Source organism: Phaseolus vulgaris, chromosome 9, assembly GCF_000499845.2.
Source record: "Phaseolus vulgaris cultivar G19833 chromosome 9, P. vulgaris v2.0, whole genome shotgun sequence".
Taxonomy (NCBI): domain Eukaryota; kingdom Viridiplantae; phylum Streptophyta; class Magnoliopsida; order Fabales; family Fabaceae; genus Phaseolus; species Phaseolus vulgaris.
In genome coordinates, this window is record NC_023751.2 from 25711166 (window position 1) to 25771383 (window position 60218).

Genomic DNA, 60218 nt, shown 5'->3' on the forward strand with positions numbered 1-60218 from the left:
GTTTAAGAAAGCCAAGTGTAAATAGAAATGTACTCATCACATATTTATTATTTTAAAATATACAGAATTTATGTTAGCTTCAGTATGAATATTTCAAAATAAAAATTCTTTTAAGAACACATCCTTCCCATTCAATTAAATTCAACTACATATTTTAAAAAAAATGTGTAAGTAGTTTTATAAACCTATATGAATAGGACTGTGGAGCAACAAAAGTAAACAAATGAAAATGGAAAATTCATACAAAATCTTGGTTCATATGCATTTGACTTGGGTTAACATGAGAAATAGAGAGAATGAGAGAATAATGTGATCCTTCAAAGATTGAGGCAGAAAAAGGATAGAACTAATATGAGGCCATATTTTATCCGTCCACACACTCTCACCAACACCACCGGATAACACACAACGCAAACACATAACAGTTTACACTCACACAAACATCTTCTCTCTCTTCACTCTCTGCAATTCCCATTTCCAAAACCATGGCTCTTTCTTCAGCAACAGCTTCCTCCAAACTCATACTCTTCCCACATGCATCTTCTTCTTCTCCTTCTTCTTCTTCTTCTCCTTCATCCTCGTCTCTAAATTCCACACCCTTCCGTTCCACCACCACCACTACCCATAAACTAACCCCTCTCTCCTCCTCCTTCCTCCACCCCACCACCATCCTCCGCCGCACCCCCTCTACCACAACCCACCGCCGCCAATTCACCGTCCGCGCCGCGCGCGGCAAGTTCGAGCGCAAGAAGCCCCACGTGAACATTGGCACCATCGGGCACGTGGACCACGGCAAGACTACCCTCACCGCCGCCCTCACCATGGCTCTCGCCGCCCTTGGCAACAGCGCCCCGAAGAAATACGACGAGATCGACGCGGCCCCGGAGGAGCGCGCCCGCGGCATCACCATCAACACCGCCACCGTCGAATACGAAACCGAAAACCGCCACTACGCCCACGTGGACTGTCCCGGCCACGCCGACTACGTCAAGAACATGATCACCGGCGCTGCCCAGATGGACGGCGCCATCCTGGTGGTCTCCGGCGCCGACGGCCCCATGCCCCAAACGAAAGAACACATCTTGTTAGCAAAACAAGTGGGCGTGCCGAACGTGGTGGTCTTCCTGAACAAACAGGACCAAGTCGACGATGAAGAACTCCTCCAATTGGTCGACCTCGAAGTCCGCGAGCTTCTCTCCTCCTACGAGTTCCCCGGCGACGACATCCCCATCATCTCGGGTTCCGCGCTCTTAGCCCTGGAAGCTCTCATGGAGAACCCTGGAATCAAACGCGGCGACAACGAATGGGTCGATAAAATCTACAAACTCATGGACGAAGTGGACAGCTACATTCCCATTCCGCAGCGCCAAACCGATCTCCCTTTCCTTCTCGCCGTGGAAGACGTTTTCACAATAACAGGGCGTGGCACAGTCGCGACGGGGCGAGTGGAGCGTGGGACGATCAAAGTTGGTGAAACCGTTGACCTTGTAGGCTTGAGGGAAACGAGGAACACGACCGTCACCGGCGTGGAGATGTTCCAGAAGATTCTGGACGAGGCGTTGGCGGGGGACAACGTGGGGCTGTTGCTGAGAGGGATTCAGAAGATGGATATTCAGAGAGGAATGGTTCTGGCGAAGCCTGGGAGCATTACGCCGCACACCAAGTTCGAGGCCATTGTTTATGTTTTGAAGAAGGAGGAAGGTGGGAGGCACTCGCCTTTCTTTCCAGGGTACAGGCCTCAGTTTTACATGAGAACCACCGACGTGACGGGAAAGGTGACCTCCATCATGAACGACAAGGACGAGGAGTCCAAGATGGTGATGCCTGGTGACCGTGTTAAGATTATCGTCGAGCTCATTGTGCCTGTCGCCTGCGAACAGGGAATGAGGTTCGCCATTAGAGAAGGAGGGAAGACCGTTGGTGCTGGTGTTATCCAATCCATTATCGAGTGAATTCTCAAACTCCTCCCCTCCATTTTTCATCTCTTCTTCCTCTTCTTTCTATACTCCTTTCCTTTCCCTTCTTCTTATACTTTCTACCTTTAGGATGGATATTCTTCTTCCATCATCATATTTTTCTATCCCAAATCAATTCTCTTCGCTGTTATTACTGTTTTACTTCACTATCTTGAAGTGTGCAACAGATAAGGTTCTTAAGCTGTTATTACATTTGCTTTCTTGCATCTCACTGTCAAATCCTCTCTTCCACTGAATTCGTGTTAAATTTCATCAAATAATGAATTTAATCCAAACAAAAATAATGGTTTCATGCCAGTACTCAAATTGAAACACCCTTAATACCTGATGTCTCTTAATATATTATTGTGTGCTATGCTCATGAAGGATAAACAAGCTGAATAAGTTCTCAGATAAGAGTTTGATTTGCGTTATTTTCAAGTTTCCCTCATCCTTTCATACGAGATTAGTCATTGCTAAAGACTACAATTGCGGATTTTCCATAAACTCATTCTAACACGATAGAAATAATAACCAGTATCATAATGAAGTTATGGTCACGCCAAGCTAAATTGTTCATCCTGGAGATAGCTGAGCAGGAATTAATCAGTACTCTCTAAATGAACATTAGTTGCTCATCAGTTCCACCCTGTTGGAATGTTATAATAACCAAAACTAGAGTGGCCAGTTCACCATCAGATTAACCTGCTGAATCAATCAAGCCTCATATCCCAATTCGAGTAATAAAAGCATTCCGTGAAAAAGACGTGAATCATGGCTCATTCTTGCCATGATAATAAAGTAATGCAAAACATTAACTTCTATATGTAGATTTAAAATATACCATAAATAAGTTCAGATGTTCAATAATGCATGCCTGCAAACGAGGCAACCATCCAATTTTGTGACTATCCAACAGTTAGATTACCCATTCTAAATTCTTGCACCATAGCAAAACGCAGTTATTTTCTTACAAGGATCAATGCTACCTAAACGCAAGACTGTCTATAAGTTGTAGGATGCATATTTCCTAGAATAAAGTTGAAAATACCAACTCTTGAACAAAAGATACCTTCTGCCTTCTCTCTTCACTATCCTCTTCATCACCCGAGTCTGTCCCAGAGCTGCAAACAAAACCACCAGCAACGTTCAGCACTCAGTTTAAGCAGAGAATTTTTCATAAATCTTATTTCTGTCCCTGTTTTTAAGATAGTATACAGCCGTTGCTGCTATATTTATGCAGCATCAAATACAGGATCTACACAAAACCTTTATCCTCCTCGTTATCAGCGCAACAAATAATTTTAATTAAGAAAATTTTGTAATGTATTAAAGGAAACAAGATGGTTACTGTTTCAGATATTGCTACTCGTAAAAAAATATTTAACTAGCAAATTTAACAGGATGAGTAAGATAGATTCGCTTGTCAGTAGAGCATGCTTGTGAAACAAATGTCAGGACATATTAATAAGGGTGTCTTATTGACAGTCAGGTAATTTTTGCTAAAAGGGTATTCTACAATTCGACAAATTCAAGGTCCAGAAGGAAAGTTTTCATAATTATACTGAGTAAACCTCACTATGTAGTACTAAAATTGCCAACTTAATAATTACCAACAAAGTAGGTTATGCAAAGTTAGAGTTGGAGCATGAGCTTCAGAGAAACAATCAGAACTGTATATCAAGAAATGAAAGCTATTTTAGTGGGAGTCAGTACATGTACATATTGGCATACGTAATGCAAATATCAATCAAATTTTATTTTTAATACCTGTATAAAACACTCTAACAAATTCAAATAATTTCCCAGACTAGAATACTTGAAAAATAACTAAAACTTGAAATACAAAGATTTTTCAGAAAAGTTAAATCAATCATCTTCTGGTACTATTACTACTTATGACTAGATGAAGTTGTTTCAGAGGAAGACAGGGTATCAGTGTCAGCAGTATTCAGCTTCTAGTGAAACCAGAAAATAGATCAGAACCTTTAACTTTAAGAGGGAGATGGAACTAGCAGGAAAATGCACAAGTAATTTTGATGGCCTCATGATGAATATACTCTACAGAATCATTTATAGGAATTTGAGTATATGAATCTCAAAGAAATCCCCTCCCCCTCTCCGGTTATTTCTAAGTCTGACAATCTAAAATTTATCGTATACACACACCTCCCTAAGCTTTCAAATTAACCTTCAAATGGAAAGAATAAAGTAAAAAATCCAAAGCAGAATATAGTTTGTCGTGTTTCATATATGTAATGTCACATTCCGAATAGAATGTACACTGTTCTTAAACTAATTAATAAATACACTCAGACTGGAAATAGAATGTACAATACAATGTCTTCTAAATCCACAGGGCACAGACAATTTAGAAATGTATCACTTTGTACACACTATATATATAATGTACCACATAGGCTAAACAATTACCCATATCATAAGAAGTATTATTATCACTATTTTTATGTATAAAACAACGAATGGGTTACAATAATAATAAATTTAGACTACTCTTGTGAGTTTAGCAGATACCAGTGAAGATGTTAAATTAGTTATATTTGTACATTTATAACATTTCCAAGCACAGGAGATTAGCAGTGACTATAAAGGGGAAAAAAGTTGATCTTTAACAATTCTTTTGATGCATTGCACTTAGAATTATCACTTTCTCAGGCTCTTATTCACTTTATATAAACATACAAAATACATACGGAAAGAAGGATCATACCCCTTTCCATTGGAAATGTCTGAGGCACTGCTGGAGAAACCTTCACCAGGTTGTATACCACTGGAGTTTGGAAAAAGAGACACATTGCGAACAAATGGTGACAAAAGTGGATCAGGCACCGGTTCATGTCTTCCTCTGGCAGGAAGTTTCTTGTCAAACACTACGGAATCACCCGACGAGATGCTAGATTTGTCAGACTTCCAAGATCTCTATAGAAAGTTTAGATCATTTATTAACATACTCAATTGACTTGGGAAAAAATCAAGTTCTCTTAAAACAAAGAGTGAGATAGGTTACATTTAGAACCCAAAGATCCCAAGACTGAGTTGGGTAATATTTACCTTACTTGAATTCTGTGCAACCTTGATTGCACCCTCCCCTAAATTTTCGTCACACAGAGGACAGGTCTGATATAGGAAAATTAAGGCAGAGTCAGTCAGTTTTCAAATTTATATTATAGATACACAGAATTTCTGTTCAGTGTCATATAAAATTGAAAGCTATGAACTATAGTTTGCAAACTATAATAAAGTCAATGGACAGTCTAACAATTAGTCAAGGAAAGTAGGAAAAGGAAACAGAGTCTAATAAAAGAGTACATGTTATGATGTTAGCAATAACTTCTGCCAAACATTAAATTTCAAAATTTAGAACCTTCATACCATATCTTTTAGGTCATAGTAACCCTCCTCTTCCAAACGAGCACGGACTGAAGAAAAATCAAACTCAAAGTCACAGAAAGGACACTGAAAAAGAGATTTTGCATCATCATCCTCATCTGTATAATTGAGCATTGAATATTTATCTGTATAGTTCAAATGGAATCCTCGTCAGTAAGGCAATTCTGGCACAAGATATCCATTTTGAAAGCCATAAAAGGTACATCTCAAAAGAAAATAGCAACAGGAAAGATAAATGTATTGTATGTTATGCACAGCTACAAATGTACAAGCTCACAAAATCTTAACAAGAAGGAGGGAAAGATTCATCTTTTGTTGTTTAAAATCATCTAAGTTTCCCTAAATTAAGTTAATTTTTCTTTGTAAAAATTGAGAAAAAATGAGGGTTTGGAGGGTAATCCTCTCATTCTAAACATCTCAGTGACAAGGAGAATGCTAAATTATTCACCATTCCCACCTGCGCCATCGCTACTGCCCCCTTCTCGTCCATCTATCTAAACATTCTATCAATTTGCAGGCCACATCCAAAACTCAGGAAAAAGGTGAAGGAAGCCATAGGATAACAAATATCCAGAAAAACACCAAATGTGAAAGCATTCATGAACAGAAAAACTGATAAATCACACATTTAATCGGCCTTTTAAGTCCACCATCATCTTAACGATTACATGTGTTAGGCCCCTAAGAAGGGAGAAAATAGTTCACATAAGCACAATTCAAATTAGAACTTTTCAATTTCACCTCCATCATCAGACTCAGAAACATTCTCCTCCCCCCCAATTAAATATCGTGAAGGCCCCCAAGATCCATTCATTCTCCGCCCCAGTATATACGACTGAATTCCTTCATTGACGCTGTTCATTTCAAAATTCAACTTTTCTAGATTCCTCCTCAAAGCAGCAACTTGAGGCTGTTCTTCCTCTGAGGAATCACACTCCTTCGTCATTACTCCAATTCACTTCACCTTCTCACCCTTGTTTTTTCTTATTGCTGCTTTTAAGACTCTGGAGAAGTTAATTATATACGCAATTATCTCGCACTCCCGTAGATAAGAGCAGCATATATGGAAAAGCTTGGCAGAACCTGCCAGAGTAGTTTGATTTATTATCTTAATTAAGCCCAAGTTCCCATAAACAGAGAACCTCGAAATCATTACTGCGTGATTAAATTGAGAAAAAAAATTGTCACCGTTAAAGCCAAAACAAATCGAAACCTGGCTGTCCCATACATCAGCCGTGAATTGCACAGACACCAATCGAAACGGTTACTTGCAAATGATGTCCACTTGCAACACATTCAATGGCAGAAACAAACATTCAGAACAATAAATATTTTTCAAAAATAACTGTTTCTGATAAATGCCAACCCTTTTAAGAGCAACACTGCATGCTTCCAAGAGAAGGCCCTCCGAAAGGAAACGAAAACAGAAAAACCGGAACTTTGACATTAACCTTCGCTCACTGGCGGACGTAGGCTTTAATTCAGTTCACCCAAAGTTCAATGCAATTCCATAGCAACCCAAATGCCCTCTTTCTCTTTTTTTCCCCCTCACTTGCACCCCACCAGGGAAAAAACATACCTTTAGGAGTTCATTTTCACAGCAAGAGGAAAGATGAACAGAGAAACGATGTAAAGTGAGGAGAGAGAGAGAAATGCAGTAGTGAAGAGCAGAAAGTGAAAATGGGTGTTGAAAGAAGTACCTGAGAGAAGGCGAGAAGCATGGAGAGAGGGGAAGTGATTGGAGGAATGAATAGTGGAAGCCCTGAAGTCGAAGTCCATGATGGTGGGAAGGAAGAAAGAGATGGGTGTGGTGAGTGAGTGATCAAAAGAGAATTCTCAACTTAAAAGGGAAAGGACATGCTTTCCCGTCAATATCATCATCACTCATCACTTCATCTGCTCCGATTAGTGTGTTCGTGTTTCGCTACTCATTTCTTTGCCTTCTGACACTCTCAACTCTCACTTCTGACACACTAAAACATACACTATTCCTCACTCACACGTGCCACTTTCACCCCCCTATTCTCCACAAAATGTGTTACCAAATTAAACCACGTTTGCATTACAATAATAGAGATTGTACTACCGTAATTAACTCCCTCGTATCTATCACTATTTTTAACTATATTTTGCTTAAATTTATTCCCATTTCTTCTTGTAAATCAAGCTTTCATCCCCAATTTAGATCACAAGGCTTAAAGCATATAATGCCCCTTAATTTCGTGAACTTAGTTTCAAGTCGGATTATCTTTTAAAAATATATATTTGAATATTTTTATCTCAAAACTATTTTTATAGCAAAATTTAATGTATTTTTTTTACACTTCATGCTAAAGTTACATTTTTTTTAATAAAATGGGTTTTTAAAAATAAACTTCATTTAAATATATCATTAAGGAATTTATGGTTAATGTTATAGGTAATGTTACTTTGAAAAATATACTCAAAAACATTAATTTACAACTTTTTAAAATTTCTCTATTTCCTCACATATATCTATATTTTAGTAAAAAAATATTTTTTAAATAATTATAATTTTAAAGCAATTCACTATTGAGTTGTCAATATATACTCTATTTTTATTTTGATATATATATATATATATATATATATATATTATTTTTTCTTCAAATTTTGGCATGTGTTATCACCGTGAAATAATGGCATCTTAACGTTTCAAAACTCATCAATTTATCTGTAACATGTTAAATAAAAAATAGAAAGAAAATAAGGTACATAGAAGTTCACAAGAAAATCAGATCCAAAATCAAATGAACCACAAAAAGAATCTAAAACTACGACATTGATTCTTACAAAAAAAAACTGAGAGAGATATGTAAAACTCACCATGCAAAGTCTTCCCTACTCTCCAACCCTTACAAACATGTCCCTCCCTGTAGATGTATATATGATTACCAAATTTGCATGGATGAACATAAAGGAATCACATTCCAATCATCATAACGTTCCTTATTTGAATTTAATAATATTAGGTATTAGTGCATGAGAGAGAATAACTAAAATTGATATTATTATAAAAAAACTCAAATATTACATAATATAGAAATATATATATATATATATATATATAAGAACCACATGCAGTTACACAAAGCATATTGCCCGTAAGCTCATGGTTGAAACAATCTTGAGTTTATTTCGAACCCGAAGAAAGGTGGCTCCTGACACATGTTTAGTGAGCAGATCAACATCTTGATAACGTGCTAGTATGTGAAGAAGCTGAACTTGTTGGGTTTGAACATTATCTCTAACAAAATGGAGATCTAACTCAAAGTGTTTACATTTAGAGTGCATGACAAGATTAGCACTAAGGAGAACAACACTCAAATTATTAAAGAACATTTGAGGAATAGATGTGGGAATGTGAAGCTCGTGAAGAAGAGACTGGATCCAGAGAACTTTAGCCATGAATAGTTCTGGACAAGTGACAAGGAGATACTGGAGAGCACTAACAACGGATTTGTACAGAGTGAGATCATGAAAGGCATCAGAGGAATTTTGTTGGAGACGAAGTGTTGAAACCATTGGTGTAGGTTGCGGATTGGAAGAGGCCATGGCTATTCTATTGAGAAGCTCTCGAATGTATTGAGTTTGAGACAAATGCATGTCGCCCGTGGATGTACGAGTCACTTGAATTCCTAGAAAGTGATGCAGATCGTCGAGATCCTTCAAGGAAAAACAAGCATTAAGATTGGAAATGAGCTTATTGATTTCAGAGGGAGAAGACCCAATAATAAGGATATCATCTACATAGACCAGAACAAAAATGATATGTGAAGAGGTAAATCGAGCGAAAAGAAAGGTATCACTCTTAGTAGAAGTGAAACCAAAGGTATGTAATGTGTGACTTAGCTTAAGAAACCAAGAACGTGGTGCTTGTTTCAAGCCATAGATGGCTCTGTGAAGCTGACAAACAAGGTGAGGATTAGCAAAGTTGAATTCAGGTGGTTGTTACATGTAAACGCATTCACTTAGATCATCGTTGAGGAACGCATTGTTGACATTAATTTTTCGTACAGGACATCTTGAAGTAACGACATGCGCAAGGACGAGGCGTATGGTAGTATGGTGAACCACAAGGCTAAACGTCTCAGCATAGTCAAGACCGTGAGTTTGATGGAAACCTTTAGCCACTAGACGAGCTTTACACCGATGAAAAGATCCATCTGCATTGAGTTTGGTTTTAAAAACCCACTTGCACCTAACTAGCGATGCACTTGGAGGAAGAGTAGTTAAAGTCCAAGTGTTGTTAGAGAGCAAAGCATTATATTCATCATGCATGGCAGTGTACCAGATAGGAGAAGCAATAACTTCTTTAACAAAGATAGGTATAGTGGGAACATAAGTAAGAGAGGTAACATACACCTTTGGTTTGTGAGTGCCAACTTTTGCTCGAGTAACCATCGGATGAGAATTGACAGTGGTTGAAATGGGCAAGGATGCAGAAGCAGGAGTAGAGGAGGAATAGGATGGTAAAGCTGCAGGGGAATGAGATGACGGACTAGGTGGATGGTGAAACACTACTGTAACAGAAGGCACATCAGCAGCAGGGGACAAAGTATCACCTGAGGAAATAGAAAAAGGATGTGTTCTTGCATTATAAGGAAAGTAGGTTTCATTAAAAAGTAACATTTCTTGAAATAATAGTTTTGCCATCTGGAGTGAGGCAAATGTAGCCCGCATGATGAAGGCTATAACCAAGGAACAAACAACATTGAGAATGAAAAGAAAATTTATGTGCATTATATGGACAAAGGTTAGGACAACAAGCGCACCCAAAGACTTCAAAACGAGTGTAATTAGGTGTGGTGTGAAAAAGTCTGTTATGGGGCGTGTCCCCGTGTAAAACAGCAGAGGGAAGCACATTAATGATATGAACAGAGGAGATAAATGCTTCAGCCCAGAATTTTAAGGAAAGATTAGCATGAGCAAGTAAAGATAAACCCATATCGACAATATGAAGATGCTTGCGCTCCACTTAACCATTTTGTTGATGCGTGTAAGGGCACGTTAGACGGTGATGAATGTCATGCTGATGAAGAAAAGGTGTTGAAGCAAGAACTTCACGCGCGTTATCAGTTTGCAGATTACAAATTTTATGGCCAGTTTGATTTTCAACCAAAAATTTAATTTTTTTGAAAGCATTTGAAACTTCAAATTTGGTATGCAGAGCATAAATCCACGTGAACCTAGTATAAGCATCAAGAAAAGACACGAAATATCTAGTTCCATTGGAAGCAAGAACTGGAGCAGGACCCCAAGCATCAATGTATATAAGCTGTAAGGGAGCAGTATAAGTAGTTGAAGTAGTGGGGTAAGGAAATTGTGGACATTTAGCACACGCACAAGCAACACAAAAACTAAGTTCAGGTTTTACAAAGATATTACAAGATGAAAGGATATGTTTTAAAGATTTAAAATGACAATGACCAAAACGTTGATGCCAAAGATTGATAGTAGCATTGTCTCCAATAAAAGAGAGGGAATTGGCAAAGTAATTTGAACAAGACTTTAAGTTAGGAAAAATATACAGGTCATCTTTAAGAATTCCTTGAAGAAGAACCTGCTTCGTATCCTGTTGCACAACATAACACGTGTTAGGATACAAAAACAAAGAAAACATTGTTATCACGAGAAAATTTGGAGACATTGAGAAGATTTTTGGTGATGTCAGGCACAAGCAAAAAATCATTTAAACGAAAAGACGTATTGTTTATAGCATAAGAAATAAAAGCAGAACCAATATGAGAAATACACAAATCTTTTCCATTATTGATTTTTTCATAGCTCTGTTTATCTAAATAAATAGAAGGAGAGTTGGTGATGTGATGAGTGGCACCACTATCTGGATACCATAGAGGATCTTCCACATTGGAAGGAGCACCTAGGATGGAGGCTTCACTGGGAACATAGTTTAGGGTAGACAAGGAAGAAAAATTTGCATGCATATTATTAGACGAGGAAGGAGTATACCTTTGCCAACAAAACTCCGCAGAGAGACCAAGCTTTTTGCATATTTGACACCTAGAAGAGTTCCGAGAATTCCAAGATTCAGTATGTGTTGGTTTGTAGTTGGAATGACGAGACCCTTGATTCGAAGAAGCATGCATGAAGTTGTGACCACCACGAGAGGAACCAGGTTTGCGTTGGAATTTGGAAGTGGTGGAACGCGTAGGGGTCCAGGTAGCAACATTAGTAGAAGGAGAAATAGTGAGATGATCAACCTGGTGATGTTTGACAAAGCGTTCTTCTTGGGCTAATAGCAGGGCTTCAATTTCGTTGATGGTGTATGATTCTTTACGAGACATTATTGATGCAACAAATGAATCAAACTTAGTTGAAAGACCATCCAAAATTGTTTCAACGTGATCTTCAACAAAAACAGGGGCTCCTAAGAGATAGGTAGTGACAGAACATTCATTCTTGGGATTCTTGAGACGCAACCTGAACTTCTTGATCTGGGCATATGTGTTGGCAGCGAAATAGGTGTGAAAAACGTCCCAAATTTGAGCAGAAGACTGAAGACCCATCATCTTAGTAAGGAACGGTGTGGTCATAGATGCTAACATCCAAGCCACGAGCAAGCTATCTTGTTGTTTGTAGATGGTAAAGGCATGATTATTGCATGTAGAAAAACCATCAGCAATAGGAATAACAGAGGGAGAAACTTGAGTCCCATCAAGAAATTTGGATAGAAGTAAGTCATCTATTGTGGCAAGGACATGTTGCTTCCACAACAGAAAATTTTCTTTAGACAATTTGAGAGATATCGGTGTGGTAAAGAAATGAAGGGAAGAGGATGTAGAAGAAGAAGAGGAAGATGAAGAAGTCATGGAGACTTTGGAGGTAGAAAAAGGCATGAGTGAGGGAAAAGAAAAATGGCTTTGAATACCATATTAGGTATTAGTGGGGCACATGAGAGAGAAGAACTAAACCTGATCACTACAAAAAAAAATCAGTATTATCTACGGATTTTTACCCACGGATTTGAATCCGTAGGTAAACTCAGCATTACCCATTAACTATTACTCATGGATCTTATTACCTACCAACTTTTACCTACGGATCTCTATTACCTACCAACTATTACCCACAAATTCCTATTACCTACGAACTATCATCCACGAATCTCTATTACCTACCAACTATTATCATAATAATTACATACATAATATTAAAAATATTATTATAATATAAATAATTATAAAATCATAATTAATATTCATAAATAATAATAATAATAAATAATAATAATCATAACTAATAAATATACATATTATTAATATTATAAAATTAAAAATATTAATATATTAATATAATAATATAAATAATATAATTAGTATTATATTAATAATATGAATAATATTATTATTAATAGTAATAATAGTATTAGTAATGATATTAATAGTGTTAGTAATATTAACATTAATAATATAAATATTATTAATAAAAATATTAATATTATTTATAATATTAATAATATTTAATAAAATATTAATGATATTAAATATATGAATAATATTATTAATTTTTATTTTATTAATTATATTAATATTGTTAATCATAACTTACTTGATAATAAAACTTGACTAATAAGGATAATAATAATCTTTGATACCAAAACTGATATAATAATTAAATTTTTTTTTTAGACATTTTCAAGTGACTTATCCCACCTGCTGCAGTTTAATTTTAATAATATATATATAATAATAATAATAATAATAATAATAATAATTTTCGTTACTCAGGTACACACTTTGCATCACTGCAACAAACCGCGTTCATCAGTTGGCATTCGATCATGCAAAGCCTCCATGACAGAAAAATGGGTACTTTAATCGTATTCAACCTTCAAAATAACAGTTAAATAAATATATTTAAAAAATACTAGATTTAAACATAAACGGACGAAATATACTAATAATCTGCGTAATATTAATTATATAATTTTAAATGTTAATTATATGTTATATTTTATAAATATAATCAATATTATTGTGTGTTTTAAATGCATGTATTAAAGACAGATGTGTGTGCAATATTAATCGTATATATTAATCATATGTTAATTTAATAAGCATAATAAATAATATCATTTAATAATATAATTTTACTACATTAATTGGGTGTAATATTATATACGTTCCGTTTTCTTTGTTGTTCAAGATTGTTTTGAATAAATCAATAAATTTATTAAATTTTCTTAATGCTAATAAAATGGTTGTATAATTATTTATTTTACTTTTTTCTTTCTCTGTCTAACACAATAAATTTATGTACAAATTATTTAAAATATAGAAACAAATATAATAGAAAAAAATGTGTTCTTAAATTGAGAGACGAATAAATAAATGTTTTTTTTTCCTGAATTGAGACATATAAAGAGGGTATATGTTTAAATATGGTTTTAATCTTTTAAATTTAGGATATGTTTGTATGTATTCCTCAAATTTAGTTTATTTCCTGTAATTTGACAACTCATTTTAATTTTGTATTCTTATCATCAAATAACCAACAATATATTTTTTAATTATATGTTTTGACAATAAAAAAGCATAAGACGTTTGGACAGAGAGATCAAAACAAGATTTATATATATATATATATATATATAAAATTAAAATAATTAAAACAAATAAACATAATATGAGATATGTGTATTTATAATTAGGAATGGCAAATAAATTTTTTTTTTGATATTGTTTGAACCAATCCTAATTTGATTGGAAATGATAAATAAATTTGTCTAAATTCACAGGAAATTCTTGCGTTGATAAGGTATGAATATGAAAAAATAGGGTATTGGGATACATATGCACATATCTGCCTCGTCTTCTTCCTCATATATGTTTCTGTATCCATCTTCCTTTATATATCTGTTTCTATACTTGTCTTATTTATTTTCCATATACTCATCCATGTTTTAAATTAATCAAATATTCATAGTTTATTAGATAATCTAAAAATTTTATCTTCACTATTTGGTTTATTGACCATGATGGAGTTTTTTTTTTTTTTTTTTTACTAAAATGGTGTCCGTTTTAAAAAAATTATAAATTTAGGCAAGTTGTGCTTAATTGGTACGACTTCATATGCAAAAGTCGTACCAATTAGGCACGACTTCTGCCATGTCATACTAAAGTCGTGCCAACTTGGCACGACTTCTGCCAGGTCATACTGAAGTCGTACCAACTTGGCACGACTTCTACCCCGTCATACTGAAGTCGTGCCAACTTGGCACGACTTCTGCCACGTCATAATTTTTTTTTTTAATTTTATTGTTTATATATTGGGTAGTAAGTTATGTAATTTTAAAAATTAATTTTATATATAATTTTTTAAGAGTGTTAGTTTTAAAGAACAAAAAATTGGATAATTGTGTATGGATTATGTTTGAATTGAATGAATAAATTGTTTTTGAACAGTATGACATGCCACAGGAGCCCATGGAACCGGAACCACAACCGCAACCACAACCGCCTTCGCATCCGACTTATCACCCTTCGAGGTTTCCTTATGGTCATGATTTTGATGTTGGTCGATCCAGTTATTTGGGTCTTCCTCAACCATCCACATCCACACACATGGATCATCTTCGCCACCTCTCACTTCATTCTCCACACCATCAGATTCCTTACACGTATAACTTTTTACCTTCTCCTTCAGGTACTTTTTCCACTCCACCAAATATATTTGGAACTTCGGCATTCACCCCTCTTTCTGCATATAATCCAACATCATCCATGCACTATCGACCCACAATGCCATCACCAACATCTCATAATGAAGCCAATAACAACGATGATGAACATGTCGTTGATGATCCTCTTCCACGAAGACCTCGACAACAAATACGAAGACTACATTGTGTCACGTCTTCCCATAAATAATTTACTTCTAGTTCATCTTTATAGTTTTATTTTATATCTTGAAATGAATCTTACTAATTTGTTTAGTTCTAATTAATCTTTTATCATCATTACGTGTTCTGTAAAATCATTACTTCTCAAGCTATTTATTTTTGCAAATTCACAACAATAATTCTCTATTTATTTTCCAAATACAATAAATTTTCATTTATGTATTTATTTCCAAATTCAATAACAATTTTCTTCATTTTTTAATTAATCAAATAATCAAGTTATTGTATTACATTACTGTCAAACATGATCCATACACGATTATCCAATTTTTTGTTCCTTAAAACTAACACTCTTAGAAAATTATGTATAAAATTAATTTTTAACATTACAGAACTTACTACCCAATATACAAACAATAAAATTAAAAAAAAAAATTATGACGTGGCAGAAGTCGTGCCAAGTTGGCACGACTTCTGTATGACAGGGCAGAAGTCGTGCCAAGTTGGTACGACTTCAGTATGACGGGGCAGAAGTCGTGTCAAGTTGGCACGACTTCAGTATGACAAGGCAAAAGTCGTGCCAAGTTGGCACGACTTTAGTATGACATGGCAGAAGTCGTGTCTAGTTGGTACGACTTCTGCATATGAAGTCGTCCCAATTAGGCACGACTTGCCTAAATTTATAATTTTTTTTAAACGGACACCATTTTGGTAAAAACAAAAAAAAAATAACCCCATCATGGTCAATAAACCTCACTATTTTATTCAATCATTAGTTTAGTTTCGTTTGGAAAACTCTTATTTCTTTTGCCACACAATTTTTATTTCACTCTCAATTGTTTGATTTGTTTAATATTCACAAAGTTCATTCAAATACTCAAAATATTTTCTCTCATATCAGACAATCTTGATTATACTTTTTTTCTTTTGTGTGTCTCAAATGGTGTATTGCATTTCAAAAAATACAACCTTAATTTCATTAAATTAAATAGTTTTAAGACACACATTTGGTTATTTATCCTCCTATTTAATATTTTTATTTATTGTTTATTTTTTCACATGAGAATATTTATCTCTTAATTTTATGTATTCAATAATATCATCTTTTCTTTGTTGTGTTTTTTTTTATAATTTTTTTTTAGCCAATATTTAAAGTAAGGGGCAGATATGGAAACTATACAAGTATATCTATTATTCAATGCGAATGAAAATGAGACAAAAATTTCATATCCATTAGGTATGTGGATAGGGACAACAATGGATTCTTTTATCGAATGAAAATAGTAAAACTTGCACCCTCTCACCCTATCCTATTGTCGTCCCTAAATGTAACTTTACATGCTCCCTTTACTACATACTTTTATATAATCATTTATTCTTATGACAAAATGTTGTTATAATAAGATCCCAAACACGATTACAATAAGATAGAAAATATTAACATAATATAAAGGTGAGTTGACTATTCAATTAAAACATTTAATAATTAATATCAATATAAATATTTTTCATGATTTAAACTTATCAAAAGTCATTCAAATAATCAATAATAGATATAAAATAATTTATTATTTTCAAAAAAAACTAATATTAAGTTTGGATCCAAAGACTAACATTTGTTATAATATTTGATTGGTTTGATAATCTATCTTCTTTAATATAGATCTCATCAGAGCAACCTTCTATGATAAGATAATTTCTCACTCATTGTATCAATGACTTATATATATCAACCTCTACTTGATGTAAAAAATCTCTATCAACTCCTCTCACATGATATCTTTATATATGACTTATCTAACTTAATAGTTACACAACACATTAACATCTTAGTTATTTTCTCATTTTCTACCTTAATGTGTAATATTAATCACAATAATGTCACTTTGATTATTATTTACAAAATTTATAACATGTTTAATTTTAGTACATCCATAAAATATGATTGATAAGTCATAAAATAAGATACTTATCAATCATATTTTATGATTACTCATCCACATTCGCAAATAAAGTCATGTCATACATGAGTAATGAAACAAGTTTAGGGTTTATTCTATTATTCTATTAATTCATTACTGATAAAAAAAAAATGGAACAAGTTTTTCAACCTAAATTTTAATTTTTTTTAAATAAATAAGGGAATGTTGATTGAATTGTGAGTATGTTGCTTGAGCAACAACTCAAATAAATTAATTAACAATATACTTGTCATATGATATACTACTTATTCAACTAGTGTTTAAGCATCTAAGCTTTTAGTAAAAAGAGAATCAACACTAACTCTTCATCAATCAAGCGCTATACATTTGCTTGAGCAACATGGTTTGGTGCATTAAGTCATCAAATTTCAAATTCTACTAATAAATTTGGTCTCTTTTCATCTATTGAGCGTTTAATCATTGATTGAGTGATAAGAGCTCCATAGGAAAATTTATTATTTCCGTATTTCTATTGCTCAAATCTCAAGTTATAACTTGAACAAAAATTTTTATCACTTTAGTAATCAAATGGACACTTGAATATAATACTATGTACCTAAAGTAATATTATATTTTGAGTGACCAACTCAATGATCAATCAGTTTCCAAAATCCATTACTCAAATTCTATTCGTTCTAACATGTTTTAAACACCTATTTAGACCAATTATGCAAACAAAATCACATTTTCATGTATAACTAAAAATATGTTTCATCAACGCTGAAATCATATAAAAAATATATTATCTTTATATGTGTTTTAGAAATGATATAAAGGAAATGAGAGCTTAGTCCATACCAAAATATATTAACTAAAATAGTCTAAGATGTAATCACATCCTAAAGATCTTATAAGAAAAAAGATTGTACATTACTTTTGAAACTCATAAATAAAGATATTAAATTTTAGAAATAAATAGTTAAATAATTAACATTTTAATTGATACTTTTATACATAACTTCAAATTTCAATATTTATTTTTAAAAATCATTTCTTCTAAACTACTGCTTCTTACATATTATTTATTATAATTATTAAATAATACATGCATTCATGATGTGAGTTGCTTTTTAGATGTTTTCATTTATGGTGACACTTTTACTTAAGGTTGAAATTTTAACAATTAACGGTGAGGACCTAAGGAAGATTCCCACTGAACACGAAGAAAGTGTGAAGGTTCACCTCACAGAGGCAAATATGAAAAAAATATATGGTGAGAATTGTTGGGTCTATTAGTGTCTAAGTTCAAGAGGGAAGGGGTGAATTGAGCTTATAAAATTTTCGCAAGAACACACAATTTCCAGTATATCAGAGACAAAAAGAACAGATTGATTCTTCAGAGCAGTCTAGCACAATTTGACTTTGATCAAATTAGAATTGTAATCAACAGAGGGTTATAACAGAATCAGATTAGTTGGATTTTATGAGTATGAAGAATACAGCTATGCCAAGAAATCAATCAACTTCATTCAACACAAGGTTTTAATGAGAATAAATCTTTCTCAGGTTTTAATGAATAGACAATTTATTTTCAGATCAATTAAAACAGCATATACAACTGCCTTGATTGTGATTAGAGAGCTTTAACAAATCAGGAAGAACAGTTTTTATTAAACCCAGAATTAACAGATTCAATTTCAAAAGAGCAGATTTAGTTCTTGACAGAAATAAGCAAAACCAGAAACGAGTGCAGGGATGAGAAGAAAGGCACACAAGTTTTTATACTGGTTCACTCATACAGAGCTACATCCAGTTTCACCTTACCCCAAGGTGGAATCCACTAAAACAAACAGTACCAATCACTTACAATCACAGCAGTTCTTGAACACTACAAGAACAATACAACCAATGCTGAAAAACCCTATTTCAGCACACCTTGCACTCCAAGAAACCCTATCAAAGAGTGACTAACACTTACACCTTTACAAACCAGAATAAAGGAAAGGTTACACCTGAAAAGAAGATGCAAGAACTCAAAACCAGTAGTTCAATTTGCTGCAGAACTGCACCAGCACCTTCACCAAGATCAAAGGTTTCCTAGAACAACCACACTTGAAAATCTCTTTGGAAAACCTTTCAAAAAATCTTTCAATCCTTCTTCTCACATGGAAAACGTTTGATCTCTGTCAAAAACGTAATTGCTCAGCTCCACTTCATGTGAGAGAGACTTTTCTTTATATAGAAAACAGTTTCTAACTTCTTTTCAAAAAACAGTTGAAAAGCAGTTATGAAAACAACATATTCATTTTTGAACTTAACAGATTTATTTTGTGAAAACCGCCAACTCAGCTAACTGAAATAACTGTCTGAGTTGTACCTTTGGTGCCCTAACTAACTTGTGAAAAACCTTTCAACTGACCAAAGAGCAAACCGATTCTTTCACAGTGAAACAAATTAAATGATAGCAAATAGGCCAGCTCAGCTTTAACTGAAATAACTAACTAAGCTTTACCCGTGGTGCTTTAACAGAATTTTAGAAAAGCCTTTTAACAGAGAATAAATAAACCGATTCTTTCTCCATAAAACAGATTTATTTTTTGTACTGATTTAAAACTTTTAAGAGCACTTTTAAAAGCTTTTCAAAAACCCTTTAACCACATCATGTGCTTGATCTAGGCTTGGTTAGGCATCTAGGATAGATCATGTAGCAAAAGACAACCTTACACAAATACAAGCCTACATACAAGATCATCTAAACCTATTACAAACATTACAACAAACTAGCTATTTTTCTACATCAAACACACACTAACTCTAGGTAGAGAAGAGGCTTCATCCATCTTTAACAAGAATGAGATGCAATTGCGGAATTGAAAATGGGCACAAGGTTAACATCAATGGTGGTCATGGCCTCCCAAATGATGCACCATACTCATGATTATGAGCGAAACCAAAGAGCAACAAAGAAGAGAAACTACGAGACAAACACATAAAATGGAATGGAGAAATGAAAAGGAAAATGGAATGAGAAAACTTATGATGGTGGGTGAGAAATGTTACGCCACTTGGAGGGTGATGTGCTCCAAGATGAGTGTGTTGGCCGCCACTTGAGAGCTTCCCAATCACTCAAGATAAGACCTCAAAACTAAGAGAACATAAGCCTCACTAAGAGCTCACACAATTTGTGCAGAGTTTCTTTACTTCATTCAGATTCAACTTGAAAAATATAATGGGTAGGCCTTCTATTTATAGGTGAAGGAGCCTTGGAAAATAAGTAAGAGGGATAGGATGGGAAAAAGGAAAAAAGGGGCAGCCTTAAACCCGCACCCTAGGCTTGTCCTTCTAGATACTAGGTCAAAACTCCTTCCTAAAGGGCTGAGAACAAGCTAAAATGATAACTACACCCCCTATTATGCTAAAAACACCTTATTCTAGCCTATCTTTGTTATTTGGACCCTAAAGCCCAAAATTATTTTCAACATATTCTATCTCTTAAGAAGACCAAAGGAAGAACAATTGGTGTTCTGGTTTATGCCCATCTCCTCTAGTGGGGTCCATGAGATTCTTGGTGGGGTCTTGAATTGTGGGGTCTTGAATTGTTTGCTTAGATGACAGCTCGCCATGTGCTTTGTCTTTTGCTTCCTTGATCATCTTTATAACTATTTGGTTTGTATCAATTCAATACTTTAATATTATAATAAAATAATATAATTCATATTTGCTATCTTTATTTTTATATATATATATATATATTAGAATTTCGTAAAGTATTCCTATTTAATTATCCCTAATGCAACTTTTATTTATTTAATAAAATACCATATGTAATCAAATAATAATAATAATTTATAAAATTAGAATAATATCAATTTCATGGAGCATTATTTGAATATTAATAGTTTGTAGTAAGATGTAAGTAGACTTAAGTCAAGGTGAAGTTTATTGAGAATGTCATTGTTATTTTGCTAAACCATCTAATACAATGTGTTTATTATTAAGTTGTTATTAGATGCTTATTTTGTTAGTAAATTAGGACATTATGCTTATTATTCTATTACATTACGGTGTTTAGTTATGATACTACTAGCTTATATAGTATGATCTTAATCATTTTTTAACGAGTTCAAAGTAAATTGTAATTTTATCTTTCTTGTTTGAACGTGTGATATTTATAAACTTTCTATGAATCACTACATTTGGTTCTGGTATGTATTAATAAATAACTTGTTAATAAATATATTCATCACATCACAACCATGTATTTTAATTTTCTCTTTTATGTGTTTTTCTTCTTTAAGTATGAGATTATTTAGTGTGTCTAACATGTTTTTTTTTATAAGAGAACTTCTTTATCTAATACTAATAATATTCTACCAATTACATTATTCTAATAACAATAGTGTTCTTATCTGGAATGAGTTGGATTCGTCTGACGTGGATGAATGAGTTGTTTTGGCAAGTTGATCTCTTCGTGAAATGGTTGTCAAGTTTTGATAATAAAAACCAAGTGGTGATCTACTTGTAAAAGATTCTCCACACCGAAGTCAGTAAGAACTTATATAGATCTAATGATATTTAAGTGAGTATATGAGATTGAGATTAATTTCCTACTTCCTGGAAAATAAAATTATATTTATAAACTTTTGGACCTAGTGAAATATGCAATAAATTCGTTATCAAATATTGGGGTGATTAGTCTGTTATCAAATATTGGGTTAATTTCTATTGTAACAAAAATTAGTTTTCATTTCGCAGGTGGTTTGACCCAACTATCTCAAATGGGTATTGTATTCTCAATATTTTGGTATTGGGTAGTACATAAGCCCCCAAGCTCGAGAACCCGATTTTAGGGTAATCAGACTTTTATTTTGAACTTCTAAGCTCTAGTCCTATTTTTGGTCGAGCTTTGAAAAAATGGATTGTATTTTCACAACTAACCTCAGGTCGGACTATGCGACCATTTATATAGCTCTATGGTCCAAGCTTATCTAGCCTTATGTTGAACTTTGCGACCATTCATATAACTTGATGGTTTGAGTTTAGTGTAATTATGATAGTAATTTTGGAACATGTTAACTGAATAACTTTGATTCGATTGATTTCTTTAATCAAATTACTTTGATATGATGAATTGAAATAACTGGATGACTTTGATCTGACTAGTTGATATAATTGGATGACTTTGACTTGATTAGTTGAGATAACTAGACGACTTTAATCTAACTAGTTGAGATAATCAGATGACTTTTATCTAATTAGATGTTTTAATTAGATAACTTTGGCCCAATTAGGTGTTTTAATCAAATAACTTTGATCCAATTAGGTATTTAATCAAATAACTTTGATATGATTAGATTTTTTAATTAGATAGCTTTGATCTGATTGTTACTCATATAACTTTGATTCGAGTAAGTGTTTTAATCAGATAACTTTGATTTGATTAAGTGTTGATTAGATGACTTTGATTAGATTACGATCCGAGTTAAGGAAAAAAAGTACATCATTCTTGTTACAAGAATTTAACAAATACAATTAAAAGACAAGATACAAGTTTAATTGTAATAAATCTTGAGGTGAGTGGCATTTCATGTTCGGGGTAAAAGCTTTTCACTCAACTCTTTTAACTTGTAGGGTCCATTTTGAAGAGAGTCAATAACTAGGTATGGATCGTCCCCTTTAGGTGCTAATTTTCCTTCTTGTTTATCATTTCGAGGTTTCTAAATACACACTTAAAAAAAACTAATAGAAATTATGGAATCAAATTGAACGAATACATGTTTAGCATAAGTGTTTAACTTTATGTGACATAAACTTTAAATATTTTTATTATTTTCTTCCTCTATTTTAAAACTTTTAATTTCTTATAACAGGATTGTTCTCGCCGGTTGACTCAGTCGTCATTGACTTCAAAGGCAGATGGTGGCTCCTCCTATTTCTTGGTGGTTTCTGCTCTCTCTTTGGGTGAACGAGAGTGGCTCCGTTGAAACAGAGGGGACCTTACCTGTTGATTGCACTCCGACGATCAAGTCAGTACTGGGCTAAGAAACAATAAGTGTGTAAAGCAGTTCCAGTCTTAGAAATGACGTACCTTTCTAAGGTTCTTACCATCCTTTATATAGGTTGTATCTAGGTCAACTCCCTATCCCACGAGGATCTTTCCTTAAGTGGAATTAGGATTACTGGCGAGGCATCCTGTGACGCGTTGCACAATCTTAGCGCAGCCGCTGCACAAGACTTTCCTCTTCTGGAGTGAAAAATCTTAACATTATGGTCGCCAGGGTACCAACTCATGCACCAACATTGCGGGGTGCCCTAATTATTCACGTGTCATGCATGCAGTCTTTCCTTGGAAACCCTAACCCTCACGGGCCTTAGCGCCTCCAAGGAATACTTACTTGTGCTAGACCTGAACATACTATACACACCACATGCATGAACTCTCTCGTGACTTAGGTCCTTCTTACTTTTGGATGATAACTCATTATTATTTCTGGAGCCCACTTACGTGACCCATTAATGCGACTAAACCACTGATGTCTGATGTCAATGACTGATGCCGATGCCTGAGATCTGGCCAGTACAAGTATAATCAACTTATAGAATGAGAACACATTGTTGTGATGATATTGGTGATATTCAATGTTCCAACATCAAGTCCGTTGAGATGACATCGTTATGGTCAATCACCGTATACAAGGTATTGTCCATTTTGGAGTCGAAGCTCTGTCACAGTTTTGTCCTTAAAAGACGTCTTAGTGGGTTAAGAGAGGAAGGTGTGTATTTAAATTTTCCTTGGCCTCGACTCTAAGCAATGTGAGACTATTGGGCGTACCGGAACAAACCCCTAGTCGAGGTCTAAGGGGAACTGATTTCCCTTAATTGAGGACTAAGGGAATAAAAGTTCATCTTTGGAACTCATTTTCCATCTCCTTGGGGAACAATTCACCTAGGAGGTTCAATGTAAACATAAATAAATAAATAAATTTAATTAACTCCATTTATCTAGTGCGTTGGAGATCCCACATCGACTAGAGATAAAAATATTTCATAGTATATAAGTGAGTCCAAACCCTACCTTATGAGTTAGTTTTGTAATGTTGAGTTAGACTTAATTCACTTCTTAATATGATATCAAGAGTCATTTAGAACCTATCATAACGAAGTTTGTTTGCCTTATTAGGCCACCCGCTATTGAGCCGCTATCGGAACACTCATAAATATATAGTCTCACATGAGTTAAAGGGTCTCAACGTGAGGAGTGTGTGTTCTCATATTGACTAGAGATAAGACATTTCATAATATGTAGGTGTAGAATCTTTCCTCATAAGTACATTTTTTAAAATCCACTTCTAAATACAATAAAATTCCCACAGGTTTAATCTTACATCATCAACACATTCCCTTAGTTATAATCCAAAACAAAGAAAATTAGGTTCAATCAACAGTTAAATACTTACTCCAACAAAAAAAATATTCTTTTTAGATTATCTTGATCTATGTTACTGCCTCCTCAAGAACACGGGCTACATTGACAAAAAAAAAACTCAAATTTTAAACTTCTAAAAAGAATATAAATTTTTTTTATGATTATGGAATAAAAAATAACACTATTATAATCTATTTATAAACTTTTTCGCTTTGAGATTAGGTCTGACATTATCTGCTTAATTGATTCTAGTTTCAAAATGAATTATTGTGATTCCTTTAAGTTGGTTTTGAATAAGTCTAAAATTTAAACTCTTGCAGGAAAGATAAATTTGATATCAAAACTCATTTAAACACAACACAAATAACAAACACTTTCAACTCTTCCCTTTTAAGCCTTTCCTCAAAACATATTATCAGATTGCAATTTTCATACATTCTTGTACATACTCATCCTTTCACATTCTTTCCTCTGTTTTACTATGATAAACATTTCATGGTACTTTCACTATAAGCTGCAAAATAAAAATTTAACACATATATTTGTACTTTTACGTGAAAACATGAAAACCAATCTATATATTTCATCTTTTTGGATAAAAAAATGTATCAAAACATTAAAAGCAAAGGTTAATGTTAATTTGAGAGAAAATGTACCAAATTTTCAAACAAGATATGTCATTAAAAAACCATGGTCCATTTTGCAACCCTTCATTAAAATCAAAACATATTACCATAATCACTTATTATTGAAATGACATCACGAAATAACATTAACTTAACATAAAACCAGAAACAAACAAAAACATAGAATCCTAAGCCAACTAATCATCATCATGTTGAATCTTCTTCTCTATCTCATCCAAGCCAAGACTAAAACTATCAAAACTCATCCAATGTTCTTCTTGATTTGCCTGCTGCAATTCCATAAGATCTTCAATCCTATATAGGTGTAAAATATACTATAAATTAGTTCAAATCTTCAATCCAATATCCAATGCTTAGATGAACTATTCTAAATTCTTGTGCCAATAAATACTTAGATGCAAATTTCCTCTATTAAAGGTTATAATACAAACTCTTGCACAAAAGATGCCATCAGCCTCTTTTCTTCAATATCTTGCTCATCACCTGAATCCCGGGGTGCATCTGTCTCAATGCTGCACACAAAATCACCAGCAATATTTCAGATTTGGGTTTAAGAAGAGAATTTAGCATAGCATATTCCTCATTTCTGTGCCCATTTTGAAGACAGTATACAACCCTTGCTACTAAGTTTATGCAGCATCAAATCCATAGCAACAAATATTTCTAATTCACAATATTTTGGAATGTATTAAGGAAAATGATAGCTATACATCATAGTAAGTTCAAGCAAGGCTAGAGTGGGAGTTAGGACAAGGAGCATATTTGCATACAGTATGCAACTCTTAAATATTCAGATAATTTCCATTCAGACTAGAAAACTATAACTAGAACATGAGATACAGAAGACCATTATCTTTTCAGAAAAAGGAAATCAACCACCTTCTGGTAAAATTAGTTATATTTCTACATTTATTGCATTTCCTAGAACATGATATTAGCAATAACCAGAAAGGAAAAACAGTTTATTTTAACTACATTCTTTAAACGCTCTGCACTTTGAACTCTCAGTTTCTCATGCTTGGTCTTTCTCACTTTATACAGACATTTCAACACAGATACATATCGAAAGAAGGATCATACCCTTTTGAATGGGAAATGTCTGTTGCTTTGCTAGAGAAACCTTCTCCAGAATGGATACAACTGGAGTTTAGAGCAGATTCATTGACGATAAACGGTGTCAAAAGTGGTTCAGGCACTAGTTCAGCTTTGCTTCCCGTGGCAGTAAACTTCATCTCAGTCACTGGCTCTTCATCTGTGTAATTGAGCTCTGAATAATTTCCTGTATGGTTTTAGAAGTATCTGCATGAGTAAGATATTGTGGCACAATAACTCATTTTAAGGGTATAGTATGTTTGGTATGCAGCAATCTAAAATTAAAAAGATTCTGAATTTCACCTTTGTAAGACTCAGGACCATTCGCTTCTGTTTGGTCGTGAAATTCCTCTCCAACACCATATCTAGGAAACCCCGAAGTTCCATTATTTCTCTTCACTCCTTGAATGATGTTTCTCAATTCCAATTGGAGTTTCTCCAGGTTCCTCCTTAAGGCAAGAGATTTAGGCTTTTCCTTTGGCAACTTACTCTCCATGGTTTCTCCAATTGGTTGAAGCTTCTGCACCAAAGAAACTTGTTTTCCTATATCTGTGAAGGCTTAGGAAGTGTTACTTATATACAAAAGGGTATCACACACAGTGTGTGAAGGATAAGTGCAGCATATATGGAAAGCTGAGTAGAAAGAACTCCATGCAGGGTAGCTGTCAAACATGCCGTAAAGAGAACCTGGAAATCATTACATTACTCACTAAATTAGAAAAGGCATTTTGATCAAACATCAAATGCTGAATTTGATAAACTGCAAACGAAACGGTTACATGCAAATGATGTTCAGTTGGAACAGTCAATGGTCAAAGCCAAAATAAACATTGAAAACAATAAAATTTTCAAACTTGACCATTTGAAAAAACACCAAGAAAATTAAAAACAGAAAGGAGACTTTGACATTAAACATTCCTCATTGAGCCAACCCAAGTCAATCTCAGCAAAAGGGGATATTTGCTTTTATTCAATTTTTTCTAAATTCAAAGGGAGACACACACAGAACAGGACATGCTTTCCTGTCAATTTCAATTTTGTTTACTCATTTCTTTGTCTTCTGACTCACAAAAGGATTGACCATTGATCACTCACTCGTGCCACTTTAAATCTTACCAAATTAAACCACGTTTTCAATAAGGTTTTTCGGGTCATGAATTGCGAAAATATAGATCCTAATACAATAATCAATTTTGTATGATTGTCTTCTTTTTGGTGGGTTTGTTGGTCTTGATTGATACATGTGATGATACATAGTTCTTGAGCTCAAAAGATCATGTATAAACATAAAACCTTTTAAGGAAAAGAGATATTTCATGTTTAGTAAAATTTGAAGTGGTGAGAAGCTGAATGATTGATACATCACCACCTTCTATTTTACCAATATGATTTCTGATTATCTTTATTATAAGTGTTTCGAAAGAAAAGTTACTAAAAATCATTTCTACCAATAGTGTTTATAATTATCTTTATTATAAGTCTTTCAAAAGTCGCTGAGTACGAAGTTACACTGTGTTATTCAAATGTGATTGAAAACTATTGCTTTTTTACTATAATTTGTCAAGAGTGATATTAATAATATAATATAATATAATAGATATATTATTATGTATATGTTTTTGTATAAAGTTTCTTTTTTACATCAACCCATCTTTGTGTAATTTAGTCCTTAATTGAATTATAAACTAATTTAAAATGTAATTTTAGTAAGTAACTAAATTTTTGATAACTTAGATTAGAAAGCAATTTAAATTATGATTCACACTAATTAACTTATTTGTCATTATATAGAAATAACTTTACTGATCAATTATATAGAAATCTATTGAGTTACAATATTACATTGAGATCACTCATTAACAATCTTATATAGAAATTAATCCAATGGTCATATAGATACTAATTAAATGAACATATTATATTGAAACTAATATAGTGACTCAATATAGAGAAAAAATTTGTCACTAAATTGATCTCTAGATAATGAATATTTATCATTAAAATATTATTATTATTTATTTACATATTTAATCTTCATATTTTAAATTAATAAATAATATAGAAAAATTAATATATTAAGACCAGTTAAAAAAATTATGTACTAAAAGTTTACAATCATTCAAAATGGAGTATTTCTATTGCATAAAAACAATATATAAGATAATATATCTACAAATTTTTTTATTTTTTATTTTATAGTTAAGGACAACTTTAAAATAATTGATTTTTTATGACACTTTAATCTAATAAGTCTTGTGCAAAAGAATATCGTACACACACATATATATATATATATAACTGATTAAAAATTTAACAATATAATAGTCATTAGATATAATTGAGTTTAATACTCTTAATTAAATTCAATAAAAAAAAATTACTGAATGCTACTTATAAATGTTTTTATGATTGGCATCAGTTTTCATGGTTTTAATATTAAGTCATAACATTCTATTTATTATTCAAATTTTTAAATTGACAATTAATAATAAATGATATATTATTATCTTAGTATATATATATATACTATTTTCAAATTCAGTTTTATTCACATTTTAAATACTATAATAATAATAATATACTAGCACTATCAGTTTTTCTTACAAATAGTTACTTTAAAAAAATATTTAATATTTAATATTTTATTCAATTTTTAATGTTTTACAGATATACAAGTATTTAAATATTATCATAATAAGTTGAATATTATATGACTACTTATGTCAACTTTTTTTTCTATGAAATTCAGAATATAAAATTAAAATATATTAGTTATATATAATGCATAATTTAATTTGTTATATAGTTATTAAATAAATTTTATGAATAATCATAATTACAAAAAAGACTTTCTTAATATTTATTTAATTTTTATATAATTCTTAACGTCAAATAAATTAGTAAACTATTATATATGTAATTTAATTTTATTCAAATCCTAGAAACTGTTACAAAAATTGAAACAATAATAATTACTATTTTGTTAAATAGTTAGATTTCAAATAAGAATATATTTAAGATTTATTAATTAACTTTATTCAAGTCTTGACTATTTTAAAGATATATAAATAGTATAATAATAACATTGAATATTATATTACTACTTATTCACAATTTTTAAAGATAAAAAGTATAATAATAACATTGAATAGTAATTTATTTCAAATATATTTTAAGATAAGTTATATTTAGTGGTGATGATTGTCTATATCTTATTAAAGTTTAAAATAATTTAAAATGTTTTATTTCAATTAATAATGAAGAATATAAATATTATATATAAGTATAGGTTCGTTTTATTACTTAAATATATTTTGTAAATAAAGGTAATTCAAAATAAGGAATTTATTGATGTTTTTCCTGATTTTAAATAATTAATTGTGTAAGTAATATGTAAATTTAATTGAGTTTGAAATTTTATAAAGAATTAAATCAATTACATTAGTTATATTTATTCCAGATTTTTAATAATCATAAATTAATAGAAATAATATTAAATAAAGTTTTTAAAATTCATAGATAAGTTCAATTATAGTATTATATTTGAATTCTTTTAAATTTATTATTATTGTTTCTATTAAGGCTTAAATATGGTTTTAGTTATTATAAAATATGGGAGTTTTAACTTTAGGTCTTATTTATTTATTTATTTTTGGTTTCTGTAAAACTAATAATTATCACTTTTGATTCTTAATAGTATATGATATTACTTATTTATTTATATGTTAAATAAAAAATTAAGTAATAATTTCAATGAATTATTTAAAATAAACATTAGACACTAAAAATAATTGTTTATATTTTGTAGGATTACACATCAAAGAAAAATATTTTATTGGATTTAAAACAAAAATTTACATATTTTATAATGATTAGAAAAGTAACTTTAAATTTTATAAGATAAAAAAATAAAGAAAAATATTTATTAAAATATTATATATAAATGAAATTCTCTAATTCTATATTTTTACTTCATCCTTAATTATATTTTAAAATAAATAAATAAATAAAAACAAAATTATCCAAACATTAAAAACAGTTATCATATAATCACCAACTATTTTTTAAGCACTATTATTAATATATTTTTTTTCTTAAAATATATAGAGACTAGTGATAATATATAAAGAAAATTCCTCTATTTAATAAGCATATTCTATAATTCCAATTTACCTTTATTAAAATTTTAAATAAAAAAATATTGAAAATAAATTATTTAAAACTAAGCTCCTCTTCTCTCACTTTCATATTTTTTATCTTTCTCCATCTTAATATTCTTTCTCCATCTTTTTCAAAATTTCTATGTATTATTTCTAAATTAGTTTCTCTAAACTCCATCTCTTTCATAATTTGATCACAGTGTGCAGTAGTTAGGGTGTTAGGAATCATTTTCAACCGATTAGATTTTCAAACAAAGTTTTGGTTGCTCAAAAGATGTTTATCATCTTTCTTTGCTTATGAATTTATCATTAATCTTGGAGGGGTTAATTGAGAAAAAAGACTCTCTGAACTTGGTTAAGCTCATACCAAAATTTGGTTATCTTTGGATATTTTACTCTAGGTCTATTTTGGGTAACTCTCTTGCTTGAGCTCAAACTTTCTTTGAAATGAGAAATTACGGATAAGAGAAACTATTTATATTTTTGGTAGAACCTTAAGATAGATGAGCTAGATGTTAAGGTAAAATTGTCACATTATTTTGAGTTTTATCTAGGGTTGTGTGTTGTTCAAACATATTTTAGATATTTGAGCTTGAGAAGAATCTAAATTGAGATGAGATTTGTATAGTTTGAATGAATGAAATTGTTCTGTGTTTATTAGTTTTATGTTAGAATAATACATCTGGAAAAAATTGGTTCAGGTCATGGTTATTTTAAAGCCAAGTATTCAATGTTAAGCATAAGAATATTTATGAGTTTGATGTGAATGAATACACACTTTGAATTTGAATGATAAAAGGTTGGATGATGTTTGAGAAAATAATGGATTGTATTTTGAATGTGTTTAAGAGTTGTACATGTTAATATGGTTTTGAGTAAAAATTTGAAAATATATTTGATTATGTTGCATGTGGTTGATTTTATGATAGTTTCACTCAAGCAAAAATAGAATAAAGAATCAAGCCTTACTCTTGGGCCTATTATCACTCAAGAGAAGGACTTTTTCCCCTCAAGAGAAAATAGAGTTGTAAGTCAATCTTTGCTTTGTACCAAAATTTTCACTCAAAAAAAGAAATATTTGCTCAAGCGAGACAATTTTTACTCAATCTAAAAAGTATTTTTTTTCTCTCTCTCCACTTGTCTCTATAATGGATTGTATGTGAATTTTTATTATAAATGAAAAATGAATATTATTTTGCATATTTAATTGAATTGTGATTTTTTTTCAAATGATGTATGTTGCATGAAAATGGTTGTTGAAAGTGATTAAAATTAAATGAATTTGTGTTTACAAATTTGGGATGATATATGAATTTTTGTTTGATTTGTGTATTAAGTAATGACAATTATGTTGTAATAGAAATCCCCTTTATTCACTAATGGTCTAAGTCACAGAATAAGATATCAAGTCGTGAGAAGCTCAGGAGGGAGTCCTTACACACCATAACATGTATAGATGTGAGACTTGAGTTGTATTGAACTTACTCTATTCCATTATCATTGGGTCCAGTTGTTAATCTAAGTCTTGAATTGGATCAAATGTTAGTCTCTAGTAGGACATACTTAATACGAGTCTTCTTAAAAATGTCAGTTGATATTCCATTTGTTAAATATCTTTGATGTATAAATATATGTGTATTTATATGGTTGTTGTATGTTAGTTTTTGAATGAAATTGAATTGTTGTGGTTTGTTAATTAAAAGATCTCATTTTGTACACAATTTATTACATTGAAAATTTATTTTAATAGCTTATCCTTGTGTATGTTGTTATGTTGTGATCTACAATAACTGTATTATGAACATGAACAGATATAGGTACAAGTGCAAGAGTGATAAGTGTCTAATTTCAGTAATATTTCATATTAAAATATAGGAACTTAAAAATATTAATTTCTAAAAAACATATAAAATAATCCTTAATTTATGAATTTATACATGTTTACATATTTTATTATCTTAATTTGAATAAGAGCATTTTGTTCCCAAATTTGATGTTAATTTCAGGTTTCTAAGGAAGAATGGAGATGATTGACTAAAGAAGAATAATATAAGCTAAAAGGAGAAAGTTGGAAGACCTGGAACGCACAAAAAGTGCAAAAAAAAGTCCAACTCAGCAGCGAAGCACCTTGCTCAAGCGAGTCTGTTCTTGCTTGAGCGAGAATGCTTTGGGGATAGCATAAAAAAATCAACGTCTTTCTCGCTTGAGCGAGCTACATCTCGCTTGAGCAAGAAAGCGTTAAAAGCATTGAGCCATTTTATGTTTTAATTAACAAGCCCATCAACGCGACACCTAACCCTAGCAAATTAGATTAAATAAGGACCTTGAGGTTCAACCCTAGTGTGCTAGATTGAGAGGAAAACTTCATACATATGGAAGTACATATCGCTCTAAAATTGTAAAACTTATGAAACTTATGGAGAACAATTTAATGAATTACATTATTAATTTAATCTACAACAAAAACATAAATAATTTCATTAGTCAACTGGGAAAAATTCATAGGTTAACACTAATGTCATCTTCACATTCATCTCTACATTCTCATCATTATCTTTCAAATTATTTCTTTTTTTTTTCTATATTGATAAACACTTGAAGTAAAAACTTAGCATATATATTGTACTTTTATGTAAATCGAAAACTTGAATATATCTTTTTGGCATGATCATAAAAAATCTCTAAAATCGTTAATAACAAATGACAAAGTTAAAAACACTAGTGCAGAAACATAAAACAAATGCGGCTATTTCGAATTTATAAATGCGGCTTTATAACCGCATTTGATCAACACGCACTTGTAAATCAAGAAATATAAATGCGGTTATATAGCCGCATTTATAAATACCATTTACAAGTGCGGTTATTTGCTTTAACCGCACTTGAATATGCCAAATCATTAAAAAAATTAAAAATTTTAAAACATCGTCAATCTTGTGTGAAGCCAACGTTGATGAAGAGTCACGGGAGCGAACAACGGTGGCGGCAGCAGAAGCGACGGCGGACAGGGAAGCAGCAACAGAGCAAACCAAAAAATCCACAAGAAACCACGAAGACAATAAAAGAGTACTAAGCAATGCGAGAAACCAAACAATGTAAGAAAATTGAATGTCAGCCAACGAAACAGTGCTTCGAGACCACCAATGCAAGGAAAAAAAACATATATAAGAAAAACGAAAAACATTTATGCATATATTTGTGAAGATGAAGAGGAAGAAAGAGAGTTCAAGAAACTTACATTGCACAAATGGAATGGAGATGCAGCAGAAGGAGACGAACTCAGAGTGAGAACGCGAAACGAAGGCAAAGGCGAGAAATAAAGTTTGAAATTGTGTGTGGCGCGCTTCAAAATTTAAGGTAAAAAAGGATTTACAAATGCGGTTAAAGGTAAAACCGCATTCGTAAATCAAAATAATTTCAAAAATACCACCGCGTTTTTTACGAAAGCGGATAGCGCAAAAGCCGCACTAAATAAAACGTATCTTTTTTCTTTGCACTAAATAAAGCGTATTTTTTTTTTTTTTTCACTGGTGAAAATTAAGTTGATTTCGGAAATTTCATTCAATATAATGACATTCAAAGAGCATATTTCATAAAAAAATATATATATTTCAACAATTCATGAAAATCAAAACATAAGTTAACATAGCCACTTATTATTCAAATTACATCACGAAATAACATTAATCTAAACAGAAACCAGAAACAAACAAACAAAAACATAGAATCCTAAGCCATCTAATCATCATCATGTTGAATCTTCTTCTCCATCTCATCCAAACCAAGACGCAAACTATCAAAATTCATCTGATTTTCTTCTTCATGCGCCCGCTGCAACTCCTCTTCAATCCTGTATTTATGAAAAATATACCATTAAGTAGTTCAAATCTTCAATGCACGATCTACACTGTAACTTTATGATGTGTAAAAAGTCCACAAAATTCAATGCAACAAGTATTTCCATTTAAACTAGAAAACTACATCTAAAACTTGAGATGGAGAAGTTCATTGTATTTTCAGAAAAGGGAAACCAACCTCCTTCTGGCAAAATTAGTTAAATTCTAACATTTGTAACATTTCCCAGAACAGGAGATTAGCAATGACTATTAAGGAACAAACAGTTAAATTTTGACTACATTCTTTTATTGCTATGCACTTTTAACTATCAGCGTATCATGTTTGTTCTTTTTCACTTCATACATTCATGTCTCATTACAAAATTGAAATGGAAAGAGGGATCATACCCTTTTACATTGGAAACATCTGAGGGGTTGCTGGAGGAACCTTCACCACGGTGGATACCACTGGAGTTTGGAGCAGACACATTGGGGATAAACTGTGTTAAAAGTGGATCAGGCACTACTTCAGCTTTGCTTCCACTGGCAGGAAATTTCATGTCAACCACTGTTTCCTCAACTGTGAAATTGAACACTGAATAATTTATGGTTTGAAAGGGATCTGCATGATGAGTAAGCTATTTCTGGCACAAGAACTCCATTTAAAAAGACATAAAAGGAAAAATTAAACTATAACAGAGCAATAGAAAAAATTCATGAGCTATGCTACAAATGCACAGAGCTAACAAAAATACATAATTTCTGTGACACATCCAAAATTTCAAGTGTCAAAGGCACTCGTGCACAATGGAAACTGTAGAATCAGCCTTTTCATTACTTTTGGTATGCCACTATTATGAAACAATAAAGAGAAGAAAAAATTTGCAAATTCACCTTTATCAAATTCAGGACCATCTGCTTCGGCTTGGTCATGATTTTCCTCCCCAATACCATATCTAAGAAATCCCCAAGTTCCATTGTTTCCCTGCCCCAGTTCATGAGACTGAACTCCTTGTTTGATGCTGCTCAATTCCAACTGCAGCTTCTCCAGGTTTCTTCTTGAGGCAAGACCTTGAGACTGTTGCTTTGGCATATTCCTCTCCATTGTCCAAAAAAACTTTGTTTGCTGTTGCTTTCAAGGGTTAGGAAATGGTATTTATATACAAAATGGTCGCAAACTGAGTAAAGCATAAAAGAAGCATAAATGGAAAGTTTAGTAGAATCTGGGGTACTTTTTCAAACTTTCCATATACAGAACCTGAGAATCATTACATTGCTGATTAAATTTGGAAAATAATTTTGAACATTGTTGAAGACTGACTAAATCTTTACTGTACCATACATCAAACACGAGAAATGCATAAAATCCAAACGAAACAGTTACATGCATTTTGTTTAGATAGAATATGGTCAATGGTCAATTCCAAAATAAACATTCAAAACAACAAAAAATCTAAAACTTGACCATTGACTAACATTAAACATTGCTCACTGAGCCAACCCAAGTCAATCATGGCAAAAGGGGATTTTGTCTTTTACTCATTTTTTTCTACTTTCAAATGGAAACAAACTCAGAAGAGGACATGCTTTCTCTTCAATTTCAGCTTTTTCTTGCTCCTTTCTTTCCCTTCTTAAACTCTCAACTTTCATTTCTGACAGAAAAAGATTGGCTGTTCATCACTCACATGCCACTTTGCCCCTTATTGCCAACACGTGTTGCCAAATCAAACCACGTTTACAAAAAACTTTTCTCTGTAATAAATTACGATAATTACAATAATCAATTACTATTATGTATTTTCAATTATATTTTAGTTAAATTTATTTAACCCCATTTCCTCTACTTGTATGTCAACAACCATTCAACTCCAAGTACATTTATTTAGAGCGGATGGTATTCTAAAGTATATGTACACTTTATTTTAACACATCTTATTTTCATGAAATTTGTTTTAATTGGGATAAAGTTTTAAATAAAATAATTTGTTTCAAATACTTTGGTCTTAATTATATTTTAGTCTCTAAACTTTAGTTAAATTCAGTTATAGATCTCCAATTCTTTTATATTTCGTGAACATTTTTATTTTTCAATTTTAAGAAGCTAAAGTGGTTTTTGTTAAAATTTGGGAACCAAAATTGAATCAATCCAAATTTTAGAGATTAAAAATTTAATTAAGCATTTTTATTGACAAAGTAATTTGGTACTAAAATCAGTTTACTCTTGATGCAAAAAATAATTTTTTTTTATTTTAATCAAATACTTTTCTAAAGTGGACTGAATTTCAAATAATAATTATAATTATTGTCATGATTCTTGAAAAATATAGTTTTTTTCTTTATTAATTAAAATTATAAGCTAGAGCCTTTAAAAAAATTACGGAGTGAAACTGAATGGAGTAAATTATGTTGTAATAAAAGAGAAAGAAACAGTGCAATGCTTGTATTTTAGGAGAAAATGCATAATTTATTTTCTATTTACCATAAGAGAGGAATTTAAATTCTATACTTCTGTCTGTCTATAATTTTCATTTTATGTTTACTGTTTTTTAGCGTTTTTTTATTTATTGTTAATTATAATAATGAATCAATCAATGGATATCAGATGTTTTGAACATTTACCTGTGTAGCAAATATTTATTATGCTAATTTTATTCCTCTATCTATTATTTTTTTTAAGTTATTTTTCAGACTTTAATTTGTTTTATTTTATTTTTACTTATGAGGAATTTCAAATCTAATTAATAATCTTATTTTATGCTATATGTCTAACTAAAATATTTTAAATCAATAAAAATTTTAACCAAAAACCATAAGATTGGTAAAAGAAAAAAATATATATATTGAAGGCATATAATAATGATGTTTGTTACTTCAAAGATTCTCAATTCATCACTTAAGCAATTGACATCTCTTAAATTGTAGAGCAAATTACAAACTCAAATTACCAATTAAGAAGGGTGAAATTGGTTTAAAAAAAAGGACTTCAAATCTCTTCTTAAAAACTTTGATACATAGGGTAAAAATAAATAATAAATAATGAGAATAGTTTCAGTGTATAAAAGGAAATTGGGATAATATTCTCAAGATTATAAAAACACATATTTTTATACTAGTTGAGTTCCAAATATGTCTAGCCTAGTACCTTAGTTAGATTATTCCACTAAATTCTTGAATTATTTAGTTAAAAAAAACATTTTTGCAATTAATACAAGAAAATTCACAATCCTTCTTAATGTCATCAACAAGATAAAGTTAACTACTATTTATCTTGAAGAAAATGAGTTAGCGAACACCCATCAAAGGACATCTCTATACTAGAACCACTAGAACATCTCATCTCTCAATTCCACACTCACTTAGTAGTCACACTCACAATTATTGTAAATTAATCTTTAATTTCTATTATCCTCATCACTTCCAAGCCTTTAATTCAATACCTAACCTAATGCCTATCTAGGGTTAAGGGGTCTCTCTGATCATTGGGTCATAAATAATAAGTGAATAGGTTTCCAACCCAAGTTCCATGATGAACTTCCCCTTTTCTCATTGAAGAAAAAAATAATAAGTGCTTAAATTAGTAGTTTTAGATGGTATCTTGAATAGGTTTCTCAATATATATATATATATATATATATGAACAAAATAAGGTTGTGTATTGGTTTGAGTAACTTTTCAGGATGAATAAAATTTCTTTGACAGTATAATAGTAAAAAATAATTCTTTTATAACTTTTTTTTAGAATAAAATGTTATATTATAATAAAATAATAAGTTTTTTATATCAAGTGGTGTTAAGTTATCATTTAAGAAGTAGAAGCATATTGGCGCATTTTGCTTGTGTTTGTAGCAAGATATTTTTATTAGTGAAAATTCAAACAGTATATAACAACCAAAAATCCAATATTTTAAACATTCATGAAAAACCAAACATAAGTACCTTATCCACATAACGTTCAAATGTCATCAAAATTACCATAAAGCCTTAAACTAACAACCAAAAACAAAGAAACCTAGGCCAACTAATCATCATCTTGAATCCTCTCTATCTCATCCAAGCAAAGACAGAAACCATCAAACTTCATCTGATTATCTTCTTCTTTCACTCACTTCAGCCCCATAGGCCATTGAATCCTATGTAGATGTAAAATATACCATAAATAAGCTCAAATGTTCAATAATACATGCCTGCAGAACGAGGTAATCAGCCATCTAATTCTTAGTTTAGATTAGCTATTCTAAAATACAATGCAGTTCCTTGTTTAGGAGCATGAAGGCTATGAAAAGATGTATGTAGCTAGTAGCAATGCATGTCTGTTTATGAATTCTAAGAAGCAAATTTCATAAATTAAAGTTGATAATACCACCTCTTGATTGAAAGATGCCCTCACATACTTTTGTCTTCAATCACATACTTTTGTTTTCAATGTCCTTCTCTTCACCCGTATCTGTTCCAAAGCTGCAAACAAAACAACCAGCAACATCTAAGCATTGGGTTTAATTAAGAATGTAGCATTGCATAAACCTTATTTCTATGCCTATTGTGAAGACAGTGTAGAGCTATTGCTACTAAGTTTATGCAACATCAGATGGAGGATTTTATTATTTATAAAAAGTTCTCACAGTTTATTGCAATAAATAATTTTAATTCGTAAACTTGGGAATGTATTAATGGAAAAATGATAGCATTTACTTCAAATATTGCTGTTCGTTACAAATATTAACTAACCAGATTAAACATGAGTAAGATAGATTCGGTTATCAGGAGAACATATTAATGAGTGTCACATCATATTGATACTAAAATAATTCAGAGTAAAAGGGTATCATACAACTCAACGAATTCAAGGTTCAGAACAACAGTTTTTAAATTCCAAAAGACAGGAAGAAGCTCTAAAGTTCTGCATATATAAAACTGGCCACATAGTGCTCTAAATTGCAAACTTAATATAATTACCATCAGTCTCAAGCAATAGAGTTAGAGTAAGAGCTTCAGAGAAACAACCTGAATTGTATCTCAACAAATGAAAGTTATTTAAGCGGGAATCAGTAAGCATATTGGCATTATGACATACATTATTCAACTCTCTTAAAAACTTGATCAATTCCCATTTTTCATACCTGTGCAGTACACTAGAAGAGATCAATTCACTTTCATTTGGACTTGAAAACTATCTATGACTAAAACTTGAGGTACAGAATATCATTATCTTTTCAGAAAAGTGAAATCAACCTCCTTCTGACACAGTTACTGATTCGGATTGGCTAAACTTATTTCAGAGGAAGATATGGTAACCGAGACACTTATTTGATGTAGATTGAAACCAGAAAAAAGAACAAGACTACAATTACTTTTTATGTGTGATGGAAATGGCAGAAAAAGGTTGCGTAACTTAGCTCTAAAAATGTCCCTGCAGTGTCATGGTTCACTCACCTCCCTAATATTTCAAAGTAACCTTAACATGGAAAGAATAAGTAAAAATCTCAAAGCAGAATAACTTCATATACGATATATGTAATGTCACATAATGGATAGAATGAATATTATTGTTAACCAACTATGGAAAAACTCCAGGTGAATATCTTGTACAGTACACAAATAATTGTACTATAAATACAACACTTGGAAACTATAGAAGTTATCACCGTCAACTATAGAATAGCTCCCCATATTATGAGAAGCCTTATTATAATTATTATTATTTTAATGTATTGAACAATGAATGAGTTACAATAATACTAAATTCAGATAGATTACTGCACTTGAGTTTATCAGATACTAGTGAAAATGTGAAAAACATTTATAACATTTCCTTGAACAGGAGATTTTATCAATGACTATAAAGGAAAATAAAGTTAATTTTTACTACATTCTCTTACACTTTGCACTTATACCTATTAGTTTCTCATGTTTGCTGTTTTTCACCTCATACAAACATATCGCAAATACAAAACAGACATGGAAAGAAGGATACCCTTTTGTCTTGGAAATGTCTAAGGCATTGCTGGAGAAACCTTCACCGTGATGGATATCACTGGAGTTTGGACCAGACAAATTGCGGACAAATGGTGACATAAACGGATCAGGCACTGGTTCAGCTTTACTTTCCCGGGAAGGATGTTTCATGTCAATCGTTGGTTCCTCAACTGTTAAATTGAACACTGAATAATGTCCTGCATGGTTTAAAAGGAATCTGCATCAAATACTCCTTTATAAATGGTACATCTCAAAATAAGAGTAGGAAAATTAATAAGCTGTTACAAATGCACAAACTGACAAAATACTAGCAAGAAGGGGAAGATTGAGGCAAGAGAATAGGATGTTAAGAAATATGTTTTCTTTACCTTATGTATACGTTTAAAATCATTCATGTTTCTCTAATTTACGGCAACTTTTTATTTGTAAATGCTAGCATTTGGAGTGTTACATGGTAATATCCCTCATTCTAAATTATTCTAATAACAAGGAGAAGACTAAACTATTCAGCACTCTATATACCCTTCTGCAGAACATACAAGAAACTTCCATGGCAAAGCCAAATCTCAGGACAGCCCTAGGCTAAAGGTAAAACCATAAGATCAAATGCAAAATACTAAATGTCAAGTCAAGCCATTCATTCACGCACAAGAATATTGATAGATAAGAATCTTTTAGTCAGGCTTTATCTCTAAGGCAATAGCATTTCTTCATTGCTTTTTTTTTTTTATGCCACTGTGTATTAAAATAAAAAGATAAAACTTTCAGAAAAAAAAGCCTAGAATTAAAAAAAAAATCACCTTTATCAAACACAGCACCATCTGCTTCTGTTTGATCATGAACTTCCTCTCCAACACCATATCTAGGAACCCCCCAATTTCCATTAATTCCCTGTCCAGGTATGTAAGACTGAATTCCAAGATTAATGGTGCTCAACTCCAACTGCAGCCTCTCCAGATTCCTCCTTAAGGCAAGACCTTGAGGCTGTTCCTTTGCCATATTCCTCTCCATTTTCTACTCCACCAAAGAAAATCTTTTTGGCTATGGCTTTGAGGGCCTAGGAAGAGCTACTTATATACAAAATGGTCTCACTCTGAGTAAAGGAATCTGTGGTCAAAGCAGCATATATGGAAGGCTTAGTAGAAGCCAGGGTAGTTTTCCAAACTTTCCAAAATAGAACCTTGAAATGATTAAACTATTAATTAGATTTAAGAGAAAAAAAAAATGTGATCACCATTGAAGGCAGAGGACATCTTGGTTGTCCCTTGAATCAACCATGAATTGCATAGACTTCAAAGGAAACGGTTACATGCAAATGATGTTCTGTTGGAACATAGTCAATGGTCAATGGCAAAATAATCTTTGAAAACAATAAAATTTTTCAGACTTGACCGTTTCTGATGAGTGGAGAGTAACACTGCATGCTTCAAAAGTAGAGACACGTGACAACCAAGTGTCGATATGGGCTGGCCCAAAACGTATTTGGGCTTCTATTTAGTAAAAGTTCAATCCGCACGGTGACAAAAAATCGGGTTTTTAATCAAATAATACCCTTTATTCAGCTAAAATATGAGAACTTGATTTTTACGTAGTCGTGGACTTGGTTTTGTTTGGAATTCAGTTGAAAATTTTATAGTAAAATTTAATATATATTTTGAAGAACAGTAATAAATATAGTTGTTTCTTTGTTTAATAGATGTTTGGGAAACTTGAATCCAATGTCTGGTTAGTGTATTTTTTGCTCGGCCCAAATACTGTCCGTAAAAAGGAGTGGGTTGACTGGCCAACAAATGATTGGGAGTGTTTCTTCCTGCACCCCATCATATTTTTCCTTACACTCCATCAGTTAGGTAAAATGATCAAAATAATTTATCTAATTTCTTATTATTCTGAAAAGTTCTTTCCAGAACATACTTTGGAAATTCAATTCTAGAAAACTTATTTCAGAAATTCTGTTTAAAAAACGTTTTCCAAAAATATATTTTACAATTTTTAGAAAATATATTCTTAAAATATTCTATAAAAATAATTCAAAAATATTTTTAAAAGGAGTAAAAAGATCTTTTCAAAATTGATGGGGATACTGGAAGAAACACACAAAGAGGTAGGTTAGAGATTGGGAGAACAGGTGGGTTGGTTAGTCATTTTCAGGGAAAAATATTGTTATACTCAACAAATTATTGAAAAAAAATCACGGAACGTAATATTTCCCAAAAAAATATTCAAAAAAAAATTAAATTATCAAATAATATAACAGAAAGAACTCAATTCAATTACATTACAATCATGAACCCAATCCGCTATCAATAGTTTAAATGACTATTCCAATCCAATTCAACGTATTTCTATAAAAAAAGATATTAGTCAAACAGAAGATCACATTATCATATATTTAATTAAATTGTTAATTAATTAATTAATTAATTGATTATAGTACTTAAAATAAGTTTCTATAATCCTAATAGCTGAGTTTGCATTTCTCAATGAGATTCATGTTCATTTAACTTAAAAATATAATTAATAAAAAAAAAATTGTTTGTATTGAAAATTTGTCGATTAATCAACCACATTGTTATAATACGCGGAACTAAGCAGAATGTGAAGCACATGGGGTGCTCAAGAACCTCCAGAAACAAGGAAGGCATTGTGATGAAAGAAAGAAAGAAAACAAAGGTACCTCAAACACCTATGCTACATCCTAAAAATCCAAAACATAAACTCAGAATGATTCAACAAAACAACAATTGGATTCAATTCAGCAGAGAATCTCTGGAGTCAACAATTAAAAACCACAATCGGTATACTTTTTTCAGGCAAACCGTGAATCTCTCATTCTAGGAATTTGCAAGGATCGTACCACGACACAATATACTTTTATCTTGCGTAATTAACGATTTCAACAAAGATCTCATTTTAAATTTTGAAAATTTTTGAGGTACTTCAATATATTCCTTTCTTAAACTCAATTTCTTAAAACTAACTAAGGTTATCAGACTCAAGAGTCTATTTAGATTTGGGAGAGGTCTATAAACTCGACTTGTAAACTCAATACTTGTAAAAGTCTACTTCACGTAAAAATTCAATAAAAAGATATTCATTATACCAATTTCACAATGTTAAAATAAAGAATTTTATACACCAAGTTCATTAAGACTTTAACTTCTTCTGGTACTGAAATATAAAGTTCAAAATCATATATTTCCAACAAAATGTTTGAATATGAAAATGCTTTCATTAAATGTCTTTTAACATTAAATATCTTTTAACAGTAATTAAATTTTTTTTTTATCCAAAACAACTCTTTTGGTGTTTCCATCTTTCCCGCAACATTTTTATTTCTAGGTGGAAGTGATGAAGATGTACCGACATTGCTAGAATTTGAACCATTTCCATCAATAAACTTTGTCTGCTGAACACAATCAATAAAAAATTATTTTAACTTTATTTTCTAGCCACACTAAAAAAAAAAAGCTCCAAATCACCTTATTCCCGAAAGTCCCTCTTCAACTCCCAAATTGCTTTTTAATTTATGCATGAAACCTCCATCCTGAAATCACACATGCCACTGCCACTTCTTATTCACCATTCACCCCAAACAAAATCATGAACCCAACCCAACTCCAAACAAAATCGTGAAACCTAGTCGCAACGATGGTGCTAGGCGAGACGATCCAACAAAAAACGACGGTAAAACAACAATTACATGACGGTGAGAGATGGTGAGGTTACGATGACAACAAAAATGAAAACCTACAAGCACAGTTACAAAACAAAATAAATTTGAAATCGTTAACTCGGATTGAGACTCACGTGTTTCACTGATTCTACCGAGTCTGGTTCGAGTTTGTTAAAAAATGAGTTTGTTCACAAGTTAGTTCGTGACTTGGGAGTGGAGTCAAACGAGTTGCGAGTTAATTCAAGAGTTTGATAAGCATGAAACTAACAATAATTATTTTAATTTATCCGATTAGAGTTATTAATTAATTAATTAAAAACTTAAAAAACATTTATATAATTAAATATTTTTAAATATATATATATATAAACAAATTTTAAAAAATAACATTTAAATAAAGTTGGCAGATTAGCATGTGAACATGTCGACCCATCCTATGGTAGGTGGGTTGAGTTGGCCCATTTTGCCACCCTTACCAAGTTTGGAATAAACATTCATCTTCCAACTTGAAGAAGGTTATTGAAACTTTGTTATTGGGCCTTATTTCTTTCGACCCATTCCTTCTTTCTATTTGGGCAGATCCTTCCTGCACCATATCAATTAAGATTGCAATCAATTATATTATTTGAAAAGATTTATTTGTCCTTAATGATATAAAACCTTACACCCAACAGCACTGTATTTGCACTCAACCCATTAGCACTGAACAATGTATGAACCATAAAATCCTACACCCAACAACATTGTATTTGCACTCAACCCATTAGCATTGAACATTGTATGAATCACTAAGTTTGTTGCATGGTAGCAACAACGGAGAGGAAGATGGTTGTGTAGAGAGAAGGATTCGTCACTGGAAAAGAAGTGAGCACCATTGTCACTGATGCAAAAAAAAAAAAATTACTACATCATTGCTATTGTTGCAACTCACTACACCACCATCACTTCCATTCAAAACCCACACCATATTAACACAACACTCCTCTGTAGCATTTCAAAAAAGATAAAGGCTTCAAAACACACACCACAGTAATATAACAGTGCACTCCTTTGTAGCATTTCAAAAAAGTTAAGGACAATGTTGGGTTTTAAAATTTATGTTGGGTACATGTTTTAAATGATATGGTGCAGGGAGAAACTACCTTCTATTTGTTATTGGGCCCTATTTCTTTCGACCCATTCCTTCTTTCTATTCTTTTTAGTTGACAAATTCTTCGTGTCCAACTCCAAATCTTCTCATGTACTTCCATATTAATTGTGAAAAGTCATTTTTAAAAATTGTAAATAACCGAAAATGAAGCATAAGCTCACATTTTAAAATAATCTCAACTGCACCTACATACATCCCTTTCAACTGCAATGTTTGAGATAACAGTTCCATCATTTGAGCGTGTGTGAAAGGGTTGGCGAGAAAATTCGTTATATTCGACATTCTTCGGTGCGAAGATAACAACAATTGAGCTTTGTAGTCAATGTTTGCATCTTAATGGTTTTTTTTTCTGAGTTTTGAGACTTCCAAATAAATTAAAAAAAAAAGTAAGGAAAACACAACAATTACCAGTAAAAACACCATCTTAACCACCAACGTTTAACACCAACCACCAACGTTTGCCACTAGCTACCACAAACAACATCACTTAAATGAAGAAAAAGACACCATATTGAGAAGGGTACTATTGGAATTAAAAAATAAATAAAATTAAAGGAGTAATATATGAAGGTGCAAGGAGAATTTTCCTCTTTAGTTTTCTTTATAATAAGCTCTATGTTGCATGTAAGACTGTGTAATAATAATAATAATTAGATTATACTATCCATTGTTTGCCAGGCTTATAGTTTTTTAAGTAGTAGTTAACCATGCTTATAGGGTTTTAAGCTGACTGGAGCTGGCTTTGCTGTAAGCATTATTCTCCCCTGCAGCTTCAAGCTTTTTTTATGGGATCTGGGGTAGGAGATGCATGTAGTGGTCATGCTTTTTGTGGTGATTGGAAGATGAAGGAAGACTGAGAATCCGTGGCATGTGCTTTGTTTTTTAAGCAGATTGGTGCAACTGTTATGCTAGTTCTGGTGCAGGACAAAGTTTGTAGGTTGCTGTAGGTTTGTTTGTATTAGCTATTTTTAAATGAGAAAGCCTAAGCTTGTTACCTGGTAGACTACAAATTGTGTTTATACTAACTGTTAGGCTCTGGTTTTTATTTATGTAAAAGGGTTGAAAAGTCCCATTTAATTTTATTAATCTTTGCTATAAAAACAAAATTCATCATTTATCATTTTTTTTATTGGCAAACTCATTATCATTATCAAGTTCATCATCTACTTGTATTTCTAATTTTGTTTCCTTTATTCTTGACCCTAGTCTTCGTAGGATACTTTATAGTAGTTTTAGATAGTAGGAAGCTTTGGTTTTTTAAAAGAATGATTGCAACTTCCATTTCATCCTATAACCTTTTTCTTTGTTAGTAGATTCCTGAGGTAGTTAGAACTGTTGTGATCATTATACACTTGAATGAAAGTGAAGGAGAGTACTGACTTTCTCCCTTATCGTAGATGCTTTCATTAGCAATCAACAATATGAATTGTAAAATTAACAATTCTTGAATCAGTAAGAAGATATAACGCCTAGCACAATTAAATGTGACATTTCATATCAAAACATGTCCCATCAGCACCTACAATGGTACATTTTGGTACCTCAATTTCCAGTCTTCAGCCGCTTCGCATGAGCAACTGTTTATTCTCTTGCTCATATGAAAGAAGAATGATAATTTGATAATATAAAAAAATATTAAAATAATAATATTGAGAGTTATAATGTAATGATATAAGAAATATGAATTTTTAATAATATATTTTATCTATGTAAAAAACTTCTGCTTTCAATTATTATCACAACATATGCTCTCGATACCAAGAAGAATACACCAGCAACACTTACACTTTTTCACTCTTAAAATGCTTTAGTTAGGTCCCTTGAACCCTAAATAATTCATACACCGAAAGTTGTTCGGTTGAATTGCATAAATTATAATTAACAAGCAGCAAATCTGAGTTTCACGTACAAATTAATTTGTAAGTAAAATATATTATTTTTCATTTAACAGTTAAGCTCCATAATACACTAAATAAAGCAAAAAAAATGGTTAGCCAAATATAGAGATAGATTTCCCGTTTATTTTGAACACCGTGCTGAAATTGACACTTTATAGTTTCTAGTTATGATTAAGGTAATAGAAAAGCATAAAGAAAGGAAAACCAAAGACAGAAATGATTACAATGTCAAAAATTAGCTTTATCATGTTTTGAGTATAGGATATTATCCATCATCTGGTAGTGGAGCCTGCCCAGGATTCAGTAGGCACATTCGACACACATAACCATATAGTCAACCAAAACCTTTCATGATTAAAGAAAAGCAAAAGGAAAGTGAATGTTCCTTTGAACTCATTATATATGTGATTGCCACCGATCAATACTGAAAAAGCCATGTTCAAATTAACTGTATTGTATGTTTATTTAGAACCCCAGAGTCAACACAGATCATCATGCATGTCTAATATTGGGATCAATACCTAGCTACAAGATTAGAAAATAAGCAAAATTAAAGCATCTAGGAATCTGGCACAGTCCCTGACTTCTATGTCAAACTGCTTTCACACTGCTGCAACTTACTGTTTTTCTTTGCTTTCTTTCCTCAAGCTTAGCATATTAATTTAAAGACTTTCTTTTCTCACAACATGGAGAGAAAATTGTAAACATATCTCTGCCTTTCTTTACCTCAGAAACAACGAAAGAGGTTGATCACTGCCTCACTTCCCATGCATATTCCCAACTAAAATAATCACACCAAAAGGTGGAAGGTAGTTTATAGCTCTTTTAGTTCAAATCATATTCTCCTGGATACAGTAATCTGAAGTCTAAAACTACATATCCCAAAAGAAAATTGAACTTTTCATTTTAATTTGTATATTCACAAAGTGAGATCTACATATATAGCTGGTAGAGGAGCTACATACTTTTTTTTTATCATCAATATGGATATAGTATGTAGCAACTGTCCTTATTGCTACAAGATAATCATAACCATGTCATTTTGTTCGGTCGTCTATATATGAGCAAACTTTATTTATCAAGTATTTTATTCCTATATTGGTGCATAATGCCTGTAGTTGTAACTTACTGAAAACTCATCAAAATATTTATACATTGTGAAATAATTGAACAAGGTACAAGATCAACAGCAAGAAAAAAGAAGAAATACAGCAAACATGGAGATTTTATTAAACAAAAATCAGTAGCAAGCTATGCTTTTACATTCTCATACCTTACTCAAGGTATGGGTACTTCAACTCAACACACTCATTATTCAGAAGTAGTAATCTATTTTTTCATCTGCAAGTTAAGCTATAGCCTAACAGTAAAGGTACAGCAAAAAAAAAAATCTGGATGAACTTCACAACATGCATGGCATCTAGCACTAGCTGCATATGTTGTATGCATGGTTTCACACTATTGAAAACACCATGAAAGAAAAAAAGGAAGTGAAAAAGGGTAGACCAATATACTAAGAAGCAAAAACCATTCGGACCAGGAGTGCATAATTCCCCATGATGGAGTTTAGGCCTTCTATTTCATGGCTGCTGTTAGCTAATAGAGACCTAGATTAAGGAAACCTCTGCTGTATACTCTTCCCAGATTAAGGAAACCTCTGCTGTAGACTCTTCCCATGATGAGCCGCATGCAGTGCCATTTTATATCTGGCATAAGAGAAATGTATGAATCGTCACAGAGGTGAAGGTGAAGATGTTGAGAGAGTATATAGAAGACATTGTTGAACTTTAACCAAACAAAATGGTTATGAAAAAGGAGGAGGAGAAAGAGGACAAGAGAAAGAGGCATGTGGTAGAAACAAATAGAATAGAGAGACATGTTTGATTTGTGTGAAAGTATGAATATATAAGAAGACAGCAGAGATGATGTTTGTGTATATGTAGATGCAGAAAAGCGGCTGTGTGAGGCAGTGTACTGAAGCATTGTGATGCACGCATAGCGTAGAGAGAGCCTATGTTATATTCCCGCATGCAAACGTTTTCTCTTTAATGTACAGTGGGGGCACGTTTCCACAAGGGAGAAAAAGGAAAGCAGAAAGGGGTGTTAGACAGTGAAGGGTGTTGAAGATTGAAGCATTCTTTTTGTTGGCAAAGTTAACAAGTTGTATCAAAGCCTGCACCCCTCCCCGAATGGGTCTTTGTCTATGGTGGTTCAAGTTTTGGCTTTTCTTTCCTTTTTCTTTTGGTCGGAAGTGTCCAAAAAAGTATTATAATTTTTGAAACGCTTTGCTTATAAGTGCTTCCTGCAGCATGTGGGGCTTGTCTGAAAACTTTTTAAAGAGATTTTTGGGCATAGTGATCTTCACCTACCTGCTGTGTATATGGAATTGGTGAATACTTTGTGGGGGAGAATGATGTGTCTGCACATGTCAGTGATAACCCTCTTGTGCAATTGTAAAAAAAACACACCAACGACTGAAAAAAGGAAATACCTGCACATGGATGAACTCCATAATTAATAACCAGATCATTTTTTAAGCATTGTCTTCCAGTTAAATAATTGTAGTTAAGGATCTGCGCCAACCATATGCTTTGTTTTAAACTCTTTACAACTTACGGTGGCCAAATTCCAATGATATTTATACACGTATCTGCACGTAAATTAATTTAGCTTGATGCATCAAACCAAAGAATGTTCTTTATGAATTAAGAATGAAACGGAAATGGTGTGAAAGAGAAGTGAAAGCATATAAAATACTATATCAATAACATGGATCTTCATGTGCCATAATGATTACTTCGCAGTGTGTGGGATCCGATTATTAGTATTTATCTACTAAGGTTCCATATGATGACATATTTAGTATTCAAGAATCAAAGAAAGCGTGTGCTACTTCCTTGGGGCATGAACTTATACAATTCTTCACCAGATGCTTGGTGTTGGAAACTATTAGCAAGTGACAAATTGATATGCAAAACTATCTTTAAGAAACTACTTATTGAGGTCTGATTGTGTTTTTGTACTGAAAGAAGGTTTCAGAAAATATATATATATATATATATATATATATATGCACTCAAGAATTGGATATGAACATCAAGGTTTCGAGGTTAATTGTGACTACATTGTCTGCATTCACCTATATCTTTTGCAAAGGTTAAAATTCCCTTTCTTTGACATATATATACTTAGAAAAGAGAATGTTTTCATTGTATTTACTACTTAGCAGACATTAATTTCAGTAAAACTAGGGTTAGTACTGCCCTAGCTTGCCACAACTCTGTGTCCTTTTCTTGGGAAATGGCTGTGATATAAAAACTTAGCTTGAAAGGCAATTTTCATTCCAGAGGCTCAATATGTATACAAATTGAGACACAAGAAGCCAAGTCATCCACGTGTTATTTTTTAGGAGAAATGTTAAGAAAATTGGATATTAATAATTCATTAATAAATTTATCCATAGTATTAAAATATTATTATCAACTCAGTTAATTTTTTATGTGTTTAAACAGTTTGTCTTGTTTCAACACTGAAGTTCTAATTTTTATTTGTGTTTAAACAAGTTTGTATGGGAGAAATCTATTTATAAAAGAGAAAATAGTTTACACTTCAAAACATTTGTACACTGTCATCAAATTATAATCTTTTTTTTCTTTATAAAAAATACTAAAATGGGTACCTTTCGAATAAATTAAAGAATATTGTGTTAAAACACAATATTGGGTTTTAATATTTAAAAAAATTGAAATAGTATTTTAAAATACGGCTTTTTTATTAAAAGTTGTGCAATATATATTACTATATATTATTATCCATTCTTAGTCAGTTATCTAAAATCTACGTACTTATTTTTATAACTTTTAAACAAAATTACCACTGAAATGTAAGAAAAAAACAATCCAATAATAATTTTGTACAGAAATTATTGACTTTTATAAAAGTTATTTTAAAAATCATAATTTATCATTGTTTTGTAGGGTAAACTTTTTGTACGCATAAACTCTGAATTTAAATAAGACCCGCTTCATTCTAATTTGAAGCCGTTTTCGTTTGTTTTACTATTCGATTAATTATAAGTGAAAATTAATTCTACTCAGATGGTAATGAATGAAAATAAATGAAAAATTATATCTAAGAACATCCATAACTATTTATAATACTTTTATTAATAATATTAAAAACTATAAAAACACATATTTTATTATATTTGTTCTACATTAAAAATTCATACACATCCTTATTCTTATACTTTGATATAAAAATATGTCTCATTTCCATTAATAGCGAATATACTAATATCTAGCTCAAAGTCATTCTCATTTTAAAATAATAAATAAGTAATTTTCCTTAAAAAAATTACAACAACAAAAATATAATATTAAATAACAATTATACATAATTAAATATTATAATTAGGGAGTGCAAATGAACACGGAAACGGGGAGTGTTTACCCACTACAATCCTCTGTCCCATTTCCTAGCCCGCTATATGCCGTATCCACACAAAAATGTCCAGAGATTTTTTTATTCTCAGAGGTATCTATAGATACCCACAAATATTTTATACTTTTGTTTTTTAATAAAATTATTTAAAACAGTTCTTTAAAATATAAAATCAATTAAAAAATTATTTTTAAAATACAATTCAAATACATTTGAACAAATTTAAATGAGTTGCACCATAAATTTTAAGTTTTAAAACATTAATCTTCTTATAGATAACTTTAATTTTATAGGTCTAGATAAAAAAAATAACTATATAAAATTAAATTCTAAACAATTCTTTAATGATTAATATTTCACTCACTCATAACTTGATTTTTTAAAATACTCAAATAAAATTTACTAAGAATTACTAGGAGGTAGCGAGCATTCACAAACCATGACGAATGTATCCATTGTAAGAGAATGTGTAACAAAAAGAAGAGAAATTCTTCATATAAGATGAAATAAAAAAGTCAATACTAATAGTAAAATAATTTTTTAGATTATCTAATAAATTTAAAATATTTTAATAATTTAAAACAAATATATATATAAAGACAGTATCCACATCATGTACTACAATTTATTTTCTTACAAAAATAGTAAATGTAAAAAGAACTTCCCTTGTATTTGTCAATAGGGTGTGTAACTATGAAAAGAACTTCCATTGTATTGGTCAGTAGGAAGAAAAGTTCTTCCCACACCCCACTATCATCGTTTTAAAAAGCTCTTTATTAAACACACTCAACAAAAGTTATTCTGGAAAATACATTGTGAACATAAAGTTTATTCCATAAATCTGTTTCGGAAAGTGTTTTTCAAAATATATTTCATAAATTCTGAAAAATATGTTCTAGAAAAAGCATCTGGAAAAAAAATTCTGAAGTCAGAAGAATTTTGATAGAGTGAGGAATAAACACCCTTGTGAATATCACCAAAACGACAAACGACAACTACGAATACACATTTGAGAATAAAAAAGTGATACTTAGAATTTTCACTATCATCCCAATTATATTTTACCAATATTTATACTTTATACCTATTTCTGAACAGTGAAAAAAATCAATAAAAATTAAAACGAAATGGAATAAAATGCATGGAAACAAGTTTATTTCTCTTACCTACTAATAAGAGATTTAGTTATATTAAAAAGACTAAAATTCAAGTCATGATTATAGGATAAAAGAAGGAAGTATATATTTCAAAATGAGGAAAGGATAACGTAATATATTCTACAAGTAATAAAATCTAATAATGATTTTATACAAACACTCATCTTTTATAACCCATTTGACTATAAGAATAAAAGAAAATTTAATTGGAGATAACCAAGGGTTCTCCATTTCCCACCCATCGGTATTTTGTAGTTATCTCTCTAGGATACTAAGCATTGTTAATTACCTGTAATAATAAATAAACATCGCTGCTGCATCAAACATATTTATGTCGCACTAAAATGCAGTAGATGCAATGTTACACTTTTGATTTACACATTTTGAATTGAAAATTTAGTTATTTTGGTCAGGAAGCTCAGAACGCTCCCTCTTTGCTGTTTCTACCATTGTACATAAGAACTTAACAGGGTTACAATCAAAAGGATTTGAAAGTGCAGCATGTGCTAAAAATGGAAGCTTTCTCAAAGACCTTCCACTCATTCCCTGTAAACAGATCAGACTCATCAGTTAATATTAAAGGTCAAACAAAAGATTAATGTTCAACACCAACAAGAAATATTTGTCCCTACCTCACATGCCTCCGCGGTTTCCAATAAGTGCTTGCACAGTTGCATGAATGTAGCACCCTCATGAAAATCTGGAGCGTTCAACCTCTCCTTTGCACAAGCGTAATTTGGAAGCATGACATTCTTGCAATCCTAAAAGTCAGTATGATTAGCCAAAATAATTTCTGAATTGGAATAAAGATTATTTATTGTCTGGATTGGAATATTGATTCCAATATTAAGGACTTGTTTGTAAAGATAGACGGACAAGATTGAGAACTCTTTGCACCTGTAAACTAGTCAAGATCCCTGTACGTATCAGTTCCTGCAAGCAGGACCTTAATATTTCATACCGAGCTTGAAGAGTAGGGGGACCAACATATGCTTTGATATCAGCTCGATCGACAAAAGCAATGTCTGCAATAAAATTGATAAATCTGTATGATATACAACATGTGAAATGTGTTTTAATGAAATTTATGGAGGATACTGAAAAAACTACTTAAGAAGAAATTTGAGAGGAATGATGCTCCCACCTAGTGGGAAAAGGCTGCTGTTGTGATGTGTTACATTGGGGTGATGCTAATTTCAGATCTGGAAATAGTATTGTTTTTTACTATGCTGGTAACGAAAGTCAGTGCTTTATTTATAACAACTTGACTCTGATGCCCAAAGAGGTGCTTGGTGAGCAAAAAATATTCGGTACTGGCTACCAATTTCCACCGTGAATCGTGATAAAACAAAGAATTGCACTAACTCCACATATTGTAAACCTACTCTACACTTCACTTGTAAGTAGACTAACATATTATAGGCTAATCAGATGTGAATATTCAAATTTATCAGAGAGAGCCCGCTATAACTTACAAGGAAAAAAGCCATAAAATTGAATAGTGAGAAATTAAGGCTTACCAATAGCTGCAGTTATGTTGGAAGTGGTTAGAATTATCACATTAGGAGATGATTTTAACTTGTCCATCTGAGTTAGTAATGCATTGACAACCTGAAATTCCGTATTCAGATTGAACTTACGTTAGACAAACACCCAAGAACAAAAGCGAACACCTCTGAATTACATTTTTAAACAATCTAAAACAGTTTCACAAAATAGTGGGGATGGGGGGAGTGAGTTTATTCCTATTGATAGGATGGGGTGAAGGATTTTACCCGAATAGAATCAGAAGGTTCAGAACCAGATAGGGCAGCTTTTCTAGCAGCAGCAAGACTTTCGACTTCATCTGCATGATCATAAGCACATACTCAAGCAGACATAGGGGAAAAATACATGAGCAATTAGTCAGAATTTATCCGGTATCTTATGCCTCACCAATCAATACAAATACAAGATTGCTTTCTTCCTCTACCATTTCTTGAATCTTTTGGAAAAGTTTCGCTACCTAGTAGAAAACAAAAACACAATTGCACACTTGATAATCAAACAAAAAAATAGTTCATTCAAAGTAAGTAACTTGGTAAGTATACAGGATCATTAAATTTGGCAATTTCACAATTTGACTAATCAAATCCTTGTTTCAAAATTCCATAAATTCCTATATTGTTTCAGTTAAGTGATACTCAATATGCAGGACTCTTTGATTATAGTTAAGGAAAAGAACTTTAGTTTATAAACTTACTAAAGCATTGGTATCAAACTAAAAGGACACAGACAGCCTAAGTGGCTTAATATTGCACAATAGTTTCCCAGTTTATCTACATAGATCACATAACATCATTCAGTTTGGTTAAAGTCCAACTAGTAGCTCAGCTTCTCTGTTTTTAAAATGGAGACTAGTCAACTTGATTAGTGCATAAATCAACAAGAAAAGGAACAAGATGGGTTTTAGGAGAATTACAAGAAACATGATGAGAAACAATAACCTCTTCACTAAAAAATAATTCTTTGTTTTCTTTCTTTAGTATTTCATGGACTCAGATTTTAGGATTTGTTTACTTTTTCAAGTGTATTTCTTTTTAATTATAATTGTAGCTTGGATTTGTTAATTGGACCTCAATTGAACACATTCAATCAAGGTGTAAGATGCAAATATTCTCGGACAAACAAGAAGACAAACACACATTGATAGCATGCATAAGGCAAGCTCCACACACACAAGGAAAGCACCAAGTGACAAGGAAAGTGTGTTTATGGTACGCTCTCATTCCTTAAATATTCTAGAACCATTTTTAAATTTTGAATTTGCCTCCTACTGTTGCCAAGCTTAGACAAAACTTATGGCTGTATATAACCCTATTGTATCATTGTTTCACACTTTTGAATGAATTTAAATTTCTTTGAGAAATTGTGAGAGCATTGTTCTCTTGAGGGCGTGATACTCTCTCTTAAAGTCGTAAAGTTCAAGTGGTGATTCAACCTCTCATCTTGAGTTTAACTAAGGTAGTGTGTTCTACATTTCTTCTCCTATTCCATCTTTTCTCTCTTGTTTCTTTTGCTTTTGGCATTGCTTTAGATACTATTTTCTTAAGTTCATCTTATGTTCTTGGATCCATAATTTGAAGCTAAGCATGAGCATTCTCATGTAAAGGCAGAGGAGATTCAATTCTTTTAGTTGTCATCTTATAATGATGTCGAGCTAATTGATTCACTTTCATTGCCAAATGAATTTGATGGATTGTAGGTGAGGAGTCACTAAGGTAGAAGATTACCCTTCCATACTCTATATGAGTTTCTATCATAGCTGCAACCCATCTATTTCTAAATGGTTGCAGGACCATGTATTCCCCTTCACCTGTGCGGTCCTAGTATATCTGATTTAGTTGTAGAAACTAAAATAAAAGTATGAACATTGCATATTACATACTGCTTTAATTATTTATAGGTTTATATTTTTATTTGTTTGTTTCTTATCATACTTGTACCCTAATCTGTAAATTTTTTACCCCTCTACCCAATACTATTACCCAGATTCATGCTCCATAACGGCAATTATATGCTTCAATTCCAAAGCAACAAAACAACAAAAATGATGGTTGCAAGTCTTTCCATTTTGTTAGACATACTAGTAGTAGTTTACTTTTATTTTCAGACTGCACTGTAACTAAGAACTCCACTTTGCCTTGAGGTGATCCTAAAATGAACTAATTTATGTTAGATACCCTCCGAAACAGAACAATTACTCATTATCACACAAACAATACTAGGAAGTCCAGGTGAAAAATGAGAAAAGGATACTTATAATGAAGTTTTATTCCAAGATTCATACTGCTCTAACCAATTTGTCAAAGTAGAAAATCCACATCCATCATGTGAAGGTATAATGACATAGAAATAATTATTTCATATAGGAAAAGATCTTGAAAACTTCGTTTTCACTTTTGTTCCCTTTTCCTTAATGCAATTCTATGCTCTACCAAAAAGTTGGGTGTTCCTAGCTTGAGTCAGCTAAATCCTTTGATCTCACTCGATATAAACTTGAAGGCAACAATGATAAATACATGAAGTTTTATGCTTCGAGCATATTACTTAACTGGGAGAAATCTTGACTGAAAACCCACCAACAAAAAATGCAGCCAATATGAAACATGAATTATAGATAAGTCAATATGCAAGCCTATGACACACAGAAAGTTTCAGATATGCATACCAGCTTGCCACTTTCAGAGAACCATTTACTGAACAAAGAATGTGCATTCACTTCAATAAGCTGGGACTGAGGGTATCTGAGTGGGGGAAAAACAGGCAAGTTAGTTTAGGTTCCCTTTATTAACTTGTTTTCATTGAGAGATATTGGTAGAATATATATAAAAAAAAGTATTGATAATAGATCAGTGCACCTTGAATTGAATCGAATTGCTAATTTCTGAGCTAATGCTTTACATAAAGATGTCTTTCCAGTCCCAGGAGGTCCATGTAACAGAATTATGCTGCACATATATAAAATTCTCTAAAATATTAAGATATGTACATAGTTCAATCATCTAGGTTTATAGTTCAACTTCCCGTTATTGCTACAACAAACAATTTTACTTAAATAGCATCAAAATTAAATAAAAAAGAAGAAACGTGTTTTTCTTTAATTTTTCTACAAGGAAAATAGCCTACATGATATTATTTAGTTCTAAACTGTTCACTTTCCGCAGTCAGAGTCTAAAAAAACGAGCAAGACAAAATATCGGCCTGCCATCACAATGTTCTTGTTCATCTTCCTTTGTGTGTAATTTTTCAGTCCTTTTGATAGGTTTCTAAGGTTTGCAAGGAATTCGATGAAGATTTTTAAAAAGTTTTGTTTATCATAGTTGCGTATGCTGCAAACTTTTTCTCGTCAACAAATCTATAAAGAGAGTCCTAACAAATCAGCAGTTATACTGAGTTGCTTTTCAGGTGTTCAGAAATCAAAGTTTGCTCAGTATATCATGAAGCATCAGTATGCTTATTGTCTGCCAGGGAAGACACCGGATATGAACATATCAGGTCATGCATGCAATTGTAAAACAAAGTTTCAGTATTGAAGACCATGACTAAATGAATATTTCCAGTTCTTACCGATTCCATGAAACAAGGAATGGATCAACCCTTTTTTCAGTAAAGAGCAAAGCACTTGCTGCATAACGTAATAACCGTTGCTTTAGACCAGATTCATATATTAAGCTGCAAACACAATGGTTGATATTTCAGGGCAAATGATTTAGAATTTTATAGTTAATCATAAAAAATAAACAGTATAGAATTAGAACAGGAAAAGCATAAATTACAAAAAGTAATAACCTTTCCCACATGCCATCAAATTCTTTTGCAGGAAGAATCCATTCATTGAAGCTAGAAGACTGCCCATCAGAGCTTATATCCTCACATGGACCTTCCTCGCTAAGCTGACAAAGCAAAATTCAGACCAAGAAATATTCACTTCAAATGGCACTTCCAAAATAATAGTATAACAGTGCTTTATTTTTCAAAGGGCACCCTCCTCGCTTTAGAGGAGCTAAATCTATCCTTTTTCATACTCATAATAAGGATGACACAACCAAGGAAAATGAGACTGAGACCAACAGATAGGGAATAAAATCAAGTCAGCAGTATCACCTGAAAAACATGTACAATAGGCTTGACTTGCCAGAACAAAAGAACATTATCATTGTGCCTCCCATCATCTACAAAATAGTTACATTTTACAGAATCGGAATCAGAAAAGCGGCAGTAGAATGAAGCATAGTCCCTCTCTCTCCATTCAGGGAATTATTATTCAACAGAATTTGCTATGTTGTAGTGCTAATTGCTAAAACACTCAATCCAACTCACATTGAGACCAAAAGTCTTTTTATGCAATTTCAAATTTTGAAGAAAAGCAAAAGAAATCAAATCATTAAGTTCCAATCATTCCTAACTATTCCTAAACCCTAAAATGAAAAAATCACACACCAGTATCACATCCGCAAACGCAAATTCTTTCAACGTTATCTAAGAGAAACGCCTCATCAAGAGGCACCGGAATGGGTCCATCGTTATAGCTCAAACTCCTCTTTTCAAGCATCCTGCTAAATCGAGAACCGCATTAATCACAATTTGGATAGAAAAAAAACGAAAACTTTAATTTGCAATTTGGCAAAGAAGGGAAAGGGGTTACCCCTCAACAGCGGAACGAACATCTTCGATTTTAGCGGTGCTGGAAGGTTTTAGGGTTACCTCGACTAGGAACAAAGTAAGAGTGATTAAAGAAAGAGTAAGAGATATGAGAATGTGTAGAGTGGAGAGTGGAGAGAGTGAGAGGGAAAGTACCAGGAACAAGAACTTTGTCCTCGGGAAGTGAGTGTTGGGGAACAGCGCCATTTTCGTAGGTTGTGAGCTCGGTGTCCATGGGAGCACTCATGTTGTCGCTCCAAACTGAAGTTGTGGAGTGAGAAAGAAGAGAAGGGTTTTCGTTCAAAAATGAGCGGGAAAAGCCCAGTATGAACTCTAGCACACCAATAAAATCAATATTTAAGAATAATTTAGGTAAAAAAAACTTAAATACATTTTTTTGGTTTTTTGGAACGAGTACTTTTTTATTCAAATTTGGTATCAAATTATAACAACACTTTCTTCATTTTATAATCTTGTTAAATCAGTGTGACTTCTAAGCATGGTTATTAGGAAATACCAACACTTAAATTCAATGGTGGGTTAGAGTAATATCATTTATTTAAAAAATGGAAAACAAGTAGTCTTGTCACATACAAATGTAGCCCCACTACAATTAGTTTGTATAAATGATATAGGCTTGTGTCTTGTAACCAAGTAATATAAGTTTGAATGGTTAGATTGTTACATTGGAAGTATAGTAAATCTTTTCTACTAACATATAATTCATTCCAATATCATAATTACTAATAAATTCCAATATCATAATTACTAATAAATAAAAATGTAAAAGGTTGATTATATATATATGCAATATTTTATTTAGGAAGTCTTTCTTTTTAAGCTTAATCTAATTGTTAAGTCTCCACTTGTTTTATTAACAATTGAGGAAGCACAAACAGACAACTTTCTACACGTGTTGCTCTCACAAATTTTTGAAAAAAATAAACAAAAAAACAAATTTACCATACGAAGAATGTTTTACACGTGTCACATTGTGAGGCTTTAGCTGGAAAGAAAATGAGTCCATGCTTATGCTAGCCCAAAATGAGTGAACAGGCCCAATGTGCATAGGTGGAGGAAAAATTAGGGTTTCTGAATGTGTGTTCTGTGTGGCTAGCAATGGCTTTTCCAAAACTGTGTATGGTTGTGCAAATGCTTTTCCAGAACCAATTGCAGAACAATCACAGAACACCATTTCAGGTAATGCTTTTTGAATTTGAATTTATAATCTCTCACTCCGCTTGACCCTCTCTCTCAAACTCATACCTTTCTCTCTTCTACTTTCCCTTTCTCTTTCACCTATTTGGCAACTGCACACCTTCTGCTCATTGCCTTACCACCACTACAAATCTCTTCTTTAAGGTATTTTTCACTTGGCGCGGTTTTTGAATTTTGAAATTTTG

At 32.0% G+C, this 60218-nt stretch overlaps 5 protein-coding genes across 6 annotated transcripts; 1 reads left to right on the top strand and 4 right to left on the bottom strand.

Annotated features, from left to right (window-relative positions):
- Positions 1–223: 223 nt before the first annotated feature.
- On the top strand, positions 224–2182 carry LOC137821774 (elongation factor Tu, chloroplastic). The gene has a single exon (XM_068626526.1). It carries the CDS (start codon positions 486–488, stop codon positions 1950–1952), a length of 1467 nt encoding a protein of 488 aa, XP_068482627.1. The 5' UTR covers positions 224–485; the 3' UTR covers positions 1953–2182.
- A 601-nt stretch (positions 2183–2783) lies between these two features.
- Positions 2784–7318, bottom strand: LOC137821775 (protein DEHYDRATION-INDUCED 19 homolog 6-like). 2 transcript variants are annotated; one of them, XM_068626528.1, is made up of 6 exons: positions 6555–6930; positions 6108–6449; positions 5349–5464; positions 5028–5093; positions 4687–4895; positions 2797–3079 (listed from the first exon to the last, which is right to left on the bottom strand). In XM_068626528.1, exons 2-6 carry the CDS (start codon positions 6310–6312, stop codon positions 2986–2988), a joined length of 690 nt encoding a protein of 229 aa, XP_068482629.1. In that variant the 5' UTR covers positions 6313–6449; positions 6555–6930; the 3' UTR covers positions 2797–2985. The 2 variants fall into 2 exon arrangements, with proteins under 2 accessions (XP_068482628.1, XP_068482629.1); XM_068626527.1 differs by lacking the exons at positions 6108–6449; positions 6555–6930 and adding an exon at positions 7067–7318 and having other exon boundaries at positions 2784–3079; positions 5349–5491.
- A 26805-nt stretch (positions 7319–34123) lies between these two features.
- On the bottom strand, positions 34124–35575 carry LOC137821585 (uncharacterized). The gene is made up of 3 exons (XM_068626242.1): positions 35230–35575; positions 34744–34915; positions 34124–34349 (listed from the first exon to the last, which is right to left on the bottom strand). The coding sequence occupies exons 1-3, from the start codon at positions 35438–35440 to the stop codon at positions 34238–34240; spliced, it is 495 nt and encodes a 164-aa protein (XP_068482343.1). The 5' UTR covers positions 35441–35575; the 3' UTR covers positions 34124–34237.
- Positions 35576–38217: 2642 nt separating this feature from the next.
- Positions 38218–41602, bottom strand: LOC137823157 (uncharacterized). The gene is made up of 4 exons (XM_068628305.1): positions 41109–41602; positions 40307–40505; positions 38699–38790; positions 38218–38465 (listed from the first exon to the last, which is right to left on the bottom strand). Exons 1-3 carry the CDS (start codon positions 41317–41319, stop codon positions 38739–38741), a joined length of 462 nt encoding a protein of 153 aa, XP_068484406.1. The 5' UTR covers positions 41320–41602; the 3' UTR covers positions 38218–38465; positions 38699–38738.
- Positions 41603–52759: 11157 nt separating this feature from the next.
- On the bottom strand, positions 52760–59137 carry LOC137822629 (pachytene checkpoint protein 2 homolog). The gene is made up of 14 exons (XM_068627549.1): positions 58972–59137; positions 58820–58883; positions 58615–58727; positions 58279–58346; positions 57964–58067; positions 57742–57846; positions 57033–57122; positions 56843–56918; positions 54568–54637; positions 54408–54478; positions 54153–54243; positions 53530–53657; positions 53265–53393; positions 52760–53178 (listed from the first exon to the last, which is right to left on the bottom strand). Exons 1-14 carry the CDS (start codon positions 59060–59062, stop codon positions 53029–53031), a joined length of 1350 nt encoding a protein of 449 aa, XP_068483650.1. The 5' UTR covers positions 59063–59137; the 3' UTR covers positions 52760–53028.
- Between the last annotated feature and the right edge of the window lie 1081 nt (positions 59138–60218).

What these genes read in the sequence shown, in the direction of transcription:
- LOC137821774 (XM_068626526.1), top strand. Translation starts at nt 486, where the DNA reads ATGGCTCTTTCTTCAGCAACAGCTTCCTCCAAACTCATACTCTTCCCA.
- LOC137821775 (XM_068626528.1), bottom strand. Translation starts at nt 6,312, where the DNA reads ATGACGAAGGAGTGTGATTCCTCAGAGGAAGAACAGCCTCAAGTTGCT. An exon ending in TTCTGAGTCTGATGATGGAG is followed by an intron (nt 5,465 to 6,107) that starts GTGAAATTGAAA and finishes TCAATTATACAG; the next exon opens with ATGAGGATGATGATGCAAAA. An exon ending in TTGCACAGAATTCAAGTAAG is followed by an intron (nt 4,896 to 5,027) that starts GTAAATATTACC and finishes AACTTTCTATAG; the next exon opens with AGATCTTGGAAGTCTGACAA.
- LOC137821585 (XM_068626242.1), bottom strand. Translation starts at nt 35,440, where the DNA reads ATGGAGAGGAATATGCCAAAGCAACAGTCTCAAGGTCTTGCCTCAAGA. An exon ending in TGGTCCTGAATTTGATAAAG is followed by an intron (nt 34,916 to 35,229) that starts GTGAATTTGCAA and finishes TCAATTTCACAG; the next exon opens with TTGAGGAAACAGTGGTTGAC. An exon ending in GATGTTTCCAATGTAAAAGG is followed by an intron (nt 34,350 to 34,743) that starts GTATGATCCCTC and finishes TCATAAATACAG; the next exon opens with GATTGAAGAGGAGTTGCAGC.
- LOC137823157 (XM_068628305.1), bottom strand. Translation starts at nt 41,319, where the DNA reads ATGGAGAGGAATATGGCAAAGGAACAGCCTCAAGGTCTTGCCTTAAGG. An exon ending in TGGTGCTGTGTTTGATAAAG is followed by an intron (nt 40,506 to 41,108) that starts GTGATTTTTTTT and finishes TAAACCATGCAG; the next exon opens with GACATTATTCAGTGTTCAAT. An exon ending in GACATTTCCAAGACAAAAGG is followed by an intron (nt 38,791 to 40,306) that starts GTATCCTTCTTT and finishes TTTTGTTTGCAG; the next exon opens with CTTTGGAACAGATACGGGTG.
- LOC137822629 (XM_068627549.1), bottom strand. Translation starts at nt 59,062, where the DNA reads ATGAGTGCTCCCATGGACACCGAGCTCACAACCTACGAAAATGGCGCT. An exon ending in TTCCTTGTTTCATGGAATCG is followed by an intron (nt 57,123 to 57,741) that starts GTAAGAACTGGA and finishes ATATATGTGCAG; the next exon opens with CATAATTCTGTTACATGGAC. An exon ending in TCTCTGAAAGTGGCAAGCTG is followed by an intron (nt 54,638 to 56,842) that starts GTATGCATATCT and finishes GTTTTCTACTAG; the next exon opens with GTAGCGAAACTTTTCCAAAA.